The sequence below is a fragment of the Cottoperca gobio genome, chromosome 7, assembly GCF_900634415.1.
Source record: "Cottoperca gobio chromosome 7, fCotGob3.1, whole genome shotgun sequence".
NCBI lineage: Eukaryota > Metazoa > Chordata > Actinopteri > Perciformes > Bovichtidae > Cottoperca > Cottoperca gobio.
Genome location: NC_041361.1, coordinates 20,114,612 through 20,186,700, shown reverse-complemented (window position 1 = coordinate 20,186,700; position 72,089 = coordinate 20,114,612). Strand labels below are relative to the sequence as shown.

Below are 72,089 nucleotides of genomic sequence, written 5' to 3'. Positions count from 1 at the left end.
ATTAAAATCTCAGCAACTACTCGATGGACTGTTGTAAGATTTTGTACAGACATTCATTGTCACCAGAGGATGAAGCCTACTTACTTTGGTAAACCACCGACCTTTCCTCCAGCGCCACCTGCAGGTCCAATGTTAGTTTACGACCTAAAGGTTGCCAAACTAATGGCATTCCAATCATCCTCAGCTGTATTTAGCTGTACTAATTAGTAGACTAGCAGACTCTTGTTTTACCCTTCAGAATTACTGTCCTCAAACATTCCAGTATCCCTGGGAATTATGTTCACATCGTGCCATTCCACACCTCACCATTTACGTCCAGTGCCAACACTGGGAATAGTCTACATCAGGGGTATTCAACTAAAATTCTAAAAGGTCCAGTTAGAGAAGATTTCCGTAAGTAAAGGTCCAGAGCATCATAATGTCTAACTTGCGTTATGAATTAGTGTGATATATATTGAAGCAGCCTAGTAGCTGTATCAACGTCTGCACGTCATCAACATCTGACTGTCAAATCTAATAATGAAAGTACAATTTAAAAACATTTAGACAATATTTATTATCACTTAACATTGAACTATATAGATATATATAATACTGTAGATATGTATAATGTTCTTCTTGGGCTGCATTTAAAAATAAAATTGAGAAAATAAATAAAATAGCTTTTGAAAAACTGTGTATCTTAAAATAAAGTGCTTAATCTTAGAATAATAAAATGAAGTGTAGCAGCAGTTTGAGTTTCCCTTTTTCTTTAACTGTTTCACATCTTGATTTAACTCTCAACCAATGTTAGAATAAATCAGTCTCAACACATCTTAACAATTGAACAGTTTAACCCAGGCTAGCACATCCTGGGTTAAACTGTTCTCTGTGGCTGATGATGCTGACAGGTGGTCTATTTGCTTTATTTTGTCACAAATCAAAATCATATTGGGCTCTGAGTGCTTATTTTCTGTGCCCTAAGTTCAGACTTGCGTGGGTATGTTTGGTCAAAAATTTTGTGCTTTGCCTCATAGTGGCGTTTCACATCACCACTTGTAATGAGCACCACGGTCTCTGAGCATATGAGACACTGGTGTTGTGCTCCCAGTGGGAAGGATGAACACGAATGAGTCCATTCTGGGTTGAAAGGTCTGTTGACTTTTCTCTTCTTGGAGAGCGCCATGAGTAGTTATTGTTCTCTCACTCGTCTCTTCGTCTGTGTTTCTCTCCCTTTCTCCATCTTCTCTCCCTTTATCGCTAACTCGTCTTTCCGTCTGTCTCTGTCTGTATTCAGAGTCGCAATGTTTGCCGCCTGGAATGCACAGATTTGATTGGCTGAGTAGCATGACGTGAGATGTCTTAACTCGCATGTAATTGGTCTGTGAGCTTCCTGAACCGCTAAAACAGTGCCTTAAAAACAAGTAAAAGCTGCACCGGTTAAAATAGAAGCGCCCCGTCAAAATTGAAAATCCCTCAATAATTTATTGATTATAGGTCCGGGTCCGGATAGGTCGCCGTCTGGGTCCGGACTTGGACAGCGGTCCGCCTGTTAGTGACCCCTGGTCTACATCCACACTACCAGTTTTAAACACACAAGCGTTTTAGAACTGTTTCAGAAATAATCTCCATCCATGCTAACATGTGTGAAGACGCATATCACATGCGTTCCACGTGCACTGGGCATGCGTGTGACAGTACAAACATGAAGCAGATAACCCTAACACAGCTGGACACAGGAATTTTCTAATTTACTAAATGAACATCATGCTATATTGAAGAAGACGAGTGATTGAGACCATAAACTGATGTCTACAATGTTTACTGTGGTATTAAATCAAGTGAGAAGTAGGGTCATTGTCTCATAGATCTTTTTATCCAATATGACTTATTTTTGCAACCAGTAGAGCCCCCCCCCCCTTTCTGGATATCTCTATGGATATAGAGAATACAGATTTAAGGCACTCTTACATTGGTTTCACTTTTCAGAACTGGAGGTTGCCTGAAATTAATATCAATTACAGTCTGGTTTGTGGGGGTGGGCATGGTTGGCATGCAGCTGCAGGAGAGAGAGGTGCTCCTGAGAGAAGTGCCAGGTGAGCTGATTAACACAGCTGGTGCTCGTCAGCTAATCATGCTGTCCCTTTGATCCAGTGGCGTGCTGGACCTTGGCTGACTGACACAAACACAAAGGAGACGGTCGTAGGGAAGTGGGACCGAATGACTGCTGAAAATTGTTTTATTGAACTGTGAGTTTTTCGAGCAACTGGACCTAGTGTGCCAGAGCAGCGACGATCCAAAATGTGTGGATTGGTGTTGAAAGTCACTGTTAGCAGCTGCTGGGGAAACTCACGTTGGCAACGGTCCTGCTACATGGTTGTTTTGGAAATATTAAATGAAAAAGAAAATCACTCAGATCCTGCATATTCCAAAGCCCCCATGAAATTATTCCCCAGCCCCTTAATTTACAGTATATGTACATTGTTCTTGTTTATCGGATGAGTAAAGGGACTATAAGAGTCATAAGTCATAAATAAGTCAGCAAAATGGCCCTGAGGAAAAAGCTTTTGGCTTGCCTCTGATAATATTTGGGGAATAAATGGATGTTTCCTCACTTATGCATTATAGATGTAGCCTGTGCAACTGCTTAATCAAGAAAATTGGCACCAGTGCTCGGAGGCTCATCACTTTCAATCTAGCGGTGTGAACATGGAGGTGTCACAGGGGCTGTCATGCTCTTCCAGGAAAAGCATGCTGGCTGCAGGCCAACATAGCCAATGCTGCGATATTGTGAGCAAACAGACGTTGATGTGCAATATCAGCCACTCCTTTCCTATGTACACACGCATGCAGGCAATGTAGCATGTGCGCACACGGGAACAAACACACACACAGTATATACACTGGTTACGTGGAAAGCTGAGGGGCGTTGTTTTTTGGTGCAAGTGGGAGGGTGAGATAAGAATGGGCAGGGGCTTACACGGAATAAGGAGGGAGCCACATGACAGCTGAGAAACTAAAAGGCATAGTGTAGGGGTGGGGGGGGGGGATGCTCTTAGTGAATGAGTGGCAGAGTTGCTTTGTTTTTGTGCAAACATTTTACACTGTTTGCTGAGCACATACAAATGAGTCACAATAATGAGAGTTTGCCAGCATGCTCACTGAAGCTTCCTTATGGTTTGTTTAACTTGCTCTCCGTCTGCACTATTGGTTACCGTCAAAGTTTACAGTCACAACATTTAATTAAATGCAATTAATAATGTGTGTGTAATTACATTGTAGTGAGCTTAAAAGTGAATAAATGTATTTAGGAATTAGTTTTGTTGGAAAAGAGATCAACTATATACAATAAGTGTCCAATAGTAATGCCAAACAGTAGCTTTTTTCTTTTTTACATCATTACTAATGCACATACTTGTACTTACTGAGCAGAATTGACAAAGTACAAATAGCTCTGCTCTGCAGGGGCTACTCAGGCTTCACTGACACAGGCAAATACAGTGCTGCAGTAAATGAGTCCGTAAACCCAGAGATGAGTCAGCATGGGCAGGTGGAGAGAGAGAGAGAAGAGAGAGAGAGAGAAGGAGAGACACATGGAGAGAGAGATAGAGAGAGAGAGAGAGAGGGGGAGAGATAAGAGAGAGATAGAGAGGAAGAAGAGAGAGAGAGGACAGACAGAGAGAGACCAGAAAGAGAGATTGAGAGACAAAGAGAGAGAGAGAGATAGCGATAGCAGAGAGAGGAGGAGAGATAGATAGAGATAGAGAGAGAGAGAAGAGAGAGAGAGTATAGAGAAGAGAGTACAAGATACAGAGAGAGAGACAGAGAGACATAGGAGAGAACAAAAGATAGATAGATAGACCGAAAGAGGAGATACATATATATATACATAGATAGACATACATACAATATATTAGATATATACATATATACACATACAGTACATACATACATAATAGTAGATATATATTATATATCTATATATATATATATACTATAAGACACATCTTTTCTTTTCTGGTGAGAGTTCAGGGTTCGATTGTTTAAAGCTCCAAATTGCTTGTTTACATCTCTAATGTGCAAATTAGATATATTTAAAGTACACTGTATCCTCACATTATGTCACAGGAGGATACAAAAGGTTTCATAGTTATTTTTTTCCAGCAGCATGATTGCATTAAAACATCCCATAATTGGTGCAGCACAGGAAATCCACCCAAAACACTTTAAGATCATCAAAATGCACAAGTTTATCCTGGAAGTAGATCTACAGGCGGGGCAAAGTGTTTTCACACGGTAGGGTGTGTGGACTACATTTAAAGTCTTCATCTAAGTAATTACACAAACAAAACATTGTCCTAAAAGCCAAAAATTGTTCAAATATGTGCCACACCCTTTCTGTCCGCTGACTCCGTCTCTCCTGACACTCCACCCATCCCACACATACAAAAACAAACACACCCCAGGTAAGTTATCCATTAGAGTATAACTCATGCCTTTTGTTTCTCTGCTCCCTTTTCACACATGGTTGAACGCTGTGAATCTATTGTTACCAGTGCTTCACTTTCACACTAGCACTGTGACTCATAAACAGAAAGAGCCGTTGCTGTATTCATGACTGAACACGAGTACCTTCATCTTTGTTTTACTATATTAAAGTGTATACGGTCTTGTGTTGTAGAGTGTAGTTGTGGGCGTAGAAACATAAAGCCCCTGTGAAGGTCTACTTCTCTATTCCTGATTTCTCTGTCTGGTTTCTGCTCTATGTCTGTTTTCGTTTGCCTTTTCTGGACTCCATAAATGTAATTCAACACTATTAAGTTCTTCTCTTTTTAATTTTAGTCTCACTCTTTTCTTGGCGATAATAAAAGCACATAGCCCTTTATCTTTCTCCTAACCATCATTTATATCTGCGCACCTCCAGGCAAAGTGGGAATGATATATTGACAATGTGGTTTTGGTTTTCACGGCACCAAACTTGTGTTATTTGTTCTGTGCTGTTCATAATTGTGTCAAGAAGTGGAGATTAATAAATGCCAGTGCAACAATGTAAGAAGCTTGTATCTCTGTCCTTGGCCTGATGATATTAAATAACACCCAAACATCAGTGTCACACCTGATCCTAAAATAATATCTCCTTTACTTCCTTTTAGCAGTACGACACACTTCATTGTTGGTAAATGTGTAAACTATGTTAAAAGAAATCCCCATTGACAAATGGTTTCCAGTTCCCTTCCCGCAAATTTAGAGTCACTTCCTCATACTGGGCGTTTTAGACGGCCACTGACCCACCAGGCAGCTGTTCCGCATTCTGTGTCTCCACAACTTCCTTGTTGTGACACACATGGTACCATAAGTTTATGTTTTGGATGTGTTTTTATAAATCATTGCTTAAATAATCCATTAATGCTTTTATTTAATGAATCACCGCATGCTAAAATACTTGTGTTAGGAAACACTTCATACTGTGTTGGACTTATACAAATGACAATGTATGAGTCTTATAGAATACTATTGTGTGTGTGTAAGAGAACATAGTAACTATTGCTATTGTGTAAGAGGTTGCTTGCTAGTGATGAAGCTACAGACAATTATTGTCCTCCACTTTACAAAAGTTAGTTTTATCTCTCCGGCCCTCAACATTACTGTTTTGGTTCACTCTCACCACTCTCATACCGTCGTTTTTGGCCTCAGTAGGCAGCTGTTTTCAGTGGGAAAAGCTTTATAAACCCACTGTACACTACTTGCTCAGCACCAAACAGCAGACACATTTAGCAACTAGCTAGTGAAGATAATGGAGCAATTAGCAGCTAAAGAGCCAGACACTTGCCTCAGGAAAAACAGCTTCAAAACAGTGAATATTGGAGTTGGATTCGTCTGACTTTAAATGAAAACTAATGGTGCACAGTATGTGCTGGATGTGTAAATAGGCAACTGTTAACTGAAAAATCTGCCATATCAATTTCAAAGGTTAATGTTGTGTTCACAACTATCTATTTTTGTACATTTAATTTACCTACCAGTGTTGGGTGAGTTATTTGAAAAATTGAATCAATTTCTTATTACTTTACGAGTTAGTTGCCATCAAATGTAACTCATTACATTGCTCTTTACATACGTGTTACTAAGCGTAGTTACAACAAAGCTCCCTCCAACAGCTCCAAGCCTCCACGACCAGACATGTCAGCTGTAATGAAGGTGAAGAAATAAAAGACAAGACGGTCTACAACGGCAGCCCCTGTAGCAAGCTAACGCGTACCAGTCTGTCCACTGAACACGGAGAGAATTAAAGCTACAAGCAGCGATGAACGGGTGCTCGCACATCCACGCTCGTCTGGGTTACTGGTGGGACGCTGATTGGCGCTGCAGTGCCTTGTCATGATCGTTTCAGGCTGGGCACATAACTCAACATTATGTATTGCATGTAATGCGCTGGGAATTAGATATTGTGAATTATGCACAACTTCCTAATTCCACTATGTGGCGCTAGAGAATACACGCTTAACAAATATTATGATGCTCCATATCATGTGTAGACCACACAATGTCATTTTCATGTAAATCGGATGATGTTTGTCACATAAGGCTGACTTACTGTTGCCAGTAGGTGGTAATCAGACTATGAGTCAATATTGGCATATATATATGTCTTTAGGTCGCGACTCTTGTCACGCATAAGAAATTTGGAGCAGATAAGAGAATGTATGCTCAAGATACACCAGCTTCCTTGTTTCATTGTGCAACGCCACGGCATGGGCGTTTCATGAAAACAAAAGCTTTTGAGAACTTTTCCTCCTCGAGGTCTTTAGACGCAAAGAAATCACACTAAGTTTAAAAATGGCCGACTTCCTGTTGAATTTAGACAAATGCACCAAGACATGTTATAACGAGTAACTGTTATACACGAGCAAATTCTGTACATCTAGGTGAAATGTACCGTGAGGGCTGCTTTGTTAAAGTTTTGTAGGGGGCGCTAATGAGTCCCCGTGCCATACCCAAGCACAATAACCATCAGTTAACACAACACTGTTAATGAGTGGGCCAAGTTTTGTGCATATTCAAGCATCACTCAACTCTAAAAAACTATTTACTGTGTCCTGGCGAATGATGCTTCACCACGGCAACGGAGTTCCATAAAAAACGCAAAAGCTTCATCCATGGTGAAGGTCTTAACATTGAGCTGACCAAATATGAGGGTGAGCTGGTTAACCTGCTAAGAGTATAGCAACTGTAACTTCTGGTTGCCAGTAGGTGGCGCTATGACTATGAGTCAATGTTGGCACGTAGATGTCTTCAGGCCGCGAGGCTTATTAAGCAGAACAACTTCCTGTTTTTACTGCGAATTGCTCAAAATGGCCATGACAGCACGGCAAAAGCGTAAAAAGTCCTGATTTTGATAACGCTGTATAATTCAAAATGACCGACTTCCTGTTGGGTTTACGATATAACGGCAATAGACTTTTTTGCACGGCTCCACCTGTTACATATGCCTACCAAATTTCAGACATGTAGGTGAAATGCACGGCAGGGGCTATGTTGTAGGTGGCGCTGTTTTGTCGTAATTACCAATGCGCAAAACCCATGTTTCACATACATTTTTATCATGTTTGAATTACGAGCCAAGTTTAATCGCATTTTAGATCACGTTAAGGACCTCAAAAATGCAATTTAATATGGAAAATAATAATAATAATAATTCTAATAGTTCCAATAGTGTCCTTCAACCCAGACGTTATCAGTGCTCGGAACCTAACAATCAAATATCAATTATCAATCAGCGAGCAGGTTGACCCCCAAATTGAAGAAGTAACGTTTCTGGGATTAATATCTGTGAATGTAGAATTTAAAATGGTAATCCCTTACAGTAAATTAGTATTGCATTACTTTTTATATGCTATTCTATATACATAAACACGCTCTGAAGGATTTTGCGTGCTTTTATTGCTAAACCTGACTCTCAGAATATTAATTATCTCGTAAGTGTCAAACAATACATAATAAGTTTATTCATATAAGATCTATTTTAATTGTCCGTATTCAGTTCGAGTTACGAAGCTCCCGTCTCAGATCCAAATATACATCTCCTCTGTTTCAGCGGTGCAGTCATTACATGAGTGCCATTAAAGTAATTGTTGGAAAAGCATCATTAATAGATGAGTTGCACAAGCGACCTGATTCCCAAGTAGTTAAATGAGCTCAGCAGGGCACCGCAGCAGCCAGTAGCACTGCGGCTTCTGCACAGATCAGCATGGAGGCATTGTGGTGCTAACTGTCTGTGATCCTCTATTGTTGCTGAATGGCCACTGTAACAATAGGTCACATTCCAGTCCTGCTGGGCCTTGCAGCCACAGCCAACTACTGTATCTGTGCGGACATATGAGAGGTTTGTGTGCCCGTCTGTTTGTACATGCATGGTATGGTTGCGAGTTTGTGCAAATGCGGTGCCTCCATGTTTGCCTGTGTGTGGCCCGGCTGTGCGCTGTGACCACGCTGTCACTAAAGAAGCTTGTCAGAGCTTCACGTGGGTTGAACTCGCCCTCGATGACACCATAATGGCTCCGTGCTGGGTAGTCCCTTCTTCTGCTGCCATGCTAGTTGGCCTCATTGACCGCCCACATAGAGAATAAAGGGGAGGGGGGATTAACTACAGGAAAAAAACATCCAAGTGGTGCCTGGGAAAAGGGGAGTGTAGTTCACAAAAATACATACCAGCAATTTATTTTTTTCATAAGTAAAGTTTTTACTCTCCTACAGAAACAAAGGTCGTAAAATCTTGAGATTGGACTGTTATTGATTAAAACCCAATCTCGGGACAATCGGACAATATTTCTGGGGTTCCGATGTAGCCAGTGGATATCTGGAAAACAGATATCTGGATAACAGATATTCGGATATCTGGAAAACAGATATCTGGATAACAGATATCCGGATATCTGGAAAACAGATATCTGGATAACAGATATCCGGATATCTGGAAAACAGATATCTGGATAACAGATATCTGGAAAACAGATATTCGGATATCTGGAAAACAGATATCTGGATAACAGATATCTGGAAAACAGATATTCGGATATCTGGAAAACAGATATTCGGATATCTGGAAAACAGATATTCGGATATCTGGAAAACAGATATCTGGATAACAGATATCTGGATAACAGATATTCGGATATCTGGAAAACAGATATCTGGATAACAGATATCTGGATAACAGATATTCGGATATCTGGAAAACAGATATTCGGATATCTGGAAAACAGATATCTGGATAACAGATATCTGGAAAACAGATATTCGGATATCTGGATAACAAGATATGTAGGCCGAGACTTCCTTCTCTGTGTGCCGCTCATTGTTTACAGTTCGATTAGTAAAAAAGGATGCGAGAATGGAGTTGGAGTTTCGAGACGACGACTACGACTAGATTCTTTCACCAGTCGCCTCAGTGTTTACATTCAGGTAATTTTTTAGCTAGTAAAAAGCTAAAACGGTGCCATTCCTGCTCTCCACACGGACTGTTTACGAGCATGCACCCAAAGCCCGCTCAGTTAATCGCTCTCATCCTAAATCTAAAACGTAGTCTTGCCCTGGGACCCATGCTCATTAAAATACAATGCCATGAGGGGATCCATCAGTAATAGGCCCGCAATCTATTTAGAGTCCTGACCCACAGAAGGCAATCCAAAAGGAATTTCCCCAGAGAAATGCTTCACTTCCATGAAGAAACACCCCACTCTCATTTACTTTTTGTAATTTTCCATAGAAGGAGAGATGTTCTATTCACTTAATATCCTTTACTAGGAGGTCAGAGGTCAGGGTCAGCTACAGAGCAGCAGAGAGAAGGAGTTCAGTATGAAGGACACTGCTTGCTGCCTCAAGGGCCTCGAAACAAGACATACTGGGAGAAGGTCAGGCTCCCTACTCTCAATGACACTCACTCACATCCACACCAACAACAGAAACAAATATTTAAATGTTGTCATTTAGTTGTTTTTCTGTGTTTTTAGTTTAATTTTACTGCTACAGGGCAATCAATCAAGTCTGGGAAGGCATGTGTCGCTATTTTGGACTTTACAGATTGATCCACTTCGGAGAGGATGTTAGTGCAGATCTATCCTAAGACTTATTGTAACAGAACAAACTCTCAGGCCACTTGGTATGCCAATGTGTCCGCTGTCAGACAATTTCCTCCTCAGTCCACCACATGTGAAAATCAACATTTCAACACAGCAGAATTTCCAGTGTTTGTCAGCCACAGCTATTTAAGTTGATGAGTACTGTAGTGATATGGCTCTGAGATAAATTTTCAGAAAGTTTAAAAGTTTAAACTCTTGGACTCTTCTGGTACTGTGTGAGTTTTACACAGATTGTTTTAAGGGTGGCACTACAGGTGAATAGGGTAAATCATTTATATAATATATATAATATTATTTTTTTTATCTTATAGACATCACGTCAGTTGTATACTCACTTTAAGACACTTTTTTTTAATGAAATCTTATGTTTAAATATGCAAATAAAGCATTATTTTATTAAATGTGTGCTTATTGGCATAATATTGTATATTTATTGGGAAAAAAAGCCAGCTTCAAAATTCTTGTTTTAGGTTTTTTTACATATTCCAGTCGAATTTTGGAGATATTTACCATATACTGTCAACAGTCATAAAAAAATTATAATCTATTTTGGCAATGTGAAAATGTGATATAAATCTGGCAATGAATGCTTTATGAATAAACCCCTTTGTAAAAATAAATCTGAATATAGATAGGAATGAAACTGGAAAGTTTGGTGTATGTAAGTGGTGCTGAAGTGGAGAAATCTACAGACACATTTTTGGATGTTTTCTTTCCACTAGTGGGTTGTAGGGGAATACCAAGAGCAGAAGGAAAAACATTAATTTACTCTCATTACCTTTAACTGGGTTTTGTGAGTATTACATCAAATCAGACAATTTAACACAAGTGTATTAAGCTTAGTTGATTTACTCACTGCTGCCCTTGTATAGCTAGCACCTGTACATGTCATACTTAGCAGATTTGTACTCCAGTATTTGTACTAAAGTAAAAATAGAACTAAACCAGCAGCAGTTGAGTAGAATTCTCCTTTCATTGCTGCCGGTCACACAGACCCAGAAACAAGGCTAAATGTGTACGGGGCAGAACATTTCAGTTTCATTGCAAGTCAACTTTTCCATTCGATACTCCTAAATGCCTGTCCGGAACACTGTGCCCACTATCAGGGATCATGTTCTTCTATCCTCCTATCTACTTCATTACTCCCACAGCGGGAAACGAACACACTGTTCTACTCAATGTAAGCACACTATAAAGACTTTCACTGCTTTGAACTCACTTCAGGAAAAAACCCAGCAGAGAGTCTTCATCAAGGTTAGACCATGCTGGATGTGTTACACTAACATATCCTATTACAAGGAAAAAGAAACAGGGACAATAGCGGAACACAAAACCTGCCTGTGTAACTTTTTAGGCAATAGGAGGACAATCAAAAACGTTGCTGTTAATTAAAATGTTGTCGTTAATAATGTAAATGAACCATGTATTACAAGCCGACATACCAACACCTGCCATTAAGAACTGAGTGTCTCTCTGTTTTCATAATATAACTTCTCACACTGGGATATACTTACTCAACTATTGTAATATGTAGTCTCCTCTAGATATGTTTAAGACAAACAAAATGTCTGCTTTGAATAATAATGCATCTCTGATATGGTGTCTTCACAAAAGTTGAATTACCTTGTTTGCTTGCTGTCTCAAAATAAAATAAAAATCCAAAATGTCTAAACTTACTCATTAAGTTTTTAATTAAATCCAGAATCTCTGAATCTGCAAATGTTTTTTTATCATAAAAGTTTAACTGCAAAATTCAGTTACATTAATCCAGCTGATCCCCTTAGTTAAAACATTCTTTTTTTACTTGCTTTACTAATTTCTCCTGTTCATACTGAGAGAGAAAATCTTTCCTCTTTGCTCCTTTATCTGAAGTTAAAGAGGCTTCAGAAGTCTGAGTTAGAAAAACCAAGAAGATGTCTTATTGTACTTACTTCTTAAACCTGTATATACACAAAGCCATTCTCCCAACTTTTATTTAATTCATAATTACTAATTATTGCATATTGTTTTAATTGACTTTTTCTTATATGCAGCTCCTTGTGCTCAATGTTGTGTAACGTAAGCATGTTTTTAAAAAGTTTTTACCATTGTTTGACCATTATTACGTTGTCTTGTATAGCACTTTATAACTTTGTTTTTGCTGAAGTCTCTGTTCAGCTCTGGCTGAACATTGGAATGTATTTTCTCACACAACGAGGACGACTGTGATTTTTGTCCCTCGTAGCTTCCATTGAAAGTGCACGAGAAAGGAATCTTGTCCTGGTCCGTATGCAGAGAAGGAACGACTACAGCAAGCCAAACCCGTCTCAATGTTCACACGGGCGCCAGACTATGGTTTTTAATCCGACTTTCAAACATGTCAACCTATACTTTAAGATGTCTGGAGAGGAAATCAATACAAACAGTAGATATAAACATTGTATTGTAATGTGCTAATGCATTGGTAATAAGAACCTAGTTATATAATGTATATATATATGAACACGGTGAGGAGGAGTACTTTTAATTGTGAAATTGGAAATACATTGTGCAGATGGTACTTGAATATTTATTTTACTTAAACTCCTTTTAAAGAGACTTGTGTTAAATGTCTTATCAACTTTCGTGGAATTTAACTACGTACATTTACTGTGTATTAAAGTACACATTTGAGGTACTTATACTTAACTTTCTTGTCTTTTCCTTTCATGCCACTTTCTACTTCCTCCACTACATTTAAGAGTACAATTATTGACAGCTTCAGTTACTGGTTACTTTACAAATTAAGATTTTTGTGGCATTTATCACTAATTTCAGAATGTTTTGTTAACAAACAATTAATTGATTAAAGGACAAAGTAGCAGATTAATCCATATTGAAAATAGTTGCAGTTTTATACAAAATAACAGTAAAATCCTGCTGTTACATTAATGCGTGAGCAATTATAATCTACTGATATAAAAATATAAATGTATAGAATATGCCATTTTTCTACATTGAGTACTTTTACTTTCAGTACATTTTCCTGATTTTACCAGTATCTGAATACTTCCTCCACCACTGCTTATCAATTTCTTTATACTCCCGTCAAAGTACACCACAGGCAAATGATTTAATAATGTAATCATTCGATACATTTGTTGAAATTCTTTGTGAGAATTTTCATATTGCTGGTGCAGAAGCTGTCACGCACAGACCTTCACTTGACTGTAGTTGCATAACCCAACAGATGATCAGCTCGAGGGCCTGAAGTTGTGAAAGCAGGTTGAACTAGGAGATTATCACTCGCAGACTGTTACTGAAGGTCAGCCACATGCAACTCTCCCTATCTGCCTGCACAGGATTCCTTTTTAAACGATGACATGACAATGCATGAATGTGAATTTATGGAATTTGAGTTATCGCTCTGACAAGAGGAGAGTTTGAAGTCTATTCATTGCTTAACAGCTCGCCTGCAGTAAAAGTAAAAGTAAAAGGTAAACCAGGGTCTGGATGAGGTTCCTGTCATGAGAACCAGCAGCAGGGCTGTGTTTCCACTGCGCCCCGAGTACAACACCTCGCAGCCAAATCATAAATGTCACATTTGTCATGTATACTGATGTATGCTGTTGCTGCAGGGCCAAAGTGGAGAAGTAGTAACACTGTCCCCGCTCTCGTGCCCAAATCAGAATAAATAATCTAAGAGAGATGACAGATGTGATCGAGAGGGCAACATATCAATATGTGTGCATGTATGAAAGCCATACGTGGGAAAAGGAGAACATGCCAGAGATACAGGCGAGAAGTGAGAACCAAAGGGAGATTAACCAAGCTTGGAGTTTCAAAATGGAAATCTCTTGTGTCAGAGCTTGACGTCTGCCGGTGTCTCAAGTTACAAGCTTAACTTGGATTGACGGGACTTCCAGAGCGCCGCTCTGCTCTGCTCTGATGGCCTATATTTGTGTAGCACGCCCACACTGTATGATGTATCTCTCTCTCTCTGCTGCTCTACCTTCTCTGGTATTTTCTCCCTTTTCTTTTTGGCTTAAACTCTTTCTTTTCTCCAAATAATGATTTATTTTGTAATACTTTCTATGACACCTATGTCTATAATGCATTCTAAACATACTTATAATCTGCTATAATCTGTTTATAGCACTGTATAATTATAGTTATAAGAGCTCGTAAATATTCATAATGCTTTATAAAGCATTTTGTAATGACTTCAAAGGTTAAGTATCATAATACTTCATAATTGCGCGCAAGGATCATAGTGTATTATAATTGCCATAGTTGTAATAGGTTACATTATAATGCATTATAATTTCACAATATGTTTTCCCAGACCTTATAAAATCATGGAATTAGTCAATTTGGAATTTGAAAGTTTGGAAAATTCCTGGAATTCTGTGTAATGAAAGGAGTTGTTACAGAAATCTTCCGTAGATAAACTTTCACTTAATGACATAACGCTATTTTCTGGAGCCGCTGATGTCACGTAAGAATACACTGATAGTACAGTTGGTTCTGTGTCCAGTGCCAGACTGATATAAGTGCCTGTAACCTTTTTTAAATAAAGGACAACGTATCGACTGTGCTGTTGGTTTGAAGTATTCAAAGAGAATATGAGCATAACCAACTATTAGAGATTGCAAAAGGTTGCCGTTTGATTTTCATACAGTCATTAACATTTGGAGTAGTATACTAAACACTTCTGTTTCATTGATTCATTGAGTTGAGAATGGACAAGTCATGGAAAAGTTTAGAAATGTTGTCCCATGAAAATGTGTGGGAACCCTGAACGCATTATAATGTGATTATAAGTCACTATAAGAGCTCATTGTTTGCTTTAAAAACGTGAAAAACATATCATTGAATAAATTAAAAAGCAACACACAAAACATGCAATTAATTCATTAGTGTAAGGGGTCATGCACAACTGAGTGCTGGACATTTACATATGACTCAGTCTTCCCCAAAAAAACTCAGTCTGAACACTAAATTGCCTAAAATGATAGATAATACCCGTATACCTGTATAATTAAACAGTGCTATTAGCATATTATAACACATTATAGGTAGGCCTATGTTTATAATGCATTATAGATAAGGGCTTTCAAAACAACTGTCAGTGAGTGACTTATGAAGCATTGCGACACTTGGCCTTATAAGTCATTATAAAATGCACGAGTGCCTATAACTATAAAGTGCTATAATCTCATGAAATGCATGTTTATGATAACTTATTAACGTGGCTCCTCCTCTCTCACCTTCTGCTTCCCTCTCCTATGTCTCCTGTTTGCTAAAGATGTAGTGGAGTCATACAGTCATTGTCCCAGGTAAGTAAACAGGACTCTCCCGTAAGGCCACTGTTGATCCACCAAGTCCTGCGCACCGCCCTGACGTCAGGGCCGCAGCATGTAAACAAAGGCTGGGACTCCAGGCCGTGCCTCTCCCACTTTCCCATTCGCATCAATTGCCAGTGTTTATAGTAGGCTTCTCTACGCAAGTGGCCTTGATGGCATGTGAGGAGCATGAAAGGAAAGTTACACATCCGTGTGTGTTGTTAAGAGTCTGGCTGGAGAGGGACTCTGCAGGTTTTGGGTAGTTTTCCTTTGACCTGTCCAACATTCTGAAGAAATGTGAGTTTAGCAGGAGCACATGGCTTTATTTTTTAATTAACTTGCCATTCATTACGGATTTTATGTCTCTTTTCCCGTCTTATAAAGCAATCTGTGCTGCATTTCTTGTATGGGGGGTGCAACACAAATAAAGATATTATTGGTATTAATAATAATAATTTATACTTGTGCGTTAAGGGGAAATGTTGTAATTTTAGTATAATCACTAATTATTTAGTTTATTATGCTTTTACGTCCAAAACATGATCAACTAATTAAATATGATATTGTTCCAGATTAAACTACCAAACTGTATATAATATACTATGCGTTCAGTCGTGCATCGCTTTCTTTATTTTTGAAGTTTTTAATATTTCTTCTGTCACTGTGATCAACATGATAAATAACAAGCTATAGCTCACCCATCATGCACTGATGCTCATGTGGGATGCACCTTTTCAAAGGTTTCTAACGGCTTTTTGTGGCATTTTATTTCCTTAATCTTTGTTTTCTAACATGACAACTAAGTGAGATTGATCCAGTTTGCGCTCAGGTTACTGTAAAAAAGATGATTATGATTAAAAACACAATGTTGCCATATCCCCCATCTCATGCGATTCCAAACAAAATAAAGGTTTCAAGTGGCAGCCGCTGCTATTACTCATCCAAGCAACCAGCAGCAATTTATGGTTCACCATGTGCGTCCTCTGTCAGTGAGTTCCACAGTGAACCTCGAGGTCACCACAGCCATCAAGAGGTCGGTCCGGGGCTGAGAGCAGAGAGTGAAGGCCATGAGAAGGACAGAAATACGCAGAACTACAGGAAAAGCACATCTTTTGTGCACTGAGGCTCAGTTTCATTCATAATGCCGGTTACTTCTGAGAAGAAAAGACAAAAGCATTGACTTCTCTTAAGAGCATCAGGAGCAACATCTTCACTTCCTCATAAATGTGTATACAGAACACTGGACGTTGTGATCTTTGTACATTCGCTGTAGAAAAACAAAACAAAGCAGGGCAACATGTCCTCGGAGCCTGGAACTAATTAGACATGTTTATTCTATTACAAGATTTCCATGATGTGGGTGGTGTTTTCGTTCCTTTTTATCACAGAAGAATGGAGGGTATGTGTTATCTCCTGAGGGCATGGAGACAGGGTGTGTTCAGCAGACGGATAGAGAGGAAGACGAGAAGAAAGAGTAAGAAGGAATGGGACAGGGAGGTGAGGAGTAAAGGAATGTTTGCTCTGCATTCCCGTCTTTCCCTCCAGGGACAGCACGGCCAGATGACTCCTCATGCTTCTTCTGCAAGGCTACTTCCTCAAGCACCCGCCCGCCCGCACACACATGCATGTGGAGGGCCCGCAGAGAAAGCAGGCGATGGTGGGTGAGCCCATTAACAAGTTAATGCACTCATCAGGGATCTGAAAGGGAAACTGGAGGTACACAAACTTCACCTCTTGCATGTGAATGGGACTTTCTTAAATAGATTCATGATCTACATTGTAAAATACAATTTGCAAAGCTGGGTTGCTGCTGAAGTAAAGAGGCGCACTGAATATTTAACATTCTCAACATGGATAGTTACGAATACTCTGATAAGGTTGGGACTCTTTGAGGTTAAATAGTATTTGCTTTGTAAATGTTGAGTGAGGTTTCACTCATGAAAGCAAAGCATTACCATGCAGGTCAGACACAGCTCTTGTAAACTGCTAAACTCAGAAATATCAGTAAAGAATAAACTTTGTATACACAATTATTCCAACACAAGGCCCACTCACTAGGTTTTTCCATAATCTTCACCAATGTAATTCTTCACCAGAGTTTGAGGAATTTTAATGGAGATGGATCTGTTGACGTTTGAGCTCAGTGGATGGGTAATCTGGAAGGCTCACTATCTATTGCCAAATGAGGTAACACAATGGTGATCGAGCACAGGGCCCACTGGTGGATAGGGCCCTTGTATTTGCAGTATTATTAACTTTAAGTATTTTTCTTTCTTTAAAGTCAAACTGAAATGTTTGTCTTTGTTTTGCCTTGTGTACTTATTAGTTCAAAACTGTTATCACCAAAAAGAACAAATTGAAGTTATTTAATTTTTTTCCATCTGTGTCAGATGAGACATTTTCACAAATATTGTAGTTATACCCTCATAGTATTTGTTCAATGGGATTGTTCAGCAAAAATTATGTGTTTGTTCTAAAAACAAAGCAATGAAAAAAGCAGTGCAGGCGAGCAGCCGAACCCTGTTGTTTAAGTTCAGCGGGTTCGTGCTGGCCGTATCAACAGGCAGTATGGGAACCTAATCAGAAACCTCAGTCTCAAGCTGCTCTGCTATAACAATCAAGAAGGGGAAAGAAATGTCTGGACTTCCTGATATGGGGTTTCCCAGGGAAGCAGCTTTGAGTAGTTTCTGGGCCATGACATCACCGGCAGCAACACAGAGGTGTTTTGATTCCGCCGGAGAAGGAGAAGCTGGTGGGAAAACCCCTCTGCCTTCACGACAACAACAATAACTGCCTGCGCCGCTCTCTGGGCCACAATGCAAATCAACTGTAAACAGTGTCGGGGGGAGGGGAAAGGGGATGAGTGGGAGGGAGGTGGGTGGGGGTTAAATCAAGAGGCAGAAACAAAATAGAAAAGCTGAGAACTTTAAATGGAAAGAAAAGGAAGTGCTTTGCTAGTCATGGGGATTTTTTTTTAAATGTTCCACAACTTAACTGAGGAGATTTATTCAGTTGGAACATGGCTATTTATAGGTGACACTAGTGTATCCTGTCTCTGATGTTGCTTCTCACGTGAATAAATGATCCATTCAGACTGCCCCCGTCCAGCTCATAACAAACCAGCTGATTGCCAAACGTAAAGAAAGGGAAAAGATAACAACCCCTCGTCTATCCCTGTGGGAAGTTTGAAATAATCCCTCCGCCAACATTCTTCAACGGTGACTGGCAACAGTGTCACTGGACTGTTTGTGTGACGACAGTTTAATGTGTCACTACTGTCTGTTTCCCACGTGGATAAATGAGAGCAGCCCCCACCAAAAAAAAAAAGACAACCCCCCCCCCCCCCTCCCCCCCAACCACTCTCTTCTCTTAACCTCCGTGGGAAGGTGACACCAGCAGTCTTCTTCCTGGTGCAGCGCATTCCTCACCATCTCCTATTCGCATTCCAATAGGCACATGTCTTCCAGCTCCCCCACCCTCAATCCACCAAATTCTCTCTGTGACCCTTACAGCCATTTACAGCACCATTGGAAAGGCAGCGTTGAGAGTGTGTGAGGTTGTGTTGGTGCAAAGCCAAGGTAGTGCATCATCATGGGGTTGGGTTTGGTTCGCGAGAATGACAGATCACCGATTGACCCTTTGCACTATGCAGCCCTGAGGAGAGCCTGGGGAGGTTGCCCGTGTACTCGACAGAGAGCCATTGACTCTCTGTTCCCTGTTGGTCAAAATAAATCACTTAACCAACAAAATTTTAATGCAGCCTAAAGCAGTGTTGGAACACCGGTACGCCTCACGCCAGTGTCACTATTGCATTGGGGTTCTGGTATGAGCAAGTCTGGTTATTAACAAAAATGAATAATGTTTATAAAAATAAAACTTTGATAAAAGTATTCATAAAATCATGACTAGGGGTTGACTGCCGCTAATTGCATTAGCTCAAAAAGACATTAAAATGGTCATCAGAAGGAATTAATAATTATCTTTAATATAATTATTCATGATATTAATTAGTATGACTTAATTTCAGTCACCTCAATGGTGGCATCTTCAGAGGAAAATGATAGCCAGTTAATGTAGTCTCATAAAATATACTAGACAATATACTAGACAAGGAATTAGGAAATCTGATTGATAATTAAATGAATAATTAGAAACAAAATGACTATCAATAGCTAGTAACAGGTTGAAAGATTTCAGAATGATTTGATTTGACAAAAGGGACATATGAAGCAGAAGCTTTAAATCTTTATCTCCATGTGTCGCTGTGTTAAAAAGACAAACACACTAATGATTGTGAGATCGTAACGTGTGTGATAATGGTGCCGGGTGATGCCGCACCGGGAAGGTCCAAGAACCACAGAGGAAAGAGAAAGAACACATGGCTGTGTTGTGCTTTTTACAGCTGAGTTTTTACACCAACATGTGAAAAGGTGGCTTCAGGTTGCAGGAAGTGAGTGAGGCTGTAGACACAAATGATCATGGGAAATTGAGTCCAATAGCTCAATCTCCATACTGTGAGGATCCCAACAGCATCATGTCCATTACATGGTACGGCACGGCTCTTCTCAACTGGTCTCGTTCCTTTTTTCCATTGCCAAAAGTTGTGGGCTACGTGGTACTTTCTTTGGAAACACCTTGGTTGAGGTTCTGATGGAGTTACCAGTGCGACACGGGACATTCTTCACAAACATTTTTTTATTCACTCGACCCAGACTGTGCGTACGATTAACGGAGTGAGACGTTCCACTGATTGGTTGATGAAAGGAATCAACGAGTTTCATGTTGAAGAGAATGTCTAGGCATCTGCTTGCGCCGTTGCTACTGCAATCAGCTGAGTATCTCGCTTAGTCTGAGGGGGTACTATCTGCAGTTGAAAACGAAATAGAGGAAAGGACCTGGTACCAAAAGTGAGGTGAGGCGAGTCGAACCATGCAGTAGAAATGGTTTCCATAAAATCTGTTATCTACTTGACCCTTCCGTACACATCAACCTGGCATTCCACCTCCACCCTTTATCACAATAGTTATAACACTTCCTATGTAACATATCAACCACCTTAAGCACACAGTCTCTTCTCAGGAGAGGATTCACTTTTCCCCGTGTGGCCTCATAGATTCTGCTTCTACTGTCTCTCTCCTTCACTCTTCTATATCTTCAAGGATGTCGTAAAAGGCTCAGCCACTTGTCTACACTTGTACATCCATCAATCTTAACGGCCAGCCAATCACCTCTCCAGCTGTCCTCAGATCCCTAAGTGGCAGGAATAATAATCATGGAGGTGGACGAGACAAGCGTGGGCTTGCACAGGGTGTTTTATGGCTTCCGATTCCCCCATTGGATTGAACATATAGAACATGGCCTCTGTGGTCACTCCCATGGAGGTCATGTACAAACAAAGATATTCACATACACTAGCATCCTGGTATGAATGTATAATCATGAGATATGTTTTTATCTCCGCCAGGAATAAGCCTGTTTGGAGATAATATGTTCTGTTGAGTGTGTGAGTGTGTGTGTGTGTGTGTGTGTGTGTGTGTGTGTGTGTGTGTGTGTGTGTGTGTGTGTGTGTGTGTGTGTGTGTGTGTGTGTCTGTCCACAGCTAATCTCACATACTACTGGACCCTTCAGCCTCAAAGTCGTTGTGCTCATTAAAGACTGTATGTTTAAGGACCTTTCGTGGTTGTGTTGATTTACAATTATTGAAAAACCTATTTTATTGACTGTTTTATAAGGTCATTGACTCCTCACTCCTCTTAACCAGCCGGTGATCAACAACTGCTGCAGTAGCAAAAGGCATTTCCAGCAATCAGCTAGGCTAAAAACAAGCTATCTATCGGCCTTTTGTAGAGGCTCAAAAACTGACTTCCATATAAAAGTTTGGTCTCGTTTTGAACCGGAGCGTTTGCAGATTAATTCCATAACCAATATGTTGTGATCTATAACATTCACAACAAGTCAGGCTTGATTACAAGATTCATAAATCCTTTTTTTTATCTTCGTTGCTATCTTGACTGTAAGGGAGCATCAATTAGGTGAGATTTAACTTTTTCCTTTCTTGGGAGGGGAGCGGGAGACACAGGGCGGAGATCTGCAGTCTACCGAGTACCCTTTTCTTGTTTTACTTGTATTTTATACAAATACTATTTGCTTTGCTCTGTATAGAAAGGAAACTTGTAAATATGGTATATAACTGCTTTAGCTAGTTTATGTAAAAGCGCACAGGCCTTTTGTTAAAGATGCACATAGAGATAACTGTGTTAAGGGTTACAGACACTTTATTTTACAGACAGCCTTACTTTAGCGCATACATGAACTCAGTGCTGCAGATGTGTAAATATTCCAGACAAAAGGATAATTGCTGTTTTTATATTATAATTGCTAGAAGCTGTGTGAGCCTATAATGGGCTGGAATAGCCTTTCAACTCTAATGATGGTAATGCAGATCAATTAAATTCTCTTAATAGATAGGTTTGAATGTTGCAATATTTGTTTTGTGCATAATTTCACAGTAATTGGACTTCATACATGCGTCAGGATTACTGTGCGTACACAGCATATGCATGGGTTTGTAATAGAAATATGTTCTTATATATTAATATATATTCTTTCAAATGAAGCTTTTATGTCTGTGAAAAGGCAATTTCACATAATAAAGGACATCATCTTTTGTAGCGCTAACGTTTAATCCCTCAAAGCACCTGAAAAGTCATTTGTATGCTTTTCACTGACAGCCCGTCATCCTGGCTGTGTAATGAGCTATGAGGTTTGCAGAAATGGAATAAAGCCAGGTGTCTCATGGTGTATCTGCCTTGACAGTGATTGACAAAGATTACCCCATAATTAGAGGAGGGTCGTAATACTGCCCTGCAGCCCAGCAGGATCTCGCTCCTCTCAGACAAACAAAGCCTGCCCACAGAAGTTTTGTTGATTGGTTTGCCAGACAATGAGGCCTTCAGGGTTATCATTTCTTATTACTCAAGTCTTGATAGTCAGGGATTCATTGATTTAGTGACGGCTTAAAAACGTAACCCTGTTCCCATACAACTAAACTGCGTTCTCAATTACATTTGGAGGGAAACATTACGGTGGAAGTTCTAAACACGTGGTTGACGCTATTAATTAAAAGGAAATACCACAAAACTATTTGGTTAGGTTTAGTAAAATATCATGGTTTGGCTTAAGGTTATGTTTTGTTAAATTTAAATAAGTCAACATTGACTTTTGGTTTCACATGAACAGCCGTCTCCTGGGTGAAAATCCTGTGTTTGTTTGACCCATCCATCCACCCAGACCTCCTACCCTACACAGACACACTTTGATTAGAAACCTATTTGTGATATATGTCAATTAGGAGACCAGGCTAAACACGAAGGGGTATCGGTTTCAAAACAAGCAGTTTAACTTGTTCTGGTCAGAAGTTTCCCTGGTTGGTTTTGCATTCTTTCTGTCACTGATTGTTGCCTCGTTGAAGAGTGATCTAACGGCATAAAAATGTCTGTGGAGAAAGTTATGGTTGGCAGCTGTCCACTCTGAGAAGTTGCTAACCCGACCACCCCACACTGATACACAAATAAACACAAACTCTGAAACATTATCTTTCATGGCTCCAAATTAGCTGCAAATACTTTTAAACTCTCCCCAAATAACAAAAGCATCTGCACGTGTGAAAGTTTGTGTGTGTGTGTGTGTGTGTGTGTGTGTGTATGGGGGGGGGGGGGGGGGGGTAATGGCTGTGTGGTGGGCATCTTCCAGTGTGGCCTCAACTCTCCTCAGGTAGCCTCTTACCCCCTCCCCTCCTCCAGTGCTAAGAGGTCTTGACTGGCGGGGCCATGGGAAAAGGCTCCAATGGACATCAAATGCAGGCCTTTGTGGGAAAGCACCACAGAGGGCCTGTAGAGTTCTCTAAAGGTCACCACGGGTCAACTTTCATGTCAGCACAGGCCTGATTTGGGGTCAGAGGTTATTGGCATACCTGTCCAGCGCCACACAGACTTTTCTTCCAGGAAATGATTCCCACTTGTCTCAATTAGGGGCTTGACTATTGAAGGGCCCGTGTAAGGTTTGTTTATGGCCAGAGTTGTGCTTGCTAAGGCGAAGGAGAGTGTAATCTGTGTGTAAAAATGGCAGGATGCCTTTAAGGTTGCCAGTGGTTCCAATAATAGGACTGTTGTCATTTTCCATGTGGGGGTTCAGATCACAGGAAGTAACACTTCCTACTATATCCCTCTGATTCCTGTTGATAATAACACTGTTGACAGATGTGATTACATGTTATCCTATAAATAAAAAAGAAGTAGTTAACCCTGGGATATTAAAATAACACTGACCGATTTTGGATTGTCATAAATATTGGAGTAAGAAGTGTGTTGGATATATTGTTGGCATGCAATTGACCGATCACTAAAGCCGTATACCCCAAACAACGGATATCCAATCATAACTTTAAAAAATGTGTCCCACTCTATACTAGATCTGGGGAAGTTTGCACTTAAGCAACCTCAGCCAAATATTTTAGGTTAGATATATATTATGGTCAAATATCACAGCCCATTATTGTATATTACAGTATATATCCCTCACCTTCCTTGTAATGAAAACTTATGAACAAATTGTTAAAAAGATTTTAGCCATTACACAGGACAGACTGGACCCCCTCCAGTTTGCTTAGAAGGCAAGGAGAAGAGATTAACATGCTAGTGCAACACTTTTGCATTTTGTTTTGAGGCATCTGGAAGGGAACAAAAAACATGCAAGATTCTCCATTAATTTTTCTTCAGCCTTTGTGTATTCAGCCCCACGACCTTGCACTATTGTCACTTTGCTACATCAATTAGGACACAATGTTGCACAAAAAAGAAACTTTTAAATATTAAGATCGAGCCAATTCGTGTTCATGTAAAGAGATGTAACATTTTAGTATTATACCTTTTATTGCTCCAAATACAAATAATTTGTATGGATTGCATTATGTATGGATCAAAACATCAAATCTAATTCAGAAACTGTATTTATTCCAGTGGATTGTGCACATACTGATTATAGACAAACATTCTGTAGAAATATAATTTGTGGTTGTGGGCAGAGTCTCTATTTCTCTAGAAAGAGGAAGTAATTGCTAGAGGTATTATGTAAGCAAATATTTTGCCACGGGGCTATTCTCCTTTTATGGCCTCTAAAGTTTCAGTGTGCAGTGCAGGACCGATATGTAAAAGTAAAGGTGGCAAAAACTTGAGTGACCGTGTCAAAAGCTCATCAGATATGGGACATAAAAACTGTGATGTCCTGCTTTACAGTAGGCCGAAGAACCTGTTGCCCTCTCCTCGGGGGACACTTCCAGAGATTGGACTGAGCAGCTGGCCCCAAAGCGAGCGGTGCAACTAATAATCTGTCCTTCTGACAGATGGGGGTAGATGGCTGTCATCTGAGCCCTGCTGATTATGCAGGCAGGGATATCTGCAGCAGCCCCTCAGAGATGCGCTCACTGGTGGCATTTCATAGGCCTGCGGTCACTGTCACATCACTGCTTTGGACCTCTCCATTTTCACACACCTCTTCTAAGACCCTGATTGAGCATGAACTCAGCACACACTCATCTTTTTGAACCTTTCAGGACATTAATAAACCCTCAAACTACTATTACTACATATCAAGCTGTACATTCAATAACATGAAGGACAATAAGAGAGCCCTAAAAAGAGAATAAATAGTCTGCTCCACTTTTATACACACATACACAAATTGAGAAACTAGAAAAACAGGGTGTGCTTTGGTTGATTTCAAAGTGATAGTTGAGTCACTTAGTTCCGCACCTGATTTGCATATTGTCTTCAAACATTTCCGAGGTATTAGAGGTATTTGCCCAGGGCGTAAAACAAGTATGAAGCTCTCATTTCCATTCCAGTCAGCGGGCGTGACCTGCAAACAGTTTATGAAATAGTCCACTGACTTTTTGTCAGTATGAAGTATGAACAAGATGGTGCAGGTTTACATTAAACTTTTTGTTTTTGTTTTGCAGATTTCCTCATGTTAGCCTATGCAACATAGGTGCATTTGAGTAAAGGATTGCTTAAACATGCCTGCACAATTATTAAAGGATTGGACGATGACAAGATCTGTATTATTAAATGTAGCGCAGTTGTCCATCATAATAAATAAATAAAAAGTAATAAATGTGTCTTCCTCATGAGTCCAACTTTTTACTCAAGTTTGATGGAGGGACACATTTGTGAAATACAATATATCAGCATTTTGATGGTTTTACAATTTACCATGAAATCTCAAAGGAAAACAAAAGTTATTTCAGGCAGGGGGGAGAGGGAGAGCCAATGCAATTTAGACAATAACATGCGCGGGAAAATGAGGGCGGAGAGGGGAGGAGCAGAGTGAGAAGGGAGGGGGGAAGGGGGGGTAAATGGAAGTCTTTTTATCTCTAGTTTCCCACATCCTGTGAACGGCTGCAAACGCGGCCACCCAATTTGAAAGAATGAGAGGAATGCGCCTATTCTCCCCAGCGCGCTTTGATGCGCAGCCAGTTGAGAGGCATTGTCAGGGAACTCAAATAAAGACCATAGTCCTGGACTTCACTTCAGCCAATAAACCTCTGTGTTTAATGTGAAAATAATCAGGTAAATGGCAGGGGGTTAGAATAGCTGGAATGCAATTGATTAACTGCTCTCAGGTTGTTTGTATCTCTAAGTCTTTATTAAGCCATGCGGATGCTTTAGTGCAACTAACAGCAACAGGCTGTTTCTGTTCTCAAATGCAGACTCAACAAGTGGAGAAGAGTGGACAATTAAAAATCAAGGTAACTTACATTATAAATCAAATATGGCGAAACTGTATCTTTAAAATAGAATAGAATAGAATATGTATCAGAACTGTGCACTCCTCCTGTTTTTGTGAAGACTATTATTCATAATAGTCTGGTCATATTCTCTTCTCTGAGTCAGTTTCCCTGCGAGGGGAGGAGACAGCTTGGGGAGCACTGGGTTTAAAATTTGCATTTCCCTCAAACTTGGATTCGTAGTTACAACTTTAGTCTCACCACCCCCCCCTTTTTTTTTTTTAGCGCGTTTTTATTCCCGCCACGTCTGTGTCTGGCCCAGCCGGTTATGAGGTTGGCTTTATTTTCATTTTGTGATTGACGTGCTTTTGGACCGCGTATTCGCAGTCCTATTGGTGCAGAGAACGGAAAGGGGCGGTGAAATGTTGACGTTGGACCGTGTTGCAACGCCCCCTTACTACTGCCTTATAAACGTCCTCCCCCCACATCGTTGATTCCAAGAGCCGGTGTCTGACGGAGATATTGCTCATACACCGTCTTCCCTGTTTACATCGTTTAACTGTTTACAAAACAGTGCGGGGAACAGCTGTGTTTTCACTTTAGCCTTTAATGTGAATGCAGATATCCATACGCCGGGCTATATTTCCCTGGATTCACAAGCGGCTTTTCTTCCATCCGGATGAGAGGACCCTTACCGCATTTTTGTTCCAGCAACGTGGACTTTAAGCTCTATACGGGAGACAGGATAGTCGTACTATCGGAATAAAATTGCTGTTACAAACCAAGACGAAGAACACACGCATCTTAACCCTGTGTTGGATCTATCCTTGAAGGAATGCTTCTTTCCAAGCTCAATTCTTTGGCCCATATCTCCACCGTAGACATGCCGGTGAAAATGCAGCTCCAAGTTCAGCAAGGTTAGACGCCCTTCTTTTTCCACCACCGTGTTGTCATTGACGACGGGGCTGCAGCAATGGCTGGCAGCCCGTTTATCGTGGCTCAGTCCACACATGCTACTACTTGCTCATTTTCAAGGACGGCACTTCGTCTTGAGCTTCATTTAATTTATTAACAACATATTATCCGTATTATTGTGTTCCGATGTCTGGAAGCCGGTGTGTACAGAGGGACTAGCTTAGTTTCTTCCCGGGTGTTCACCGGCTGTATTTATGTTTGTGTTCGCAGGGAAGGAGAGGGAGCCCTTCGAGAAGCTTTATCAGGTCGGCGGGGTTCTTGGCAGTGGAGGCTTCGGCACCGTCTACACCGGTACGAGGATAGCTGACGCAGCTCCGGTTAGTATGCCTTAAATGTGTTATTATACTAAGTCATTTTAAATCGCCTGCGTTATATGGTGGCTTCTTTTACATGTTATTTGACGCGGTGTCTTCTTTGCCCTTCTAGGTTGCTGTCAAACATGTGGCCAAGGACAGAGTCTCCGAGTGGGGAGAGCTGGTAAGAAACAGTTGTATGAGTATTAGCGTTAATATAGACCTTATTAACATGATATTATATAATAGAGTACTATGTTGCTATAATAATAAAAGAAAGTTAAATGTGAAATGAATTGTGCAGTGTTGAAGCATGTATATGTTTTCAAATGCAAATATTTATTATCTCTTCAGCCTAATGGCTCGCGGGTCCCTATGGAGATCGTGCTGCTGAAGAAAGTGGGCACGGGCTTCCGCGGCATTATCAAAATGCTGGACTGGTTCGAGCGACCGGACAGCTTTATCATCGTGATGGACAGGCCCGAAAACGTGAAGGACCTGTTTGACTTCATCACGGAGAAAGGTGCCTTACCGGAGGAACTGGCGCGGAGCTTTTTCCGCCAGGTGCTGGAGGCCGTGCGGCACTGCCACAACTGCGGCGTGGTGCACCGGGACATCAAAGACGAGAACATCCTCATCGACCTCCGCACCGGAGAGGTGAAGCTCATCGACTTCGGATCTGGAGCCCTGCTAAAAGACACCATATACACAGACTTTGATGGTGAGTCATCACAGTGCTCAACACAAGCTGTTATGTGTTTATTGTCTTTTTTTATTAGACATAATAGGGTGAGTTTTGTTTGAACGTCATAGCCATTTCAGTAGCCCTCTGTAGTCCTATGATCTGTGCCCACACCCTGGCAGGAATTCCTAGGTTGTGTCATTTCTGACGTCCCCCTCCCCAGCAGCCTATTAATACAGGCTGGCCAGCATTGCTTTTGCTCTGGCGCCCCCTATAGGGGGGAAGCTGCATTTTTACAACTCAAAGTTTGTAAACAAAGTCACATGTCCGCTCCCCCTCCCACACACACACACACACTGCATGTCACGCTCTGAGGCACTTGAGCTCAGATATCAGCCTCAGAAACAACTCAGTTGATAATTCTGCATTCTTGTTAATATTTGAACCCCATCTGCAATGCTTTCATTTTCACCACTTAGGTTGTGCATTTCTACAGTTTTTAAAGATATGTTTCTCTTTTTATTTCCTCCCACCTGACAGGCACACGAGTGTACAGCCCGCCAGAGTGGATCAAATATCACCGCTATCACGGACGCTCCGCTACAGTTTGGTCCCTGGGGGTCTTGCTGTACGACATGGTGTGTGGGGACATTCCATTTGAACATGACGAGGAGATCACAAGAGGGCAGGTCCTTTTCCGCAGAAGAATCTCCACAGGTAAATTCACATTGCACTACCTTTTATCTAGCTATTTTAACTGACATGCGCATACTATTTCATACTCTGCTTATTACACAAGACTTATTGGTTGACCTTCTCCTCCCCCTTCTCCAGAATGCCAGCAGCTGATCAAGTGGTGTCTGTCTCTGCGGCCGGCAGACCGCCCGTCCTTTGAGGACATCACCAATCACTCGTGGATGCAGAGCACATCCTCCTCTGTCATCCCATCCATGGTGCAGACGGAGAAGACTAGCACGGAGATCAGGCTGCACAGCATCGCCCACGAGCCCACGGCATTCACGCCCACCTCAGTGGCCGTGTCTCGGTGATGGAGGCAAACAGAACTGGACTGCACTGAGACTATTACAAAAGACTTATGTAACAGACTTGAAGCTGAGAGGAAGGGCGTGGGGCAGCGCATAGGCCGGCGCGTGGGGCAGCGCACAGGCCGGTGCGGGGCAGCGCACAGGCCAGCGGTCCTGACACAGGCACGAGTAGGGTGTTAAAGGACTACACACATAGAAAACCGAGGTCATGACTAAACGATCATGTCTCATTTTCAACCTGGCAGGCCAGACCCTCCCCACCCCAACTACTTGATTTTCCCAGCGTTTGGGTATTTATCAGACTGTAGGAGGGCATGCTTTGTGTGCACGGACACCTGCGTTGAGCAAATGCAGTACAAGCGTTCGCTGTTTGCTGAATGGCAAGCTGCATTATGTAACCTCTCGCTGCACGGCTCTCTCCCCTCAGTAGAGTGGGAAGAGCAGAGGCGTTGGCGCAAAAGAGGATGCGCGATAAAAAACAAACAAGAAAAGTGCCTTTTGTGAGATTGTTTTGGGGGGACCCTGAAAATACTTGAATTTGTGAAAGCAAAAAAAAGGCTCTTCTCAGAGACCTTTTTTGCTCCTTACTCTGTACAAGGCTTTATATTGTTTATTGCTGTTTTCTTTCCTCTCATGGGCCTAGATCAGTAAAGTCTATGTCATTTACAACCGCTGCTATCACTACTACTCCAATGTGATGAGCAACCAGACAACCTCATTGCTCTGGCAGCAACCTGTGCAAACAAACCCTAAAAAAGAAACACTGGACTTACCTCTCTCTCTTTACTACAGCATCCACCTCCACTCTACAACCTCCGCTTCCTCTACATCTCGTGTCGTACTCTATACAAACACGAAGCTGTTCACATCCACCCGAATGCACAACACAATGCAATCATACCGAAATACAACATCCTCTGCTCTTCACTTCAAATTGGTTTTAAATGTTTAAACAGTGCCTCACACAGGTCTTAAAAATTCAGTGGGGACAACAATTGTAAATAATAATAATATTTATTATTGCCGTGACTTTTTTCTCACTCGATGAGCGCAGAATTTATTTATTTATTTATGAGAATTTCTGGCTGTTTTTGTATATATTTCATTCCACAGTCACTGAAGGGCCCACAGATTATTTAAAAAGATAAGCAAAGACTAGATGAATTTATTCTGACAATATTTATAGCTTGACATTTTTTTTAAAGAGCAGATGTTTGTATGTTTGTGTATGTCATGTAAATAGTTCCAAAGTAGTTCCATCTTAATGTATCTAAACATTGGACGTCTACTGGTAACAGGTTTTGTTAGACTGTTGTCTGCTGTGGGAGCAAGTGGATTCTGTGTGTGTGTGTGTGTGTGTGTGTGTGTGTGTGTGTGTGTGTGTGTGTGTGAGAGAGAATGAGAAAAGTTATCTGATTTAATGATTGCAGATTGGATTGTTTATTTTTCATCCATTTGAATTGTAAATTATGTTAGAAACTATTTTTATACGATTTCAATAAATATATTTTTAACTATGACACTTGACTCCTCCGTGCTGTCTCAGGCTGTTGTTGTGACCCTTTTGTAGCTCAACATAGTCATGGTAAAAAAAAGTACTTTAACCAAACCAAATGTCACATGTATCGCCATAAAGAAACAGTTAAACACACAGTATTTTAACACACAAATATAATTTACTAGGTCAGAAGGTTATACAATTTTCTTAGCAGGTTTCCTGTTTGACACCTTTTGTAGCAAAGCAGCGGATACGGAGAAGATGAGGAGATAAAAGAAGACAGGCTGGTAGAAGGCAGATGGCAACAAAAAGGGGCCGCATGCTGACATGTAGTAGCTTAAAACATTACCAGAATTGACTTTCTACTACAAACTGAGGTATTTAAGAATGTCAAATAGCACGTACTTCAATAGTGATAGAAATGTGTTCATTCATACAGAACATAGGAGTTATTCTGATATGATTTGGATTTTGGTGATCTGTCATGGCTGAATAAAAAAATATACTACATTCAAAATATATATATTTATATATACAAAATATGATGAACTATGAATTATGGGTCAAAATAACCCAGCAACATGGCTGGATTGACCTGTTTGGGGGCCTTGGGGCAAAAATGAGTGATTTGGGCCTTTGTTGCTCCACTCCAAAAATGACGTCCTATGTCTTTTTCTAAACACTTTTCTTTTATCTCAATGGAAAACGTCAAGGAAACAGGTGGAGGAGAATGAATAAGGACTTAAGACAAGACAACTGCGGTGCTTAGAGAATCCCACGCCACTTACAGCAGGTAATTGCGACGGCGGAAGTTATTGACGTGGTGCTGCCACAAGGAATTGTGGGACGGCATTATCTCCTTTCCTTTGGTAAAGGATGGTCCAGTGTCCCCTATGCCAACAGAGATAGGAATGGAAGCATTAAAGCATCTTTCCTTAGCATTTAGAGAATTCCACCAGCTGCCGCTTTAATTACGACCAGGTCAATTTCTTGACAAATATACAAATACACCCAAGGCTCACCAAAGTGCAAGCCACAATATCATGGCACTCCTGTACTCACTCTGTACAAGTCTATCTACTAATGGCATATTATATACAGACAACTATATTACTCATTAAATATTTATTAACACGTATAATTCAAGAATTCATGTGTAACTTTGTAGAATCACATTAAAGCAGAAACACACATATTTAAACCAGACATGTCACAACAGTAGGAAGAGAAGCGAGCGGAGCGGCGGGCGCGTGACCTTCAAAGAAATGAAAAATCCATTCATAATTTTTTGTATAGTTTTTAATTGCATAGTAATGTATGGTTGTAAAAAAAAAAATACTGGCCTGCCACACTGTGTACTTTTACTGAAGTCGAACGTTTAAATGCGAGACTGTTAACTGTTACTGTTAACAGTAATACTTTGACTTAAAGTAAAATATATAATTACTTCTTATAGCATCAGTTGTGAGCTATACAGTAACCACAGCTGGAATGTGGGCCACTGCTGGTCCTCATGGGTTTCATCCCACTTAAGTTATCTGGACATTTGAGTGACCAGCAGGCAGCAGTCTATCACGGATCTGCTCTCTTGGAATGATAAGAGTTAGAGGTTTAATCAGTTGTGATGCTCCTGAGGGACTTCTGGCATCCGCTCTAATCTTCCTTGAGACAGCGCTGCTGCGACCCCGCCAGCAGCAAAACAAAGATTTACACACAACAGCAAATGACATGGAGGTTGGTTCCCATCAGCCCGTTAGTGCATGTGAGGTGAAGAACACCAGCTGGGATTTGAATGGATACACAGGGACTGAAATGCAGATTGGAAGCCGTAATGCCCGTCTTCATTCTCAGACACGTTTTTAGTCATAAATAAACCAATTCAAAGTCCTGCAGTCTCCATGCAACTCACACTATGTATTTTTGTATCAGATAATAATAGACAGAGGCCATCAAAGGAAACCAGCCCTAAAAATAAAATGTAATTTTCAGCGGCATGAACTCAAAGTGTAGTGGCAATCACCAGTAATCCTTCTGATCTGAGGCTGGCTTTCTTCTGCAGGTACTCATACAACATACAATTTCCCTGAAGAGCTTACAGAGTGTCAGAGACCACAGGTAGTTTCCGCGAATGACATCGCCATACATTTCCCCTCTCATTCTGAGAACCACATGCCACATCAGACTCTGCATGTTGGCTGCTGCTGCTATGAACGTCCTCAAATGCTGCAAAGAATTTCTTCCTTTCCAAATCTTCCAAGTATTTCAGCTGGAACACAAAGGGCATCTTCTACTCCTTCAGCCTTTATTCAACGGGAGATGCAAAACGGGTGGCAAAGTAAAGATCCATCTATAAATCTGATCGTATATTCCAAACCTTGAAAATATAACGGCTAAGCATTAAGCATTTAAAGATGTTGCACAAACCTCGTTTATAGAGAGTTTCAGCTCATTGCTTAACTTACTTATGGCCACTTAACTTACTGTTCTGGCTCACAGCTAGCCTTGTTTTTGGCCGCAGCAAAAACACAACACCTGCTCAGCACCAAACAGCCGACAGACAGTCAGCAACTAGCTGGTGAACAGAGGAGCATTTAGCATCTTTACCATTTAGCATCTTCATCATGTCGCACGAAAGACAAAATAAATTATGGTAACTGTTGGATGTGTAAATATGTAAACGTTTGTTCGTCACACTTTACGATATGTATGATATGTCAGCATTTTGTTAACTTGTTTCCACTTCCCCAAGTGGCCAAACAGTTATTGCAGGATTAAATAAATTAGACATTTTGAGAAAAACGCACATTTGCTTTTCTTTGCGAGAATCAGATGAGATAAGCAAAGGCAACAAAATCTGCCGACCAGCACTTCTAAAGCTCCTTTTCATGTCGTTTGTTTAATCTATGCGGTTTTACAGCAAGGTTATGTTCCACACTATTTCTTAGACCAGAGGCGTACAAAGACTGCTGGCTGTACCTTTTATATCGACCGTATTAACATACCATAGTTGTGTTTCCATTAATTTATCAAGCCAATTGTGAGCAACATTTTGAAATGTCGGAAGAAATTAGGCACGTTTCCATTAACTGGTTTGGAGTGAATAAACTAGGCTACATTAGATTACACTTTACGCATGGCTGTAATCCACTACTAAACAGAGGAGTCTAACCCTTCTACGAGACCAAACATAGTGAGGTCTTCATGAATGTTTCAATTGGGCAAGTTTTATTTGTTCTTTCATGTCAGAGTTTTGTTTTATGCTTTCTGCAAGACAAATTAATGCAATGATTCTACAGGAAAGAAGCAGACAGCAATAACAGCCATATCGTGAGGATCTACTGAAAAGATTTCAGGTACAAATAGCTGGAACCCAAAAGCACAGATACAGACGTTACAGAGGTTGCGTGATGAGAAGTTTACTTGGTTAAACAGGCAAGGTCAAAATCGGGAGATCAGTCATACAGGCAAACAAATCCAACAAGGAGCAGGCAGGTAATCCAAGGTCCAAAAACAAAAACCCATCAGTAATGCAGGCAAAACTCAAACAGGAATCACTGGCGTGCTTGGCAAAAACACAAGACAATCTGGCAGGGACCAAAGGGAAGTGAGCTGGTATAAATGCTGAGGGGCTGATGAGGGAATGAGCTTCAGGTGAGGAGATGGGCGGGGAAACCCAGGTGAAGGGAATGAGCTGATTGCAGAGCAGGAGAATCTGAAATGACATGAGAGTTAGTGAAACAACAAGAAACAAAAACCAGATGAAAAAGGTCAGTAGTATTCTTGACACACATCACATGTAGCGCATCAATTCTTTTTCAACAAAGGCAAAAACCACCTCAAGCTAGCGTTAAAGCTTTTTTTGCGCAATTGAGGAAGTTTTATCGAATTTTGCCGATTACATACACTTTTTCTAATGAGATATTTCAAAATGCACTTAAACATATGTTTACGGTAACACGGCCAATGAGAGTGTTGTCTACCTTCTCATCTAACTCTAAAGTAAATCAGCTAAAACTTCAAACTATCACTTTTAATCTTAGATACAAGTATACATTTGAGGCAGTTGTATTTATACACTACAGTGATCTGTGTCGTCCTATTGTTCAGACTACCTTTGTTTGTTGACCACAGTTTCCCCTGCACACACGGAGGGACTGATCATGCAAACTGTCTTTAGAGTCAAACACAGTTTGGTTTGTGCGTTTATGTGGACTGTCGGTGAGTCACTCTCTCGGAGTTCATTTGACTGTCTTAGTTCAACACTGACTCATCACCAAAATAGGTACGGTACAAAAACAAAAAAAGACATTTTAGAACAAAACGGTCTATGTTTAGCGAAAAGACGCATTGATAAGTCATTCATGTGTCCTTGAGGAGACTTGCTGATAACAATGAGTCAATGAGTGTCATTTGTTTTGCTCACATCACAGGCCGCGCTGCGATATGTTCTTCCCCTCTGTGCTTCCCTCGACCTCAGCAGGCATTATTGACCTGAGACTTCCTCCCGCCTCACCAGTAAGAGCAGTTTGGCTCATCATTGTCTTGTTCCCGTAAGTCGTGTGCTGCACCTTTTTATGAGAGAGTCATAAAGCCGGGCTGTTGCATAATCACCCTCCTCCCTGTTCAAACTGTAGACGCAGAGCGAGAGCTATGTGGCAATGTTGCTAGGGACTTCCTTCAGCCCCAGACCCCCAACTCTATCTCTCTGTCACTGTCTCTATCTGCCTGTCTACCTGCTTGAGAAATATACACACACACACACACAAATTCTTACGCACACAGGCAGGGTTTGAAAACACTCAAAGATGAAAAGAAGTCTTTAAATTATGATGTTAAGAAATGGGTCTACACACAAATGCACCGTACACTTATGCATCAATTGGGAAATGTGTAGTGTTTGTGTATGCAGTAGGCTGTGTGTTATAGATAAAACCAAAGGAGGGACAATCATAAATCAAGTTAATACGTCAACGAGAGAAAAACATTCATTATAAAAGCTTTTAAGCACACACAGATTTAATTACACTGTACCTATGAGGGTCTTTATATGACCTACAATCGTTGGTGCACATCTTTAAACTTAATCCCTGGAAAAAAAGAAAGTATATTTACTCAAGTACTGAATTTAAGTGCAGTTTTGAGGTACCTGTACTTGTATTCTGTTACATTTCAAATGGGAAATATTTCACTTTTGACCTTTTTTAGATATATTGTTTGTTCTTCTTACTGCACAGACACATTCAAAGCGTACGATACGGTCATACAATGTGATACATTATCTTGGTTGGTTAGCCCCAATACCAGCTGGCAATTATAGATGTAATGCATGCCCTCATTGCAATAGCACATACAAATGCAATTATATTGATATTATTTCAGACCTGCCCAGTGGGGACGAGGATTCTCTGCTGATGAGGCAAGAGGCAGCCTTGATCTACAATCTGGATCTCAATGTAGAAAGTGACCTCTGAAATAATTTCTATCATGTTTTTGCTTCTTTGTGAGTCCACACCAAATTAATGGCTTTGCTTTTCTATGTAGGATTCTTCAGAGGACAATAACAAGCATCTCTTTGTCTTATTGTTCCTGTTTTTTCTTTGTTTTTTCCTTTGATACTGGGATGTTTTCTTGACTTTTTTTCATCATACTGCATATGTTTAACAATGTTTGTCTATTTTGTCATTTTTGCCTTGTATTCTTTTGTCACACATTGGCTTAAAAATGTATTCCTGCATTGCCTGTCCTTAAATATTTAATTCCAAACATGTATGTGTAGATATAATGTTTTGTGAATGTCACATGTTTCTAGTTTGTGCTTGCTGGTATTAAGATGTGTGAACATGTTTTCTCTTGGGAATCTGTTTCCATGTCCCTCGGCTCTGGTTGGCAACACCTGTCCTAGTTACCATACATTTCACTCAGGTCGAATATGCAGAACGAGAACGAGGACGTGTGCCTAAACATTGGTCTTTACATGTTGAATTGAAAAAGTAATGGCATCTCTGTTTCTTTTTTAATTATTTGACCGTATTTCTTCTCAATTCCAGAGAGATTAAACTACCCAACAATTTATGAAGTGGTTGGACCAGTTAAAAGTGTACTGCTCAAAACCACGTCTCTTTGATAAATGCGGGTCTGGTTTTAGGAGATACATGGGAAATATTTCACAGTCTGTTGTGGGTTGATGATGAGATATGTTTGAAATATGCACACAAGTTGAATTTCTATGTACTAAACTATGTACTAACCCCCTTTGATTATGATGGAATTTGTCTAGGGGTGGGAGGGACTAGTCTTGAACCGTGAGGTGCTAATTAGTTTTTATTTCTAATATTTCAATTTCTCCTGTAAACTGCACTATGTTTAAGACAAATCCAACAAATAAAAAAGGTTCTGCTCAACCAATAATGAATAAATTATTGGGTTTTTTATGATAACAGTTTTAAGCAAAGTAAACATTTGAATGCAGGACTTTTATTTGTAGTCAAGTGTTTTCACGTTCCTTTTAAAGGGAAGAGGTCGGGTGGATGGATGGGTCAAACAAACACAGGACTTTTACCCAGAAGGCCGCTGTTAGTTTCACGTGTGAAATTAAAGTCAACGGTTTCTTTACTTACTTTTGTAAGTTAACTTGCGTAAGTATGTACTTATGTACATAACATACTTAATTTACTTAAAGTAAGTTAAATTATTAACTTTAAGTTACGTTCACTTAAATTACCCATCCACGTAGTTTTGTTTCAATTCACAACGTTAACCGCGTGTTTAAAGCTGCGACCGCACGTCATTGAGAATGCAGTTTCATTGTATGAGAACGTACTTTTTAGAAGACATGATTGGATCTTCTTCTAGTGTAGAAATTTGATGGACTGCCTCTTCACACCTCACACACACATTTGAAACCTAAAATAATCCTCAGTAAAGCAAAACCATTCTCATTTTGGAGATTTTCCTTTTATCTTTCTGTGTCGAGGTCAGGACAACCTGATAAAACAGAAGTACGTGAATACACACAGACTCGCACACATAAAGTGCGTAATGGCTGGTGGCCAGCCAATGTCTGTGTCACTTCTTCCAGCTAAACTGAGGCTGCGATGCTCCAGTAAAGGTCGAGCCGAACTCCCTCTTAATGGAGCAATACAGTGTTCCAGATGTCACTGCTTGGCTCCAATCCTGCTCTTCTTCACAGCTCGTCTAACAGTTGATCCAGTCTGTGTGTGTGTGGTGGGGAGGGGGGATTTCGGGCACCAGACTGTCAGGCCTTCCTGGCTGCTAGGCTCAATCAAATTTAGCCTCTAAGGAGTATTCGTCTATTGCCAGATTGAAAAAAATGACTTTCCACAGATCAGCTCACAGTTTCCATCTCCTCAGTGGAATGAGTCACACAGTGTTGTAGTCGTAAAGGTGGGTAAAACTATGGCCTCTAGCAGCCTCTAGATCATCGCAGGGATACAGCCACCAAAATCTCAATTTACCCCTTTCTCATTTATTTGTTATTACTTTGTACACAGTTATTATTTTGCATACAATCTGTTATTATATTGGAAGATACAAGAGGTTGTAGTTATTGGTATTTTACTGTATACTAATACTATATTTGCCTCCTTCGAACGCTACTCTGAAATATGATATGGAATTCAGCCCAGATCCAGACATTGCCGTTTTAGAGTTGGTTTGTCCCCAAATTATTTTATTGTAACTTTTAAAGATTGTAGCAATTCAGTATGGAAAGGTCAAAGAGAGTTTGTTTACACTCACAACTTCTTATGACATTGTTGTATACTGCTGCAGTCCCTTTTTCCCCTTTTTTTTCGTGTATTTGTATAACGTGTATTTTTTTTTTTTTTTTTTTTTTGTTGTTTGGGTGGGTATGGATGTAAGGATGTTGGGGCGCTGACGTACTGCCAAATGATTAGATTAAAAAAAATAGTTGGCGAATTTACAAAGCTAGTTATTTGTATATCTAAATTTGCTCAAGAAATCCCATAAATAAAAAACGTCATATTAAAACCCATATTTTCAATGACCAAATATCACCATGCTAATCTCCACATCATCAGGTAGAGACAAACATGGTTTCCCACGATTAGCCAGCTAACGTTCCCTCAGATGGATCGTGGGAGACAACCCTGCAGCAGTAAAAGCTCCAACGCATGAGATGAGGAAATATGACTCTGAATTCATTAAATGTGATTCATACAGGGCTTCGACAGGGCTGGGTGAGGGTAAAGCAGTATATTTATTTTGGTCATCACAGCTGACAGTGGCATAACACATATTTACAGCCCAGTTTATTTTTTCTTATTTTTTTGCACCGTTCTGTTTTTTTTCCATTTATTTGGGAAGGTGGTCCTTGGAAGTGTGTAGGATTTAGGGGTATCTATTAACAGAAATGGAATATAATATGCATAGCTGTGTTTTCACTAGTGTATAATCAATCAAAATTATTTTTGTGTTTTATTACCTTAGAATGATTCTTTCCTAACTACACAAGGAGCCATGTTTGTTTTTAAGAAACACAAACAATCTCATTAGTTTGTCTCAACCTTGCAGGTCACTTTCAGAGGGTGCATGTCTCTCACAGCAGATCACAATACAACAGCACAACAATGCACAGTATTACTATGCAGTGTCAGTTAGCCACACCCAAATACTACTGTACTCTGAGCAAGATAAAACAAATGAACACAAACCAGTATGTACAGTCAGTAAAATGACTCCATATGATTTACAGAAGGGCACGTCTACCCGGTCATACTTTATGTTTTTGTAATTAATATTGCATTTACAATGTTAGCTTTTGCATACTAACTATCAATCCTGCTTCAGCACAGAGCAATAAAGTATTCTCAGAGCGACACTGATGATACATCTGCAGGTTCATTGCAAATAGGAAACAGCAGAGTGTGAAATTAATGAAAGCAAACATGGAAGCAACAGCATTTGTTCATTAACTGATGTTCCCCTGGCGGTGTTGTTTATTGCCTCGTTAAGTAAGAATGTTTTGCTCCTCCTTCTGCGTAAATTGCTTCCGTTTACTTTAATCTGCATGAGACGAAAGCCGGCAGTCATTCTTCTTTCTCAACTTGTAGTCACATGAAGGCAGTTATGCTGTTGACTTTGTTTTCACATTTTTATGAATGACTCAGACTTCATAATAAGAGAGAGAGAGAGAGAGAGAGGGCGGACAGCTCGCCGCCCCACCTCAGCACTCTCTCAACAGCTACGCTGGATCCCACGGGTTGTGGCCGTCCCTGGCCGTGTTACATCTCCAAACAAGCCTAGACAGGGAGAGAGCGTGGAGGTCTAGGCTGAAGGTATGAGGAGGTTTGACCTGGGTAGGCTACATAAACACACCGGTACCACCATATTGTGTAAGGGCTCCTGTTGCAATCTTTTTTTCCCACCCAACTTGTTCGTTGAAATTCCCTAGAGAAATACCAGATAAGAGATTATGGGAACCAGAGAGTGTATTTACATTTTGACATAATTAGGTTTTGTTTTTACATATCATAAATACGTCCACGTAGGCAGGAGGATGGGGAAGATGGATGGGTCGACTTTTAATACATACTTATTTTAACCCATATTTTATATTTTACTCAACCAAACAGAGTAGTTTTATTGCCTAAACATAACCACATAGTTTTGTGTTCACAATTCACAATGTTAACCACGTGATTACCTGTCCCATCATGAATGTAAATATCAATAGAGCAGCTCTAACATACTCACAGAGAGTTTACCATCCACGAGGAGGAAATTATTTTGGATCGGGGTCAGAAGGACAAATAAGTATTCAAGCAACTAGAGATGAGCTAAACTTCCCTCTATAAACAACAGAGAGGGCATTCAAGCTCAGGAAGAAATTAGGAGTCCTGAGCGGAGGCACGTTGGTGCTTCTCACTGAACACACTTGAACAGCCCCGTCTCTTTTATTTGCCTTGGTTAAAACATTTGCAGTGAGTATTTTTCCCAGGACTGACTGGGAACTGTGGAACTCACTGTGGTCACTCAGTGGCTCTGTGTTTGTCTCCAGGATGCCAGTTAGGTTTCCAGGGTAGTGGGAGTCTGAGCCAAGGGTGACCCCGAATCTCTCTTTGGTTAATTCCCTGAGCAGCTGATAGGCTGTGGAAGGGGGAGGCTGCAGATCCTTGAATCTGAAAGGTTATGGGAGGGGGAGGTAGCGGAAACTCGGAAGAATGGATTTTAACAAAATCCCCCAAAAAAGGTTCTTTGCATTCAGATGGTGTGTTCGAGTTTATGTCATGAATTGCGCCATGTCATCCTTTTAATTGTCCCTTTTAAAGGTCCAGTAACTGCACACAATCACCATAAAGAAATAATGATTGATATCTTGGGAAAGACCCTCATGCCTTAATTCCACTAGCTCCTTCTCTCTATTTCGTTTTTTACTCCAGATAGTACTCCGTCAGTGTTGATGGGATTCTCAGCTGATCGCCATAGCAAAGCTGCGTGATACTGCATGATACTGCTGTGACCTCATCTTCAATGTGACGCTGTAACCAACAGAGGAACAACTTTTGCCAATGGAAAACCAAAAAAGAGCAAGTCGAGTTGAGTAGCGCCGTGCCATACCATGAAGTGTAAATGCAGCGTTAGCTTAGCACAAAGACTGAGAGCAGGGGGCAACAGGTAGACTGGCCTCTATGAAGCCCAACAATACACCAGTCAGCACCTATACATTTACTATTTGTTAAATTGTTCTATCTCGTTTGATTCATCCGTACACAATCAACCAGCAGAGACCCAGAGATTCACTGCGAATGGCTGCTAGCTTGCCAAGAAGTGGTTACAGCACATAACTCTCTTTATAACCACAACTTGTCATATTTACATTTCTGCTTGTATAAATTAAGAGTTGCCGTTGGTATTTGGTTCTTGACTTGCAGAATGAGGTTAGACCTGCCGTTAGGGAGTGGCAGAACATGAAGGGCCAAACGAGTAGGTCTGCAACCAGGTTGACCAGGTCGATCAGGTGAAAATTTCTTGTTGGAGCTAATGAGTTTCACTCAAACAGTGATTATGTTAACTTGCCTGACGAACATACAGGAAATAGACTGAGTAATTTGAAAAGGGAGCGCACACAGTGTGTGTTTGCTAAAGGTGCCTCTTAGTTTTGGGTGGTTAATCTTAAAAGGAGGAAACAGAGCAAAAGAAACCTGCTTTTATGGACATTTATAAGAAGAGAAATATGGGGTTAGCAGCAACAGTTAGAAGATCACGATCTAAACTATCCATCTCTCTTTTGGAACTCGTGCGAGGTTTCCAGGAGATGTCGGGGGAGTGCCCTGCATTCCTATTGGCTGACTCACTGGTTTACACATCGTGCCGGCTGCTGCCACGTCCTTTAAGGGAAAAAGGTCAGCCTGCTCTCCCTCTCTGTCAGCGGGTGGGAAAACAGACACAGCAACACCAGATATGGACATAAACAAACTACAATCACACACTGTACAATGCAATGGAGATGTAGTTACAGAACACACATGCAGGCTTGCTCCACAGGTTAATGAGGTGGTGTAAACACGTGCATGTCACCGACCTGTGAATCACGCTCTATGTCTGTATGTGTTTCTACATGGTGGGATTTCTTGCTGTGTGTGTGGATTAGCGCTTTCCTTCAACTGGAACATATTTGCAAACTGTTCATGTCATTGTGAAAAAGAACACAGTGTAATATTGCCCCGAGCTACAATTATTCCCTCTTTGAAAAATAAGACTGTGGTATAAAATTTCCTTTCACAATAACATGATGTTTGCCAAAAAGTTGCAAGTAGTAACAGAGTAACAATGATAATTCTAAGGCTGGGTGCGTACAAAGAGACCGACAGTTAGGGAGTGTGTGTGATGAGAAATATGATTACCCAGCCACAAATGTAATTAAAGTTATCCACCTTTGCACTTTTTCTTACTTCTCATCCCTTACTGTGTGTCTTAACAAATATTTGTCATAACCTCCCGGCCCCACATGCATTCCCATTAGCCCCTCCCTCTCACACTGACTCACTGTCTTCCCGTAAAGATGCTGCCTCACTTCCTCATTCCTGAAAAAACAATAAAGAACACTGATGTGGCAGCACTCGAGCTTCTGCTTGCTAGAACTGGTTGTAGTGTGTGTTTGGAGATCAGACACTTAAAGTGATTATGATAAACTGCATTTCTTAACCCTGTTGTGGATTGTCACTCACAGGTGACATGATTTATGATTAGCAATGCTGCATGAATGACGCAGGTGCAGGGAACAGGTTTTATTATGATACGAGCCATAATTCCTGTTTAGATGTGGCAAAGTAGTGGAGGTGAGACCCAGGAATATAATCTTCACCTGGTGTATGGTTGTGTTTGATCTTTTCAAAAGTCAAAAACAATACAGCCCAGGTGGGTTTGATGTGGTTGTGAAAAATATATTTAAGTACAAAGAAATAAAAAAGAAGACAAAAAGGCTTTGCAAGGCTTGGATTTGGATGAAATAGTTATCTCTCCTGTGTTTATGATTTAAGAAATGTTTTTCATGTGAACCAAATCATTATTTCAACTGCTAAGACTTTGTTTTTCCTCTTTTCACAGATAAAAACAAGTAAAGATTATCCTGTCAAGGCTTTCTTTTCAACTGGCAAAACGTTTTATTTTGATCGTAGTAAAACGAGTGCTGTCACGTTTCATAATTTTAGCATCGACTTGGTGCCAAAGCTTTGGTTTATCGTGACATCCCTGCTCCAAAAGGCGCTGGTTAACACACCGACATTGCCCTTCAACACAACCGTCAAAATGTTGTTTTTGCACACCGTCCTAACTCTGCCATTGTTTTCCGTGCTTCGTATTTTATACACCGATACATATTCTGGTTGTCCGCACTCACTGTATATTGAGAATTCCCGGTGATCAGCTTATGAGCAAGCACATTTCCAGCACCTTTTATTTCTCTCTTTAAATGGCACATTTTCCAGCATTGAATAAAATAATGCAATGAATTTCCTGCTCTCACTCTGTGAGTGCAGGCTTTCCGGCTCCAGTAACTGCTGAGTAGGAAGCCTGTCAGTAGCTGCTGACCGTCAATTATATAAAGCTCCCCTGACTGCACTGCCTGAACTTTCCATTGGGCTGTTTGTTAATCACTCATTAATAGCAGAGGAAACTGGGGATTATGTGGTCTGCAGTTTATAGTAATGAAGAACTTGAAAAAGGTACAAAAACAGGAAGTGACCTTGACTCTTCCTGCTGGCTGTTTGTGTGTGTGTGGCTTTAATACTTTTGCTTCCTTTGAGCCGATTCAGGTTGACAAAGCATGTGAGTGTGTGTGTGTTTGTGTGTGTGTTGGAATGTACATGGGAGTCATGGGAGTTCCAATGTGTTGAAACTGTCTGTCACTGTCTTGATCGTTACTGGCTCCATTCACAGCAGTAGACAGGATATTATCATCACACAGTGGTGACAGAGCAGAAGGTGATAACTAACTATAAACCATGTAAATAGGCCAAGTGATGATATTAACGGTACAAATATGAATGTACGCACACTGTACTGTCAGAGAATGCAGACAGAGATACAAGTGAAACAGTCAGAAGGTTGAGCTGAACAGTATTATCAGCACAGGTGAATGTCTACTGGCACTTAGTGCATGAACATAACAGTCTACTCTGGCAGAGTACAAATGCAAATTACACAGGAAAAGTACTTCTTTTCATTTGAATCAAACCCTTGCGTAATTATTGGCAAATGCTTGTTGCACATTAGGTTTAAATGTGAAGCAAAAAATAAAAAAGTGAACCAAGAACCAGCCGTTTGTAATATGCTTTTTTGTCATGTTCGTCCCTGAGACATGAACTGACATATTCATTTTTTACTTTGCGACCATTGCAGATGTGGCTTTGGTTGTTGACTTGTGTATTGGACATGCTTATGTGTGTGCAATAAATAATGGTCCCTACAATTCAATTACATTTCAACAAGAATAAAGGCCTTTGCACACCAAGTCTGTATTTTCAATTAAAATTGTTACGCACAGAATCCTTGCACATTGAGACCGTTACGTTTTCAATATTCCATTTGTTGCAATACAAGACAAAATGGTGTCTAATGAATTAGTTAATTTAGAAGGAAGCAATCTAGATCTGTCTAGATCAGTGGTTAACAAACTTTCTGTGGCCAAGGCACACCAAAGACCAAGCCAAAATCTCAAGGCACACCTGTGTTCATATCCGGGCAAAATCCCCTCTATAACACATAGTGTCACTGTTATAACTCTGAACATTTATTTAGCCTAGTCCTTGTAAGAAGCTATTCTCCTTCACACTAGCAGAGAGCCTTTGATGTGTCACACTCTAATATTTCCCACCATGCGCAAATTACTAAAACGGGTTGGCTTTGACAGATTTCTTTTTTTTAATGATTGTTTTATTTATATTTAGACCAAAGCATATAAGACCTATAGTTTCTATATTGTGAAATAAGTGTGTAGGACAAAGTATCGATAAAGTACAGTGTTTCCCTACGCTGCCCCCCCACTGATATTCAAGACGTTTTTTTTATATATATATTCGCAACTCACTTTTCACATTGAACAGGTGCTCTTTTATTAAATAAACTAAATGTTTATGTCACTTATCTCATTTATGTGCATGTTTCAGTTGCTTTGCGTATTTACGTTCTCTCCTCTCCTCTGCTTCGCGAAGGGCGGAGCTCCGCTTCTGAACCAACACACATACGCGCGAGCGCACACAATTACAGTCAGAGACAGAGCGGAGGAAAGGTAAGGAGAGAACTTAAAAAATCTGCACCACGCACGGACCTCATCCAGCCCAGGCAGCACCCTGCAGAGCAGTATACCTAGGGGAAACACTGAAGTAAATAAAACATAATTCATAACCATGTGTACAGTTAAATGCAATAGGCCTAATTGTTTCAAAATCCCACGGCACACCGGGATTTGTCTCAAGGCACACCAGTGTGCCGCGGCACACCATTTGGGAACCACTGGTCTAGAGCTATCTATTCTAATATTTTGTACACACATCAGTACCTACCACCCCCGGTTCCAAGCTGTTCTAAAAATCACCTGCCAAAATGTGTCTTTAAATTCCGCATCTCGATCGTCTGAGACAACATGAATCCGCATATCAGATGTCATTTTGGATGATGACGTTTGCATGTACGGTGGCTCTGAGTGGTCAAACAACTCTCTAAAGGCTTCCGACAGAAGTGGGAAAAAAGTAGAAAATCAAACCTGTTCAAAAAACCTTAATGACAAGTCGATGCGCAAACGTGATTCACACAACTTGAGATTTAATTTCTTTTTTAATGGTGAGCGAAGGCATTCAATGTCTACAGTCATGCTAGCTGCTCTGTGAGACTGTACTTAGGCACAGCGGTGCTTTGAGATAAATCCTAACATCGGCATGCTAACATGTTCACAAAGGCAACACTAACATGCTAATAAAGGGTAGTAAAAAGCTGAAGAACTCGGAGCTTAAATGTCGAATCAAAATAACAATCCTCTAGTTCAATCGATATATTTATTTAACGTGATAAGTCATACATAGAAAATATTCTCAGCTGAGGACACTTTTCACTTCGCCGTTTCCATAGACTGCATGGCTCAAAGAGCCCCCATGTTGCTGTCTCACGGCTCCGCTCCAGAGTGTGCCCAAAGGGTTGTAAACATCGCATTTGAAACATGGAGTAGGCGTTGACCTTCTCCTCATTGGTCCCAGTTTGGCGCCAACACGCTCCTCCGTCAGCAGTCAGGAAGTAATGGTTTGTTGACCCGTTTTCTTAAAGGGGAAGTGCCCCTATTATGTTTGTAATACACTCAGTGCAGAAAATACATAATTGCGCAGAAACATATTCGTAGTGTAGATATATATTGATTGAGGTAAACAAATACATATGATAGTCTTTCCAATGTGAATTAATACAATTTAGGATTAATTTACCTGACAATTCCCCCTTTACACACCATTTATGGTGTGTATAATCTCCAGTAAATATAAGGCACCGAGTGGTGTACAAATTCAGCATATGGTATACAAGAATACATTCATAGTGCACTTGTTTTTATTCCAGTCATAAAAGGTACCTTCTGTATAAACCAAAGAACTTCATTTGTTATTCCAGCATAAAGACAATTAGCTTCAGTATAATAAAAACACTTCCAGTAAAAGACAGTAAATATTAGTAAACTTTTAATGTCTGTATAAGACTGTAATATCTGTATACGACTGAGAGACTGTGACTACAGTAAAGTCAGTGGCTTCGGTATGGCAGCAAAGAACACTTTGTAGAGTTATTCACACAAAATCATCTTCCTCCTGGCTGTCGTGTTCCTGCTCTATATCATAGTCTATGAGTAACTTGGTTTGCTCTTGCATAAAAAACTGACCTTTCTCAGTTTCTTTCTCTTTGGTCAGGGCAGTGGTGATCAGTCTAGTGGTCAGGGTGTGGATACATGGAATGCAACAGCATCCACATAGGATTAGTATTCCTATCATTATCGGTATGAACAACACCAACATCTTATACTGACCAAACCAACGCTCCAGGGGGCCTGTGAAGTAATTCTATACCCCACTGTTTGATGCTAGCTCTTTGCTGAGTCTGTCAAGTCCTTTCAAAGCTCTGGTAAAGGATCCATCAGGGGCTGTGTTATTTGGGATGAAAGTACAACACAGAGCCAAACAATTTGCAGACACCCCCTTTTTCAGCTAGCAACATGTCTAATGCAATTCTGTTCTGTTCTGTAATCAGGCTAGTTCTATCAAATTGCATAAATCTATGGAGAGGGGCTGATACTCGTGTACATTTGTTTTGTGATTGTGGAATCAATCAATCTCGTCATGCGGCTTCTAATTCATGGTATAGAACAACATCCACATACAGTAAGTATTCAGAATCAGAATAATCTTTCTTGTCATGTAGGTTTTCACCTACAAAGAATTTGCTCTGGGTTAGCTGGTACATGAATATAAAAATGCATAAATATCCACAAAATATAATCTGTGGAGATAATGTACAAATTGATATTGATATAGCTATTAATGCTGAAGATACCAGTGACATGAGAACTCTCCATCTCCCGAACCATCTTTCCATAGCATCACCAGACTAATTCTCTACTCCTGAATTCTCTGCTAATTCTTTATATAATGTTGTCAATCTTTGTAAGGCTCTAGTAACTGATCTCTCTGAAACAGTATTATTTGATATAATTGTGCAACAGGATGATCCCAACATGGCACACACACACCTTTCTCTGCTAGGAGCATGTCTAAAGACATTCTATCATGTCAATAAGCTGGAAGCTGCTTGTTATTCAGCTTGTCCCTTAACGGCATCCCTTGTAATAATTAATAAACCTCTGTTAGATGCAATGAATGTAATTAATCCACATTCTTATTGGTAGTTGCCCATCATAAAAACAATGAGTCAAAACCTGCTCCAATTTGATCTCTGGCACTCCCCGGGGGACTCCTACTGCATCTCTTGTATGCTGTGGAGCTGAAGCTCTCCCCAGGTGCTGTGTTTCTCTTCAGCCGAGTTCAAGCTCACAAGAGTTTGACCTGTTGTGGGCCAAACATAGAAACGCTCGACCAGTGTCATCAATGCACATATTTCAGTCTTGTGCTATTGGTTCTGTGAGTTGGAAATCTCTTAATGAGATTTTTGCAAATTGGGCTGAGTGGTTCTGTTACTGTGCATCATTGTTAACAGACAGGTTTACTCTGTTATTGGTCCGAGTATTACTGGGACTGGGCTTAAAGCAAGGAGGGGCCTGACTGGTATACACACACACACACACACACACACACACACACACACACACACACACACACACACACACACACACACACACACACACACACACTATATTTACTGAGCTAGTGGTATACAGTTTGCAGTCAAGCCACATATTCTTCTCCACATATCCTGTCTCCCTGCTATTCTATTTCTTACTGTAGTAACTTGATATCCTTTCCTACTGACTGCTTTGAGATTGCAGTCTTCTTGTTGTCTACCTTTATCCTAAAGTGTCCTTGTGGACCTGCTCCTAAAACCTCTGCTGCCTAAAACAGTCTCTAATCTCTGGGTTGCGATGAAACGATGGTGAGGAATAATGGATCACAATCATTTATTTTCTTACATGTCACTCCTCTCCGTGGCGCAGCTGTGTTCCTCTGCCCACCTGATCTGTTCTGCATATTGTTAGGGGAGAGGGACAGGTTATTATGTCACAGAAATCAAATTTGATGTGGTTGTGCAGTCTCAGGTGTACAGGGCTATACTCACCCTCCTGTGATGACTCTGACCCCCATTTCACAGTCCCCTTTTAAAACTTCGGGTTGTTGAATCTTCACTGATGGTGAGACAAAGCGCCCCTATGGGTACCACCTCCCTGTGTAGTCAGACTTCACCACGAAGAGGTCCAGTTTCTGCTTTATGGAGTCAGTGTCTCTCACAGGAGTGGTGATATATTTATGTGTCAGGTGTCACCAGGATTCTCTCTCTACACCTCTCTACCTTCCTCTCTTTCCCAATGGTGGTATATTTCTAAATATGGCTCCGATAGTTTTCCCGGCACAGATAGGGAAACTTGGCATGATTTCCAGTGTTCTTTTATACCATTAGTCTTTCACACTTATTTACAGCAACACTGATTATTGTACCGTAAATGTTCTTATTCTGTCTAATGTTTTATGTCTTTGCAGTGCAAGTACTTTGACCTGCAATTCTTACATAAAGCTTATTATTATCATTATCCTTTACCCACATTACCTTATTTTACAGTTCATTTAGCTGTAAACACTTTAGCTACTGTCATAGCATCTACTGTATGTGTTGGAAATACTTCAGCTCATTTTATACACGTCTATAATCGTTAAACTATATTTATTTCCTTCATATTTATTTAGTTCAGAATATCCATTTCAGCACATCTGCATGGATTTTATTGGAGTCGGCATTCGGCCTTTGAATCAAATGCTATGAATATACTCTAATATAATACTCAATATAATACTCCCCCTTTTGAGACATGGTCAAATACCGTGTCTCAATACACACATTTATATATATTCTTGGTAGTACTGAGTTCTTCTCTGGTCAAGTGTTCTTTCGTCAGTCGTCTCTGTCTTGTATGTAATTATTCTTAGTCCAAACGGCTTGTTCTTACTTTATAGCTGCATTCTGCATCTCTTTCAATATCTCTGTCTTGTGTTCTGGCGTGTTTGTCTTCTCATTTACATATTGTTGTCTACTGAAACTGGATCAGTTCTTATCATACGTGTTGTGCCTTTATATAAAGCAATATACTTTGGTAGCTGTACTGCCTTCAATAAGTCTTCTATTAGAGTGAGTAATATGTTTGTTAGTCAATGTTACCATACCTTTATGCTGTACTTGTTGAGCAAACACATGTTGAACATGCATAGTTACCGTCTGTGTAGATATCTACAACTTTGTCTTTCTTTAATCTGCATGTCTCTGTCAATGCTATCAGTTCTGCTGCTTTTAATATGTCTGTCTGTGTCACTACAGAGATCTTGTCACATTCGGATCCTCTAGGTTACTTTACATGATCCGTTAACAAACATTTCTATCTCTGGTTCCTCTTAGGGAATGTCAGTCAAGTCTGGTCTTGGTGAAGTTCCTTGTCCGTCTCTGTCATTTAGTCATGTGGTTCTCCGTCCTCAGCTGTTGGAAATAATGTAGACGGATCAAAGTTGTACATTATTCTATAGTCAGATGCGGTTGTGAAAACAAGACTTGACACTGCATGCCTGGTGTTAAAGTCAATGGCCTGAATAACACTTGATGCAGAGGCCTGACCTGCCATTGAAGCTGCAGTTACTGCTCATGTGCGGTCAGGCATCGCCTTATCTACTGGGTCTAGTTGTGAAGAGTAGTGAACCACTGGTCTACTCTTATCTCCATGGTTCTGTGTTAATACTAATGTCATGAAGTCTGCTGTTTAAATAAAAGGCTTCTTATAGTCTGGTATTTCTAAAACAGATGAGTTTACCAAAACTTTATTTTAATCACGCCGGCCTTTTACAGAGGGATACAAAGAAGCCGTGACCGTGTGTTTTAAATGGGTTAGTGCTGACACTTCTTGCTTAAACAGATACCATCTCTAATATGGCCTGATACTAAAGTCTTTTATTATTATTTTTTATTCTGAACGTAATCCATCATTAGCTGATTGTTTTTATTTTACGCTCTTTATTCTGAGTATTTTGCGGCTCTGTTCTGCTCTAATCATTTCTGTCTGCTCCAGAATTACACAAAAAGTCTACATATCTGTCATCCACACACTTATTAAACATGTTTTCTCAAAAACATATAAGAGACAGTTTTCTACACTTTACAATTCAGCCTCCTTTAATTGACTCTATGATAGTGTGTGTGAATGCAGATATACGACCTGGTTCCGGAAGTGTGGATCCCCGTCGCTGGGGAGTCATGTTCTCTTGTCAGTCCTTTTTCTCACGTCCGGTCTACAGTCTCCCTCTGGGGTTCTGGTTTCACATTTTTCTTCTCTTTAGCTTTCCTCAATTCAATTGGATTTTTAATTGTAATTTACCAATTTGTCTGCTGGTGCACGATTTTAAATGTAGGTGCACTTTAATTGCCGTCCTACAGGAGGTGGAGGTGTTTAAATTTTGTAAAGTTTCTATAAATTTTAGTTGTAGTCTCAATTTTGTCCACCAGAGGCATTTAGCTATCAACCGGATGTGGGTCTTTTTTTTTAAATTCCCACCGGATGAAGAAGGATAGAAAATGGAGGTTTCTTTGTTCTAAATTTTCTCTCCTTCCAGTTTGGAGAAAACTCGCATATTTGGTTTTAATCACTCGGTCACTACATCACATATGCATTTTATTTCCACCCAAAATGCTCCAGCATAAGACTCAAGGTTTAGTTTATCACAATTTACTTTCTCATGCCTCGTAACATCAAGTAGGCGGAATTAGCGACCCAGCATCACGTGGCCACAGTAAGCTGGTCCTAATCTCTGAGGCCTTTCACAAAAACGTCTCCTTCTTTCACGTTTTTCCAACTTAAAACTACTTCACATACACTCCACGGTTCTCTTTGATTTCACAACCGTCTACCAGTCAGTTTGAACAGTTTTCACCCGTTCTACAAACTCCAATGCATTAGCTAAATATCAGCGCTAGCTTAGCCTCGCCTTAGGCCTGCTTTAGACACACTTTACTCACAACAATACAACAATACAACAAATCTTAACATGTTTTACACTATGCTTGCCGCAAAGAAGATGATATACAACATCTGAGACTATGAGGCGATCGTCATCGGTTCTCACGTAATTCAGGATTATAATCACTATCCTCCTTTGGTAAACAACACTAGCTTCTAATGCTAGGCTTCCCAGAAGTCTTTCAATTAAACTATTCCTATCGGCCTTCCAAAGGACTTTTTTTAACATTAAACTAACTAAGCTTTCTTAGCTACCTTCCAAAGGTGTTTTCCTATTAAACTACATCAATGCAAGTTTACCATAAGCTTTATCCGGTACCAGACCGGACACCCACCTTGGGATTTGTTTGATTACTATGAGCTCTAGGCCCTAACCAGAACTATGCTGGAACCCTCCATAGGCTTTTAATAAATATCGTTAACACAATTAATATTTTCGATGCTTGCTCTTATCACTTGTATTTCAACATTCAGGATTGCTTTTTATCGTTTAACAGCAGTTGTATTAGCTATGACCGTCGAACATTGTTGCTGGCATTCATTAATAAGTTTTCCTAGTCTACCTGCAGTGAATATTTGATTTAACCGGTGTTCACTCTCACCTGATCTTTTGCACGTGCAATGAATACCAGTCAACGATACTCGGCGATCGTTCTTCACTTCTCCTTTCGGGAGCCCACCCAGGGACGCCAATTAAAGGGTAGGAAAAAGCTGAAGAACTCGGAGCTTAAATGTCGAATCAAAATAACAATCCTTTAGTTCAATCGATATATTTATTTAACGTGATAAGTCAAACATAGAAAATATTCTCAGCTGAGGACACTTTTCACTTCGCCGTTTCCATAGACTGCATGGCTCAAAGAGCCCCCATGTTGCTGTCTCACGGCTCCGCTCCAGAGTGTGCCCAAAGGGTTGTAAACATCGCATTTGAAACATGGAGTAGGCGTTGACCTTCTCCTCATTGGTCCCAGTTTGGCGCCAACACGCTCCTCCGTCAGCAGTCAGGAAGTAATGGTTTGTTGACCCGTTTTCTTAAAGGGGAAGTGCCCCTATTATGTTTGTAATACACTCAGTGCAGAAAATACATAATTGCGCAGAAACATATTCATAGTGTAGATATATATTGATTGAGGTAAACAAATACATATGATAGTCTTTCCAATGTGAATTAATACAATTTAGGATTAATTTACCTGACACTAATATTTAGCAGGTATTGTTGTACTATTTTCACTATCTTAGTTAGCATGTTAGGATACTAACATTGCTATTTAGCATTGAACACAGAGTGCAGCTGAGGCTGATAGGACTGTCAGGATTGAAGATATCTATGAAAACTAAGACGATGGGCAATTGGACTGGCTTTAGGTTTTAATATATTTGGTCATAAACAACATATTAGCAAAATGAAATTTTGACCTGATGGTGGTGAAAGATGATATGTCAAAGAATCATCAAAGTTATTACAATGCATCCTGTAAGGGGGCAAGAACCTCTACCTAATTTCATGGTTATCCATCCTATAGTCTAAAGGTATTTCACACAAAAAAACTAAAATATCAACCTCATGGTGGCACTAAAGGACAAGTCAGTGGTTTGCCAAAGTCGGAAGGATCCATCCTCTGGAGATCATGAATGTCTGTACTAAATGTTATGCCAATCCAATGGGTCTGCTCCACGGTGGCAGACTGACCGATCAACTGCCTGAAACAACCCTGCAGCCGAAAACAAGTTTATTTTTACATAGTGGGATGTCCTTTGTTGCAACTTAATTTTAGCATACAATCCCTTCCAGGAGTGTTTGTTCAACTTGAGGGATAGAAGCTTATTTTAGCACAGTTCTGAGTGTGGTGCCGGTAATTCCGCGTGTTCCTGAACGGAAGGTAATGAAGGTAAACTGACGCCAGCTGGCTTAACTCATCTATGTTTTCTAGCATTCAGAGAGGAAACACTGGTAGCACAATAGGAAATTGGGAGTAGTGGTCGGGATGTAAAAAGCAAAAGGTACAATGAGAGCCAGGGGGCACATGTTTCAGCCACTGACAGCATTGCTTTTACTTCCAGCTATTCTTGTCAATAGGATGTAAGCAGTGGGGAAAAAAAACCTCTTGAGTGTCTTCTGTGTGTCTTCCCATTTAGAGCCAGAGGATACACACACACATACCCAACAGAGAGGAATGGGTTTTACAAGAAGCTGTTTTTGATAAACTTACATTAACACACACAAATCTCCAAATCATGCTGACTTCATTGCTCCCCGACCTGTCTCTCCACGGAGCCGGAGCACTGGAGTGCACGGTGACTCCGACCTATTTCCATCCTGCCATGACCCACTTCCTGTCCTGTGCCTGCGCCACGCACACTCTAATCCACACACTCTCTACTCACACTTAAGAGAGAGAGAGGTCACTGGCTAAGTGGGCCAACTGCTTGCATAACTGGCTTATTACACGGCACGAATGTTTGGGCTGGAAGTGGATTGTGAGCAGTTCTAGCTGCGGGATGGCATTTCAGAAGAAAACAACAGGGACTGAATGTCTGCTGAACTGCCCTATCGTAACCATACAAATCTTCTAAAAATGGAAATCAGGAGGAACATAATTCCATCCTTCAGCAGACTGTTAGTTGTCCTTGTTTGACACTTGTTAAATATTGTGATCATATTGTGATATGGGAACAGACACATAGGCAGACAGTTCAAATGTCATGACAGACACTCAAGTGTGGTCTGAACTTCCTACAATAATCATCTGACACTGCACATAGAAAAAGGATTGAGGCGATTCAAATTTGATAAATGTAATATAGGCTAATTGCCAAAATTCACATCCGTAGCCTCGCGTCCACCCTCTCTCCGGGACAGCAGCTTCAGGGAACAAAACACAGAGGAATTTTTCTTTAGCTGCTCCGGCGGTTATAAACAGTGTTTCCTGTGGGAGATTCTTCGGCACTGACGGCCGTCGCTCACAGTGACCCCTGTCTCTGTTTGATGACCCGGGACACTTACTGGAATGTGTTACAGTTGCAAGTCAGCACCAAATATTTCTAATCATTAAGAAGGAACAAAAACAGGAGGTGAACAGAGCGCTGTATTTTCCAGCAGTCGCGGTGTTTGAGGCTGGATGGTGGATGTTATGTAAGAGATAATACCCAACAAGGTGTAAGCTCCATGATTGTAATGGATGACGCAAAGTCAGACATTATCCCGTACCTGCATCATGGCCTCTGACAATTCCAGATCCTGATTGGCTGAAAGGAGTGCGTTAATATAACATATAACTATAGCTAGGTCTCCATTCAAATGTATTCAACATTTTAATTCAAAACTTTTCAAGAATAGGATTTGCTTTTTACAGCTCGGTAAAATAAAGGATAATACCAAAAAAGTTACGAATAGAGCTGTCAAAACATTTATGGTTTTAAAACACAGACCTTTAAAACAAGTCAGTGTTATTTATATAGCCCTACAGTATATCACAATTCACACATTTAACTCAGGGGGCTTTGAAATCTACAGAATAAAAGACTCTCTGTCCTTACGTATTTATTTTTTATTCTACTTTCTACTTTTATTCCACCACATTTCAGAGGGGAATATTTGACCTTTGACTCATTACATTAAGCTGACGGCTAGTTAGTCTTCAGATTAAGATTTGACATTAAACAACATGATGAAGTTATAAAAACACAATGCATTGTGAAGATCAAACCTGTGATTGCCAACCTGTTTGGCTTGTGGCCCCTCACAATAAAGCAGTGTCTACATGGGGCCCCTTGTCAGGTTTCAGATATCTGTTAGTTGTTAGCAGTTCCTATCAAGAGCGATTTCCTCTTTAAACTTGGTTTCATCTAAATATCTGTCAAATGATCTAATCTTTCACCAAAAAGCAAAGAGAAAAGTCCCATAAATAAGTAAGAATTGTACAGCAGAACTTCATTTTTTCTTCTTTCTCTATCCCACGAATCATAAAGAAAGATTTATGCTGTGACCCTTTGGAGGGGCGTGGAACATTTTAACAGTAAATAAAGTAGTTAGAGTACTTCCACCTCGTCATGTCATATATAATACTTTATAATACTTTAAGTACATTTCGCTGATGATCCTTCTGTATTTTACTTTTATTTTATTATGTATTTTTCTGCCACCGCTCTAAACAGCTCACATTTTAAATCAATATTCAAAGTCTACGAGTCAAAGAAACGTCTGAGGCATCTGAAAATGTGTTTTCATCGACGCTGCTTTACTGACGCATTAGTGAAACTTATGGGGAAATGTGGCTCCGTGCCAGCTTCTTGCACCGTTGCATACTTTTGACTTACACAAACTCTCATGAACTCGTCGGCCTCGTTTACCTGATAGGAACTTTGCATATCTGCTGGTGTGGTTTTTTCACTGTGTGAAGAACATGCCTTTGGTTTTACTGCCACCCAGTGTTCAGCCTGTGGAACTGCACGTTGCTTCCTTTTTTAGAAAGAAAAGTATTTACTTTCTGATTTACCTTTTTTCATAAGAGACCGCTTTTCTATCACGACCCCTGAATAAGTGACATATTTCATGGATATTCATATTATATAATAACAATAACAGTACAGAAAAACTGATTAAATGTACAATTAACTCAAATAGTGAATAAAATAACTGAAGAAAGTTTGTGTAAAACAAGCGATTCAGATTTTTTCCTGTGAATATTGTATCAGAAATACGTTTTTCTTTTGTTTTGAGAATTTTAATTAATTTTAACAATCATACATACTTAATAAGCTTTTTTCTGGACAAATTATGTGTTTTCTTCTCCCTGGCCGTGGCCATTGTTCTAACAGCTCTTTGGTTGTTTTAACTTTTCTAATGCAGGACGAGTCTGTTTAGCAGAGAGGGAAGACTCTGTGAATACAGCAGCTATCAGGTCTGTAAGATACAATAAAATAAATATATATATATATATATATATATATATATATATATATATATATATATATATATATATATAATATTCCAAACTTTAAAGAAAGTTATCTTACACAACCAGGGTTTTGATGAACCTCTATAAATGTAGCTGAACTGATGAAGTGCCATCTGGAATCTTTTTGACTGCGTTTGAAATACACTGGACATGCGTGTAAAACGTGTAAAAAAGACATACAAAAGATCAGGGTCTCCGTAGATACCAAGAGTGTTCAGATGACGAGCGGACTGTCAAAACGGTAACTCCACTCGTTATCCCTAAATTATGCTTTTCAATGCTCTTATCCTCAAAATTGGACCAACAACCCCATTGAAGACCATTTCTCCTCCACACCTTTATGAAGATACATCATGGTTAAGCAGTATCTATGCCTGTATGGATTCATTTATACCACATGCACTGTATGGCACTGTGTATACTATACCTTTGAGGGGAAGTCCTCTCCATAGTGGGATGTTTTGTTCTGTTCCGGGCCGGATCCTGTCCATCAGCATATAAGGAGCTCTCTCTTTTTAACCTCCTGTAGTATTCCAACAATGTTCTCTCCAAAATGATTGCAGTCTGCAGCTCCACTTTACACTTTAGTGTCTTTTAACTCATTGTTTTGATTTTCCAGACTGCATCTTGACTGTTTCGGTTCACTCTCACCTCTGTCAGTGTCGCTTTCAGTGGAAATAAGTCTGATGAAACCACCGTACGCCACCTGGGCAGCACAGCTCCAAACAACAGGCAGACAAAGTTAGCAACTCCTCTTCATCCACCTTCTCCTCCTGTTCCTCCTTGACCTCCTTTCTCACGCAATATGGACGTGACTAGTTGGTGAACATAGCGGAGCATTAAGCAGCTAAAGAGCTACAGCTGTTAATTAGCTTAGCTTAGCACAAAGACATTATATTATAACTCTGCTTGCCATGATGATCACTCTCTATCATTTACAATCTAACGTTTCACAGATATAAAAAAGCAAACTCACATAAACAACTTTCTTTTGCCATCAAGAGATCCTCTTCGGAACACCTCCTCAAACTTTCTGCGGAGCGCAGTGATATTCCTGCACAGAAACAGAGCGAGTTGTTGTGCAAAATATTACCGATAAAGTTTCTGTTTAAGAACTGAGTTTTCATGACGTCATCATATTTCTTGTAAACTCTTTGTCCCTACCTGCTCCAAAGCTCCTTCTCAATGGAAATGTGGACATCCTGAAGCAGAAACAGGATTACTGCCCTGCAGAGAGAGTCCTGTTTATTAGCAATGTTTTATTATACAGTCAGACCTCTGATGCTGACACTGTCTATTGATCATAAATATACTAATGTATCTGGGCTATGCTCAAATAAAGTCTCTGTATCAGTAGAGTTTAGGGATCACAACATGGTTGCCAAAGTTATTACTTTACTGGTTACTGATGATCCCTTTGTGGAAGATGTTAGAATAGTTGACGACACAGAGATTTACGTAACTGCTTTCATGGATGTATTTATAGAAATTGTTAATAAAAATGCACTAATGAAAAGGTTAATCGCCTAAACTAATACAGCCCAATAGATTTACCTCCTAAATGAAATGAATAAAACAAAAGCATGAAGCAAAATTAGTGGCAGTAAAGTCAGTTTTATTGGAGGACAGAATAAAATACTGTACATTGAGAAGTCAAGTGACTGAATTGAACAAAATATTCATATTTTTATGAATAAGGTGAAGAATCTGATTCTAACCCTTGTGAACTGATGAGTAATGAAACACTGAATGGTAAAAAGTGGAGGCTGAAGATAATAATGGACCTGTCACACATATCTGTATGACAGAAACGTATGCTGGCGTATACGAAATATCGGCAATACGTTGATATAAATGAATGGTAAGTTGTGACCGTTCGAAGGACGCAGACGATACGCCAAACACGCCAGACACACGGCCCTGTCACACAGTTCCGTATGGTAGAAACATATGCCGACGTATATGAAAATTAGCTCAAAATGTGTCCAAATACGTCCAACTTTTCCACAGCGGTGTTGTAGCTGACGCATACATAACGAATACATAACAAATTATTATACGTATGTCAAACATTGATAGTGTATCACTTACTTATACAAAACGTATCAGAGCGTCTGGCCAACGGAGCTGGAAAAGTGTCATCTGGTTCACGTTATGCTGATGCTGGAGAACGGCTAACATGCTGAACGCTAGCTGTACTGTAGAAACACGTTTAATAAGTTACTCCGTCGTCAGGCATAATGTTAACATAGGGTAGGAATAGGTTATCCACTCGTTATCAATAAATTGGCTGTAGGGTTCACTGTCAGCCGACGTAGCCTATATCTAACGTTCCTCTAACGTAGTCACGTAGGTATTCACGTAGGTATTTACGTACTATATTTACGTAGGTAAATATTCACATACGTATTCCGTATTCACATATGTGTAACGTAACATAACGTCTGCATATCTTATGAAGCACACGTCGGGTACGTCCGGTAATTTTGAACATGCTCAAAACATCAGCGTTCAACAACGCACCCTAGCGTAACACCGTGAGCTCTTAACGAATACTACTTATACCTTACCTTATATCAACGTAAACCAGCGTGTTGCCGATATTTTGTATACGCCATATTTTTGTATACGTTATGCATTCGTTGGGCATTCGTCTGATACATTTCGTATTAGGAAGTGATGCGCTATCAATAGGGTAGACATGTGTATCTGTATATGTTCACTTTTACAATCCGATGAAAGGTTGGACGTATTTGGACTCTGACAAATTTCCATATGCGCCGGCATACGTTTCTGTCATACGGATATGTGTGACAGGGTCTTAAGATATTGCTGCAGACTCTTCCTGCAGTGCAGACAGCAAGGTGATAAACACTGCGGCTGATGTGGGTCCCTGAAGTCACATATTGAACAGATGAGTGTTATGTGCGGTGTATCCTAGACTGTGAAATCACTCCATTGCTGAAGGATAATAAGTAACTGGGCCTAATAGTGCACCTATAAGTATTCTTCCTGCGCTTAGCAAGTATTATGCATGTGCAGATCCAAGATTACTTCAACTGTTTGTTTTTAAACAAATATCAACAGTAAGGGTTTTTTGACTTGCATCGCACAAATTACTCAAATATGGCGGGAGCTGGATGTCAATGTGATGTCTTTGATCATGATATTTATATTGAAAAGCCAAAATGTTATGGCTTTAGTTCATTTGCTAACACATTGATATCTTTCCTCTATAACACAAAGGGTCTTTTAAAAAAGGTAGGGGTGGGAGCATGCGCCATGCTTCTGGTCCAAGGTCAAACAGAAAGAGAGAAAGGAGACGGTGGTAGCAGAGGTGACAAGGACGGAGGGACAGCGCTACAAAATCAAGGCTGTGTCGCATCAGGCTGCGGGTTTTTCTGTTGGATCATCTCTTGCAGGACTCTACAATCTTGCCCACCCTAGCTGTAACGCTTGTACCAGCTCTGAATTGTATATGAACGTGATTGTATACGAATGAATGTTATGTATTGAACATCAGGTTGAACCCCAGGAAGATCAGTTGTTGGGGATCCTTTAAATAAACAAACAAATGTGTGAAAGTACAGAAAAATGGAACCAGAACACACAAAACACTCACAAAGAAATCCTGATTCCTGAATCCCCTTGATATTTTATATAAACTTTCCAATAAGAAATTGTTATATTACGAGTCAATTCTTAATATCTATGATATCTAAATATTTCGTTGATCACATCATTCTCAACTCGTCTCTCTTTCTTTGGTTTCTATGAGCAAAGGTCGTGGATTCCTCTGTTTGGTTGCCGATGAAAGGATTCAATTACTGTCCCGTTGAAGATGATGTCACGGCAGTTTCACGCCTACACTAAGGGCCAAAAGTGAGTCGAGCCGTAGCCTACCATGCAGAGGTAATGCAGCGTATGTTATGTTGACCTCCACCGTAACTGCACTCACTTCTGTTAGCCATAGAGCTCCCAGTCCCGTTGGAGAAACTAAGTTTTGCACAAGTAGAAATGACAGACTGTAGTGAAGAATGAGCACCATAAATTGATTAAGAATGAGACCGTTCTCCCCATAAATCTGAATTCCTCTTGATGACAAACACTTAACCTGATCAACATATTACTCGGGTCAGCTAATGATCACTGGGGAGTGTTTTTAGTTTACATTCTAAGTCTGTGTGACAAATAATCTTGCAGTGACCTGAAATCATGTCATGGATATCTAATAATACAGTACTTATATTCAGTATGTATTATTGTTGTAGATATATTAAATGTGAGGATAAGAGCAGAGTGAAGACCCACAAGCTGCTATATTCACAGAGCCTTCTCTCTCTGCTAAACAGCTTGGTAACCATTGTACTAAATGAACATCATGCTTGTATTGAAGAAGACTTGAAACTAGCAATTCAGACCATAAACTTGTGAAGGAAAATGTTTTCTGAGGTAATAAATCAAGTGAGAAGTAGGGTCATTTTCTCATAGACTTCTATACAATCACACTCCTTTTTGCAACCAGTGGAGTCGCCCCCTGCTGGAGATTAGAAAGAATGGAAATCTAAAATGTATTTATTTAAATGTTTCCTAAGTACACCCTCTTGCTGCTGTAAATGCTCCCTAGATCACCAACACTGTATCTATAACAAATACAGAATTTTAGAAAATTATTTAGCTCTTTTTTTACATTTATTTCATTATATGTTTGTGACCCATTTGCAGCTTTGGGCACAAGAGAGGGGAAGAGTGTGAACGAGATGTAGGTCACGATCTGAAAACATGACACATATACGAACTCATTGCTTTTAGAACACTCAAGAAAGATAGAAAGATAAGAAGATAAGAAACAGGCCTGCCGGGCGTATTCAGGTCAATATTGTGTGCTATTAAAGTGGCAATAGACTATGACCATTGTTTAGAGCAGTGGTGCCCAAACTTTTTATCCAAATCCTACATTCTGGACTAGCAAAACAAATAATACTGATGTAACTTAATGTGATATAAGAAGCAACATCAAGGATATGTGGCTATGTGCATTTTACTATGTAATTTTGATGTCTTCTGTTTTGATATCTTTGAAAAGTTTAAGCTTTTTTGTCCACCTGGGGACATTGTTAATGTGAAAACACTGATTAGAGCAGCATTAAAGCATTTTTCACATACAGTACATGGAGTCATTAAATTATATATATCATATATATTATTATATTGACTATTGATATAAATATCACCGTGATTTGTTAATGGGGGGTAGAACATTATCATTGTTAATAATTAGTCAAACAATATTATTTATAATTTTATTGTTTGTTTACAGTAAACTGATTTAATCATATTTAATTATCAATTTGCAAAGTTGAATTGTATATAAAGCACTGTTGAAACTCCCTCAGTGACAGGTTTACTGGTTAGCTGACATCTTTTAATAAAAGGAAGTTTTGCTTTAACATGTTGAGTTTGATAAAGATAAAGGATCTGAGATCTGGCTGATCCTCACATATCCCTCTTCTCCACATGATCCATATCCACACTGACCTGCATTGATTTATTTGTTATTTCACATTTCACACAGGTGAGCTGTACACAGGGGCATACAGTAGAAGTCATTCCCCATCTCAGCTGAACGTCCTGATCCCCCTGAGTTGATTGGAGGTTATTCAGATCACCTGTTGGCTCCTAATTAAGAATTAAGAGCAGCTTGGTGCATTTCCCCTCTAGGCCAATCAGAGTGTGACGTTGCCCTTCCTTTAGGGCTTAGGAGAGGTGGAGAACTGCACGCACAGGATATTCTGATCCTTCCACCACTTAATGCACATGTCATTTCAGCAGAGACTGTCAGCTAGTGATGGCGAAATGAAGCTTCATGAAGCATTGAAGCTTTCCATCCAATTGGTTCGCTCATGAGCCGAAGCTTTATGGTGCTTCGTTTGCTCTACTGCGCCATCAAGTGGACAATAAATGTAAAACTGGCAGAGTGATTATAATGGCATGGCTTAGGTGTGTGAAGCACTGAACCACTTCAGCCAATTGTTTCGAAACTGGGTTCATTACTCGAAGCTTCTGGCGAAGTGTAAGGCTGCAGTGGATTTAAAGTATCTTTGCCCTGAAAATTCTTTGACGCACACATATAAGACTGAATATAATGTTCTATTTAAAAATAAAGATTGATGATTGTGTTATTACGTGTTACGTAGTGTGCAAACACGTGACAAAACTGTGTGACGTATGCATGCAACGCCATGTTGGATGATATACAAATCAACAATGGCGTCTAAAGCGAACAACAACAGCAATACAACTTCTTCAAAGTATTCTGACTCTCTGGAGTCCTCTGCAAAGGCAAGATTCAGAGGAAAAAGTCCAAATTTGCGGCCTTGACCCGTACACGCTAAAGCCGTCGGATTATATTGAGGATTTAGATTCATTACCGCCGATTGAATATCCGGATATTGTGAACTACCTTGTGCTACAAACATACAAATCAAATCAAATCAAATTTATTTGTATAGCCCAATATCACAAATTATACATTTGTCTCAGTGTGCTTTACAGACTGTACAGGTTACGACATCCTCTGTCCTTAGACCCTCACATCGCACAAGGAAAAACTTCCTAAAAGAAACCCCAAAATTAAAAGGGAAAAAATGGAAGAAACCTCAGGGAGAGCAACTGAGGAGGGATCCCTCTCCCAGGACGGACAGACGTGCAATAGATGTCGTGTGTACAGGATAAACAACATAGTACAAATACAACATTTGACAGAAATTATGTTGTGTTGGAAAAAAAAGAAATAGAAAGTTTGGATGAATCCAGGAAAATGTCAATAAGGCTTCCCGGTGTCCAGCAGGACCAGGTCAGCAGGCAGCTGTCACGATTCATGATCCTGACGTAAACTTTATCAGTGGCAACCTGCCACATGAGAGACAGACACTCCGGGGATGATACCCCGGATGGTGAGTTAGTAACATACATTTACATAAATGCATACAGATAGAGAGGGAGAAGAAGAGAGAGGGAGAGAAGGAAGAGAGCAGGGAGGTGTCCCCCGGCAGTCTAAGCCTATAGCAGCATAACTAGGGGCTGATCCAGGGCAAACCTGAGCCAGCCCTAACTATAAGCTTTATCAAAAAGGAAAGTCTTTAGCCTACTCTTAAATGTGGAGAGTGTGTCTGCCTTCCGAACACAAACTGGAAGCTGGTTCCACTGGAGAGGAGCTTGATAGCTGAAGGCTCTGGCTCCCATTGTACTCTTAGAGACTCTAGGAACCACAAGTAACCCTGCAGTCTGGGAGCGTAATGCTCTAGTTGGTTTATAAGGTACTATGAGATCTTTAAGATATGCTGGAGCCTGACCATTAATTGATTTGTAAGTCAGGAGAAGGATTTTGAATTCTATTCTGTATTTTACCGGGAGCCAGTGCAGAGCAGCTAATACAGGAGTAATATGATCCCGTTTCCTTGTTCTAGTCAATACACGTGCCGCTGCATTTTGAATCAACTGAAGAGTCTTAAGCGACTTTTTGGGACAACCTGATAACAATGAGTTGCAGTAATCCAGCCTTGAAGTAACAAATGCATGGACTAGTTTTTCTGCATCATTTTGAGACAGGATGTGTCTTATTTTTGCAATGTTACGTAGATGAAAGAAGGCAGTCCTTGAGATTTGTTTTATGTGGGAGTTAAACGACAGATCTTGATCAAAGATGACGCCAAGATTCCTTACAGTGGTGCTGGAGGCCAAGTTAATGCCATCCAGAGCTTCTATGTCATTAGAAAATGCGTTTCGGAGGCGTTTAGGGCCAAGTATAATAACTTCAGTTTTGTCTGTGTTTAACATCAAAAAGTTGCTAGACATCCAAGTTTTTATGTCCTTAAGGCATGCTTGAAGTTTAGCCAATTGATTGGTTTCATCTGGTTTAATTGATAGATATAATTGGGTATCATCCGCATAACAATGAAAGTTTATAGAGTGGTTCCTTATAATATTGCCCAAAGGAAGCATATATAAGGTGAATAGAATCGGTCCAAGTACAGAACCCTGCGGAACTCCAAGACTGACTTTGGCTGTCATGGAGGATTTATCGTTAACAAGTACAAATTGAGATCGCTCAGATAAATAGGACTTGAACCAGCTTAGTGCGGTTCCTTTTATGCCAACACAATGTTCCAGTCTCTGTAGTAGAATGTCATGATCAACAGTGTCGAAAGCAGCACTGAGGTCTAACAAGACAAGAACAGAGACAAGTCCTTTGTCTGATGCCAATAGAAGGTCATTGGTAACTTTCACCAGTGCCGTCTCTGTGCTATGATGAACTCTAAATCCAGATTGAAAAACCTCAAATAAACTATTATTATGTAAAAAGTCACACAACTGTTTTGCGACTGCTTTCTCAAGGATTTTAGCGAGAAAGGGAAGGTTAGATATCGGCCTATAGTTGGCTAAAACCTCTGGATCAAGACCAGGCTTTTTAAGAAGTGGTTTTATTACAGCTACTTTAAAGGATTTTGGTACGTAGCCAGATAATAGAGACAGGTTGATCATATTTAATAACGAAGTGTTAATTAAGGGTAAAACTTCTTTAAACAGTTTAGTTGGAATCGGGTCCAAAAGACAGGTTGATGGTTTAGACGATGAGATTGTTGAAGTTAGTTGGTTAAGGTTGATTGGAGTAAAACAGTCTAGATATATTTCAGGAGTTACAGATGTTTTTAAAATTCCAACAGTTGAAGTTAAGTCATTACCAATTGAGGTCAGGAGGAGATTAATTTTGTCTCTAATAATTATAATTTTATCGTTAAAGAAGCTCATGAAGTCGTCACTACTGAGAGATATAGGAACAGAAGGCTCTGTAGAGCTGTGGCTCTCTGTCAGCCTGGCTACAGTGCTGAAAAGAAACCTGGGGTTGTTCTTATTTTCTTCTATTAAGGAAGAGTAATAAGCTGCTCTGGCATTACGGAGAGCCTTCTTATACGTTTTAAGATGATCTAACCAGACTAAACGAAATTCTTCCAATTTAGTGGAACGCCATTTACTTTCAAGATTTCTCGACTTTTGTTTTAGTTTGCGGATTTGTAAATTAAGCCATGGAGCTTTCTTTTTCTGTTTTATTTTTTATTTTATTCTGTTTCATTGTGGGCAACCAACGCACAAATGAAGGCATACAAGAGCTTAGATGCTTATAATTTATTTGTTTCTGGCTGGGTTGGTAGTCTTCTTACCAAACCACTGAAAGATGACAGGGTGCTCGTCCATGCCCGTGTAAATCACTCTCAAAGATTTGTGAGTTTGTGAGTGAGAAGAGCGGCGATGTTATCCTCGCACACTGTGATTGTATGGCTGGATTAAGCGAAGCATGTTCTCACATTGGTGCTTTGCTTTTCGCAAGTGAAGTAGTCTCAAGAATAAGCCAAACAAAAACATGCACAGAAGAAAAGAGCAAATGGCTGCTATCATAAAGCTTTGCCGCTTCTCCTGGTGACGAGAAGTAAGGTCTTACAGTGTTCGGGTATATCATAGGCACAAATGTTTAACGTAAACATTGAAAACATAGCTTTAGCATGAGCTCTTACCAGATACGGGTGAATTGTGCTTTTTCTTCTGTTAAATCCTCATGAGTTATGTTGCTAAACCACAGCTTACGGCGTTCGGGAGACAGTAATTCATCCCTCTTTTGTGGATCGTTGTTTTTGATGATTTTAGGAAATCTAAAGAACCGTTTCTCTGGATCACGAGTAGCGTTATGACCACAAGTATACACTGCGCACACGATTGGCATTTTCTTTCAATCTTAGACGTTTAAATACAAAGAAAATTACGAAGCGTTGCAGAAACTCCCACGCGAACGGGCGCAGTCTTGGTTGTGTATATCAACCAACATGGCTGATTTACGGGTTGGGACGTAGGCGTGACGTCACATGCACACGATCTATTGAGAAGAGAGTGCTGGGGGGAAATGTGGGCTGTTTACACCTTCAATGACAGTGCAGTTTAAGATTGGACAGAGAGAAGGGGAGTAGCAGCAGCAGGTCTGTTTCGAACCCCGGGCCGCTGAGGCACATTTGATTGGTCCGGTGATTCATTCAGGCAATGAAGCAGTTATTGCTTCGGACGTCATATGTCACATGATTTGAAGCAAGCTTCCAAGCAGTGGTTCTATGGACTTGTAGTTCAAGGTTTGAAGCATGTATTGAAGCTTCGGTAACCACACTACCATCACTAGTGTGAAGCTTTGAATTTAATAATATTTATTGATATTGAATAATTTATAATATGGTGTCTGTCAATGGCAGGGTCAAAAGGAAAAGTGGACACTAATTGACACAAAAAGTGCAACAACCCGCTCCTGCAGACACACTGTCCAACATCAGGAGGATACGTCCCCTACTGACTCAGAAGGCGACGCAGGTTCTTGTTCAGGCTCTTGTCATCTCCCGCCTTGACTACTGCAACTCCCTCCTTGCTGGACTGCCTCCATGTGCCATTTGACCTCTACAGCTCATCCAGAATGCAGCAGCCCGACTGGTCTTCAACCTACCCAAGTTCTCCCACACTACACCGCTTCTCCGCTCCCTTCATTGGCTACCAGTGGCGGCCCGAATCTGCTTCAAAACTCTGGTGCTGGTCCACCGTGCTGTGAATGGATCAGCCCCTTCCTACATCCAGGCCATGGTCGAACCATAAACCCCAGCGCGTTCACTTCGCTCTGCGTCGACCAATCGGCTCGCCACTCCCTCACTACGAGTGGGATCCAGATTTCCCTCAAACAAAACACGGCGGTTTGCTATCCTGGCTCCAAAATGGTGGAACGACCTCCCCATTGATGTGAGGACAGCAGACAGTCTTCAAACCTTCCGGCGCAGACTAAAAACTCACCTGTTTCGACTGCACCTTGGCCAATGAAGAAAACTAAATAACTGTTCTTTGTATGTTGCACTTCAAACTGGCTATTTGAAGACAGTGTTCACTTATACGATTGTACCTATTTGAAGCTATTGTACCTACAAGATTCTTGCTGTTCGGAGTTGTATCTCCATGATTGTTTGCACTTATTTGTACGTCGCTTTGGACAAAAGCGTCAGCAAAATGAACTGTAATGTAATGTAATTGGGGAGAGGGTTGTGATATGAATGTGCTTGGTTTGTGACTTTATGTTACTAGGGACAACATTTATATTCATTTTAATTTAAAAATAACAACATTTCCATAGTGCTGGGCTTCAGGCGGTTTCTCTTCTTTGAGATGATTTCTCCTGCTTTAGAAAAAACCCTTTCACAGGGCACAGGTGAAGCTGGGGTACAGAGAAACGCAACAACAAGTTTGTTCTTCCCAATACTGCAGGGGGTTCTCCAATCTGCCCATATTTGGTTCAGCCAGGTATCTTTGGACCTCCACTGTTGCGTTTGCAGCGACATGTTGGGGCCTGGTCTGCAGGACTGTGGTGTCCAAACGATGCCAGTTTGCTACCTAGGACAGACAAACAGACTGTAAGTGACTAAATACAATAACACGATTAGAAGGTATCTAGTATGCATTACCTTGAGTCACAGGCTGAGAAGCTTCTGATATGTGCGGTTGTGAGGTGGAGGAGGAGGAGGAGGAAGAAGACGCGCTGTTTCTCATAACAGCAGTACATTCAGATGTGAGCCTCTTCTCGGCCTCTGCAGCTTTATTGGGGCTAAAGAAGCCTGTCTTTTTAAATCTGGGATCGAGCACTGTTGCCAGGGATATGATCCTCATTGATTGTAGGTTGTTAAGCTTCTCCCTTAACTGTCCCCTCAGACTCTCAGCCATTGCTGTGCTCTCTGGAGTTTGGACTAGTCCCATTTCCTCCTCCTCCAATGCGTGGTGTAGCATCAATAACAGTGGAATGACTTTGGATCCAGACACTCTCTTCTCCTCTGACAGCTCAACTGTGGCATCATTAAATGGAGACAGCACTTTCAGACATTCTGCAATGATTTCATATTGCCTTGATGAGAGTGGGGCAACCTCAGTGCGTAGGCCTGCCAAAGCTGCTCCTACAGGTTCCCTGAGGTCATAAAAACGCTGGAGCATATGGTATGTGCTGTTCCAGCGTGTATCCACCTCTTGAATGAGCTTCAGTGCCGGCCGGCCCATTTGCTCCTGCACCTTTGTCAGCCTCTCCTATAAAAGTTGCGAACAAAGAGTGATTAATGCAAGTGTCACTGCAGCAGCAACTTAAACAAAACAGCGTCATTTAGAATATTGCAATGAAATAAAGGAATTCACCTTTGCAGTGGTGATGCTCTTGAAGTAGCCCACTATCTTCCTGGAGCTTGCCCGGATGTCAGACAACACAGGGTTTTGGTCCAGAGCCTTTTTTATCAATAGATTCAAAGTATGCGCCACACAAATTGTGTGACGCAAACGAAGCTCCCTTGCACAAGCACCCATATTGGCTGCACCATCAGTCACAAGGCAAGTAACCATGTGAGTAATATCCTACTGTGACATAAGTGCTGCTTTTTCTTGTGCCAAATTTACAGCAGTATGTGCCTCTGGGAAATGCAGCACCCCTAAAACAACAGAATGCAAAGAGGTGCTTGCATCTATAAAATGGCATGTCACAGCTAGATACGCATCAGTGTTGATAGAGGTCCACATATCTGATGTCAAACTAACTGCAGATGCCTTTGACACCATAGCTTTGGCTTTCTCCTTGGATTCCTTGTATCTGCCCTCCACCATAGCTTTCAAAGCCTAAAGGAAAGAAGAGAACACTCTTGAAATGGCAAATATGGGGGATGGGGAAACATGCTTTATGTGGTCAGATACACACCTGCCTTGTGGGGAGAACATAGTTAGGGCTGAAAGCTTTAACAAGCGTTCTGAACCCTTTGTCCTCCACAATAGTGAAGGGCTGGGAATCCTCAATCACCATATTGACCAAGGCCTCATCCACATCAGTCTTCTGTCCTGATGACAAACAAATGCAGTATACAATTACAGATGTTATTAATTAGTCACATATAAAATATAAATGAATGTTGTTGTGGAGCCTCTTGTCCACAGTCAGATTCAGGGATGACAGAGAGAGAGTATAGGGTTGCACACATCGCTTTATTCGCACACAGGTCAGCTTTCTATCACAAGCACACTAACAGGTCGCTCTCCAGTCGGTCACTCTGCTGTTCGTCGCTCTCCAGGCTGCGCTGCGTCTTGGCTCACCAAGCGTCTCCGTCTCCTCTGGAACCCAGCCTACTGCAAGAGAACAGAACCAGGCCATCACCGTGCATTTATTATGTGACTGATTACCTGATTCCGTTCAGCTGTCTGGCCTCCAGCTGGGACACTCCTGTCCCTCCCCAGCAGCCGGCGCCCTAACCACACCCCACTGCCACACACCCCCACCGCCCGACTCAGGCCGGGAGCCCGCCGGCCGCAAGCTAACTCCCCCCCCCCCCCCCCCCCCCTCCGCCGAGCGAGAGAGGAAATCAGCCACAACCATCCGGTTACCCAGCCTGTGGATCACCTTGAAGTTGAACGCTTGCAACGCCAGATACCAATGGGTGATCTGGGCGTTGGCATCCTTCATGCGGTGGAGCCACTGGAGTGGGGCATGGTCCGACCAGAGAGTGAAAGAGCGCCCCAGGAGGTAATAACGCAGGGCGTCGACCGCCCACCGTATGGCGAGGCATTCTTTCTCCACCGTACTGTAGTTCACCTCCCGCTGAACCAGCTTCCGGCTAATGTACAGTACGGGGCGGTCGACCCCCTCCACCTCCTGGGACAGAACGGCTCCCACCCCGCTGTTCGAGGCGTCGGTCTGCAAAACAAAAGGGAGAGCAAAGTTAGGAGAGAACAGTAGCGGCTCCCCACAGAGGGCTTTCTTTACCCTCTCAGACGCCCGCTGGCACGGCTCCGTCCACTGGACCGGATCTGAAGCACCCTTTCGGGTCAGGTCGGTCAAGGGGCAGGTCAGCTCTGCGAACCCCGGAATGAACCGACGATAGTAGCCGGCCAGCCCCATAAACCTCCTGACCTCTTTTTTCGTCTTAGGCGCCGAGCAGGCGGAAATGGCGGCAGTCTTTTCCAGCTGAGGCCGCACCTGCCCGCCACCCAAGTGGTACCCCAGATACCGTACCTCCCTCCGCCCAACCGCACACTTCTTCGGGTTGGCTGTGAGCCCCGCGCTCCTCAGGGACTCGAGCACTGCCCCCACCTGCTGCATATGCTGCTCCCACGTCTCGCTGTGTATAATACGTCATCTAAGTAGGCAGCAGCATACGCCGAGTGAGGACGCAGAACCCGGTCCGTGAGCCGCTGAAAGGTGGCTGGGGCCCCAAACAACCCGAACGGAAGAGTCACAAACTGGTATAAGCCATACGGAGTGGAGAAGGCCGTTTTTTCCCTGGACTCTGGAGACAGGGGAATCTGCCAGTAACCCTTGGTCAAATCCAGTGTCGTATAAAAGCGAGCCGTGCCCAACCGGTCCAGGAGTTCGTCGACCCGGGGCATTGGGTATGCGTTGAATTTGGACACCTCATTAACCCTGCGATAGTCCACACAGAACCGAATTGACCCGTCGGACTTGTGGACCAGCACAATGGGACAACACCAAGCACTGCTGGACTCTTCTATTACTCCCATCTCCAGCATGGCCTGAAGCTCCGCCTGAACAATTTTCCTCTTGTGTTCAGGCAGCCGATAGGGCCGTGACCGTACCGTCATGCCCGGGGGAGTCTATGTGGTGGTGAGCCCGGGCAGGGGGGAGAACACATCGGCAAAAAGCCCTTGCAACGTGGCAACGTCCGCTCTCTGACCCGGTGAAAGCTGGCTGTCACAAAAAGAGGTTTGTGTGTCCCTATGAACCTGAGAGCTGTGTTGTCTGGAGCCTAGTGCTCCTGGTAGGGTCTCCCAAGGCAAATTGGTCTCAGGTGAGGGGCCAGACTAAGAATGGTTCAAAAACGACTTCATGAAAGAAAGGGAAAGGAAAGGAGAGACCCTGCCCGGAGGAAGCCCGGGGCCCCCGTCTGGAGCCAGGCCCAGAGGGAGGGCCCAACAGCGAGCGCCTGGTGGCCGGGTTTGCCACGGAGCCCGGTCGGGCACAGCCCGAAGAAGCTACGTGGTGCCTCCCATCCATCCATCCTGTGGGCCCACCACTCATGGGAAAAAACGCTGGGGTCGGGTGCGCTGTCACATGGGTGGCAGTGATGGTCAGGGACCTCGGCG

The 72,089-nt window shown here is 41.0% G+C and overlaps 2 protein-coding genes and 1 long non-coding RNA gene across 5 annotated transcripts; 2 read left to right on the top strand and 1 right to left on the bottom strand.

Annotated features, from left to right (window-relative positions):
* Positions 1–26,685: 26,685 nt before the first annotated feature.
* Positions 26,686–30,720, top strand: pim1 (Pim-1 proto-oncogene, serine/threonine kinase). Its single transcript, XM_029436452.1, has 6 exons — positions 26,686–27,121; positions 27,390–27,496; positions 27,606–27,656; positions 27,827–28,193; positions 28,695–28,871; positions 28,989–30,720. The coding sequence occupies exons 1-6, from the start codon at positions 27,040–27,042 to the stop codon at positions 29,201–29,203; spliced, it is 999 nt and encodes a 332-aa protein (XP_029292312.1). The 5' UTR covers positions 26,686–27,039; the 3' UTR covers positions 29,204–30,720.
* Positions 30,721–34,352: 3,632 nt separating this feature from the next.
* LOC115011191 (uncharacterized) lies at positions 34,353–37,125 on the top strand. Of its 2 annotated transcripts, XR_003832560.1 has the most exons (4): positions 34,404–34,465; positions 34,830–34,980; positions 35,129–35,248; positions 36,078–37,125. It is a non-coding gene; the product is annotated as an uncharacterized LOC115011191 (long non-coding RNA). The 2 variants fall into 2 exon arrangements; XR_003832561.1 differs by lacking the exon at positions 34,830–34,980 and having other exon boundaries at positions 34,353–34,465.
* A 30,866-nt stretch (positions 37,126–67,991) lies between these two features.
* On the bottom strand, positions 67,992–70,172 carry LOC115011183 (zinc finger BED domain-containing protein 4-like). 2 transcript variants are annotated; one of them, XM_029436215.1, is made up of 4 exons: positions 69,697–70,172; positions 69,147–69,617; positions 68,432–69,041; positions 67,992–68,360 (listed from the first exon to the last, which is right to left on the bottom strand). In XM_029436215.1, exons 2-4 carry the CDS (start codon positions 69,345–69,347, stop codon positions 68,263–68,265), a joined length of 909 nt encoding a protein of 302 aa, XP_029292075.1. In that variant the 5' UTR covers positions 69,348–69,617; positions 69,697–70,172; the 3' UTR covers positions 67,992–68,262. The 2 variants fall into 2 exon arrangements, with proteins under 2 accessions (XP_029292075.1, XP_029292076.1); XM_029436216.1 differs by lacking the exon at positions 69,147–69,617.
* Positions 70,173–72,089: the final 1,917 nt, after the last annotated feature.

Excerpts from the sequence above, each read along its gene's own strand:
- pim1 (XM_029436452.1), top strand. The coding sequence starts at position 27,040 with ATGCTTCTTTCCAAGCTCAATTCTTTGGCCCATATCTCCACCGTAGAC. Across the intron at positions 27,122-27,389 it reads GCAGCTCCAAGTTCAGCAAG|GGAAGGAGAGGGAGCCCTTC; the intron begins GTTAGACGCCCT and ends TTGTGTTCGCAG. Across the intron at positions 27,497-27,605 it reads GGATAGCTGACGCAGCTCCG|GTTGCTGTCAAACATGTGGC; the intron begins GTTAGTATGCCT and ends TTGCCCTTCTAG.
- LOC115011183 (XM_029436215.1), bottom strand. The coding sequence starts at position 69,347 with ATGGTTACTTGCCTTGTGACTGATGGTGCAGCCAATATGGGTGCTTGT. Across the intron at positions 69,042-69,146 it reads AGAGCATCACCACTGCAAAG|GAGAGGCTGACAAAGGTGCA; the intron begins GTGAATTCCTTT and ends CAACTTTTATAG. Across the intron at positions 68,361-68,431 it reads TTCTCAGCCTGTGACTCAAG|GTAGCAAACTGGCATCGTTT; the intron begins GTAATGCATACT and ends TGTCTGTCCTAG.